The 60948-nt window shown below is 43.8% G+C and overlaps 1 protein-coding gene and 1 long non-coding RNA gene across 2 annotated transcripts; one reads left to right on the forward strand and one right to left on the reverse strand.

Moving 5' to 3' along the window:
• Window positions 1–40570: 40570 nt before the first annotated feature.
• On the reverse strand, window positions 40571–59491 carry LRRC74A (leucine rich repeat containing 74A). Its single transcript, XM_039552223.1, is given in 17 exon segments — window positions 40571–40646; window positions 41899–41999; window positions 42652–42729; window positions 42731–42760; window positions 43945–43976; window positions 43979–44031; window positions 47604–47723; window positions 51830–51927; window positions 52605–52654; window positions 53659–53805; window positions 54511–54598; window positions 55225–55329; window positions 55872–55949; window positions 56158–56166; window positions 57173–57266; window positions 59111–59214; window positions 59444–59491. Coding segments are annotated over 17 exon segments (1311 nt in total).
• On the forward strand, window positions 50615–51708 carry LOC109143206. The gene is made up of 2 exons (XR_002043207.2): window positions 50615–50871; window positions 51271–51708. It is a non-coding gene; the product is annotated as an uncharacterized LOC109143206 (long non-coding RNA).
• Window positions 59492–60948: the final 1457 nt, after the last annotated feature.

The following is a 60948-nucleotide window of genomic DNA, read 5'->3' on the forward strand; positions in this document are numbered from 1 at the left end:
TTCTAGCTGTAATTTATACGGTGGTTTAGGTATTGTAGAAAATAGAGGGGAAAAAAGCACTACACACACACGAAGCTTCTAATTACTTGCAAACGCAGACTCGGAAGGTCTGATGCTGTGCCTGCATGGGTGGTGAAAGACATGTATGGTGAAGCTTATCTTTCCACTCCCTGCAGTTACAGGCATGCTGTGCTTAAAAAATTTTGCAGTTACATCTGAATCACTCTTTTTCATTAACCAAGAGTGGTTTTATGCCCCTAGAGTGACCAGCACTTCAGTGTACAGGGAACTGTGTTGGGTATTGCTTGCAGAAGCTCACCACCAGCAACACAATGAAAAAAGTACACTCTGACCTAAGATGCTACACAATATCCCCCATTCTCCAATTTAGAGCATTTTGGTATCATAAGACCCCTTAGATCTGTTGTAAAGCATCAGTCACCGCTTGTATTTGAGACACATGTCTGCTATGGCTGGGATGGATGGCAAGGGATGCCCAGGAGCAGCTTAGGCTGCAGATGACAGGAAATCTTAACACTGGCTTTGAAGAAGAGGTCAAGCTCTGCTCTGAGCCATACTGTTGTTCATCCAGTCCTATCAATACCATCCCTGAAGCACTCAGATCTTCCAAGCTACTAATTGGTGTTGAACCTCCCACATTGAAACAAGATAGTAAAGTGGCCCATGAAGAGATGCTCCTGTGCACCTATTTGTTACTGAAATTTAGGACAGTCCTCACCAGAGGTTCAGGTTTGGTTGTGGTATGGAGAGTGCTGGCAGCTCTGTACTCATTCTCCTGGGCCTGCCTGCAGTGCTGGCTTCTAGCTCCAGCTAACCTCTACAAAATTCGCTTACTCCAGACACTGGTGATAATTACAGAGCCTTTGAAATGGATTATTTTTGCTCATAAGAATGTTTGTTCGTATGACATGGACATGGATAGCTGCTTCCTCTGCCTTCAAAGAAGTCATGTGAAGAGCCCCAGAAGGCTTCAGCCTTCCCCCACTACTTTCTACATCAATTCTAGGTCTTTATGTTTGTTTTCAAGACCGCCTGTGAAACTATCCAAGAATATATTAGAAAAGCCTCTTTCTTTGCATGTTGATAGCACTGTTCTTCTGAACCTTAGGATAATGAAAGACAAGGCATTCTGTAAGCAGGGTCATGGCTTTACAGATCACTCTGCTTGAAGATATAAATCTCCTTTCTCTGGCTTTACTGAAGACAGATCTGAAAACAGCAGAGAAAAGACAAGAAGGTGAAAGAAAAAAGAGATTAAAAGAAAGCACGAGTGAAAAGAGCTAAAACAGTGAGAGAGAGGGAGTGAGGAAAGAAGCAGCTTGAAAATACAATTAAATCAGTTACAATGAAGAAAAAGGTTTTACCTTTCCTGAGATGTGGGAAAGAAAATCAGCGCAGTGGGATGCCATGCATTGTTCTGCTCTCAGATACTCTTGAGAGAGAGTTTATGAGCATATGGAGAAAGGAATTCCATGCAGTACAAAGAGAGATGCTTATATAGGTGATGTGTCTGCTTATACAGCTTAGGCCAGTGTAGCTCTGTGCAGTACATAAACAAAACAAAGTCATATACCGGGGGTTTGCAGCTGTTTTCTAATGTAATTCGTGAGAGCGTTTGACTTGATGGCAGCAGGGATCCATGTGGCATTGCAACCCCAAATCATAAGCTTTTCATGTCGTGTAAGTTTTAGCCTTTCTGATATTTCTATCCTGAAGCTTTAAAATTACTGTAGTAATATACTCTTCCAAAGGTCACCAGTACTAAACAACGCCAGTGTCCACAGATACTGAGCAATCTCAGGACCACTGTTAGATTATATTAATGTCAATGTAAGGAGTCTGTCATGGGGAGAGAAACCTGCACTCCCATGTGTAAGCTTTTGAAGGCCCACAAACCTTTAGTTCAAGACACTCAATAGGATTGTAATAGGATTGTAATTAATGGAAGTGTCATGCTTTAGTGTCAGTGTCATAAAGGTTTAAAAAAGGGTAGTTAATCATTAGTTGGTTTGTGATACTAGAACATATCAATTAAAAATAAAACATAAAAATCTAAAACACACATATCCACTATCATTTTATAGCACAAATCTTTAATGATATCTCAGTTGCTGTTACATTCCATTGTCCAGCTTTCTTCTGACGCAGAGCAAGCCTGACAGTGCTGTTTGTAGCACTTCAGCCTTACCAACAGACAAAATACTTCCCTAGATCTTTTTGTATAAACTACTAGTAGGTTTTATTTCATCTATGGTAGAACAATCTGTTTCTATTTCTGCTATACTATATTACAGTCCACCTAAAACTTCTTTCCCTCTTCCATATATAAAGTAGTCCACCTGCAAAATCAGGGTGCATCCCCATTCCTCAGAAAGGGTTAGATTGCAAATTTAACATTAAAAAATTAACATTAGCAAAATCTAGTTTTACAGACTATACTGCATTACATTTACAGAAAAATTTGTAAACCTTAGCTATTGTTCTGAAGTAAATGAGCAAAAGATGTTTCTGAAGGCAGAGCAACTCACAGGGTTCAGTAATACACAACAGGGCTCCAAGTCAGGAATGTATTAACATGAGATTCCTCACAGTGGGTCATGAGATACTGGCTGATCTCATCACTTAATTGCTTGCTCAGCATTAATACTTGTATGGAGGAGTTAAAGAGAATTAATAGAGGGCAGGGAAGCATCCGTCTTAAAAAGGGGTGAAAGCAGACTTTGACATTGTGAGTCAGCTAGCTTCAATGTCTGAAAGAACACTGGAATAAATTATGAAATAATCAATTCATAAGCACCTAAAGGATATCAAGGTAATCTAGGACTACCTGGCTTCATTTGTTAAGAACAAATAATGTCAAAGCAATCTAAATCCCTTTTTGACAGTGTAACTGCCTAACAGTGAATGGCAAAATAATAGGTATTTATATCTGTATTTCAGTAAGGATTTCAATGTCTCATCTAACCTTCTTCCAAGTCTATGGCAGAAATGTGAGTAAATGGAATCATTATGAAATAGAAGCACAATTTGTGGAGATAAATTTTGAAGGAGAAGTTCTCAGGGTTAACCCTAACCCTAAGCTGTTTGCTATCAAAGGGGTGGCTAGGATTTTAAAAGAAGCCTCCAGGTCTGTGCTGGTCCTAATCAAAGATCAGTATTTGTAAGTTTCTGGTAAATGAAGAAATGGCCAAAACCTGATTCAGTAAAGGTGTCCTTTTCTTTGTGTCAGCATAGATTAGACAGAGCTCTGTGAACTCCGAAGATAGACTGCCATAGAACAAGAGCGATCTTTGAGAGCCCTTATGGTCCTACATGTCTTTACTTTCTATTTGCTTGACTATTTGACTGAAATGAGAATTTTCTGATTCGTATTTTTATTTGTAAGCTGATTTCTTTTCAATAGCTCTATATAACTTTTCTTATAAGCTCAGAATAGGGGCACACGGACCGGTTAAACTGAGGTTGTAATTTGTCTCTCAAATTGATATAGCCCTTGTCCTGTTTTGACCAGAGGATAGCTCATGCTTTTGTGGACAAGCACAGAACCTGCAAAGGCTTCCAAACTCCTGGCTGCCCACTTCTCTGCAGCTACTTTGATGAGCTTTATGCCTCAAGCTTTGCCTTTCCAACTCTGTGTCTCTAGCCCTGAAAAATGTTTAATAAATTGTATTTAATAAACTGTGAACTGATTTTGGTATGCAAATATAATATACCTGGAAGAAGGAATATACTTTTGTTTAGGGCACTTGATTTTTAATCTTATCTTTGTGTATAGCATTAGCATAAGACAGGAGTTTGAGCAGCTGAAGGGAAGATTGGTCAAGAAAGTTTTCAGGAGTGAAGGGATTAAGTGCATGTGAACCAGCAGCTATCAAGTTTTCTGCCACATCTAGTCTTAGGGATGAAAGACTGATTCTTGCCTCGATGTGTGTCCTAGATTCTTGTTGGCAAAACCCGTTGCCACACACTTACCAAATTTTGAGTGTCATGTGTCCCACAAGACTAAACTGGAATATGTGAACTGGAGCGACAGCAACAGCAATAACAACTAAAAAAATACCCAGTCTAAATCAATCCCAGAATCAGAGTGATGCAAAGATTCATTTAAATTAATTTCAGGGGGCTGTGTGGTGTCTGGTTCGGGGTCATTTCAAATCAGCAGTCACGGCTGTTTATAGTCAGGTTCTATAAAACACAAAAGAAGCAGAAAAAATCCCTGCATGTACATACCCCCCTCCATTTCATGTTATGCTCTCATCATATATTCAGAGAGGACAGTTACACAAGTACACACAAATATTCTCCCTTGACACAAGTAAAGAACTGCTGACACCTTTAGCACTGCCATGCCCTCAGTGTTACTTTCAAATATTTGATGTATTTCCGACAGCAGTTTTAATATTTGCCCTCCTCGATAGCTTCCCTGTGACCCCGTGGCTGCAGAGGTCACATGTCATCCTCTCAATGAATAAGGGCACAAGTCCTGGCTGTGGAAAAGCTGCAAGTCAGAGGCTTTGCACTTCTGTCACCTTCTTCCCCACACACATTGTGCATAGTCGTGGGTATGCAGGGCCTGCCCTAAGATAAGGGTCATTATTCACTTACTCCAGAGGCTCCTATGAAAAGATTGAGAAAAAAATTGTAGCATTTCTCTCAGTACTGCATATAGAGTTGTGCTGGATGACCTTACTAATGAACATGATTACCTGCTGTGGTAAGACAGTGAGTAAGGTAGTGGTCTGGGTTTTGCTCTGCTTTGTACTTCCATCACATCCATGATAGCTGGGCTGTGACAGTGGTTCAGGATAGGCAGGGGTTAATCAATCTAGAGAGAGGCTGTGCAGTGAAGTCCAAGGAAGAAGAGGGGATCAGTCTGTTTTCTGACAGTGTTGTGTTCTCCTGAGTTCAGTATCCCTCTATTCTGAATCCCTGTTCAACTTAGTGAGCCAGTGGCATGAGGATACCCAGCTCCCACTCCTCTCCCCATGCCCTTTAACATTAACTGTTCCACAAGTGACCAGCTGAAGAACATAAAGATCGTAGAGTTTATTTTGTGCTGGCTGTAGCCCAAAACATAGATCCTCAGCAGGTGTTTCTGGATCAGTTGTGTGAGGGATGATCGAGGGCTGAGTGGGAGCATATTTTTAAGCTCTCTCTTGAGTTAAAGAACTCCAAGAGCAGAATTTCTTCTGCGTCCTAGACAAGATAATTGACCTTACTGTTCAAACTTGTTTATCTAAATCTTCCTTGTGTCTGATTCAAACCACCAAATACTGATATGCCTGTTTTTCTTAAAAACAACACAGTCAAGTACTGTCAGAACTCTTTCCTATATATATCTACTTAGAGACTATAAACAAACTACCTTAAATGATCAGATTAAGCATCCCAATCTGTTACAGAGGGCTGTGTTTTATGGCTTCCATATTATTCCCGTATTTTGCTTCAGAACCTTTTCCAGCTGATCAGCATCCTTCCTGCAGATGTGTGTATTTGGTTTTCTCTCATCATCTCGGAACATTTTTTCAGATTCCTGCAGTCCTGGAGACACTCCCATTTTGGAAGCTCTTGTGCTAGTTATGACTTTGCACTTGACTGCAATCAGACTTGTGTTGTTCGGATAAGCCCACCTTACAAAGATCTCCATGACCCGTCATTATTTATTTTATTGCCAATTCTTATGTCACACAAATGGATTTTCTATTTTTCTTTTAGCTAATTAATAGAGATATTGAGTAATTTTGCACTCAAAACAGATTTCTTAGGTGCTCAGTAGAATAAGTCACATATAATGATAATCCTCCATTTACAATTACTTTTTAATGATGCATCAGTTGAGTGGGAATTGAATTTGTTTAGTAAGGGCAGCATTGATTTGTATAGTGATATTTTTTTATCAAAGGCCAGAAAAGACAGTCGGCTGCCTTACAGAAACCTAAATATATTGTACCAGTACTAGTTATCTTACCAACCAAATTTGTAAATGCATTAAAACCAACATTGATGTTTTCAATGGGACATGATATTCTGTGTTGTCACTTTGTTTGGTATCAGTTGTGTCACCTTCTTTTTATACTTCACTGTTTCCCAGTTTCACAGAACTAATTCCAGGCTAAGAAGCCTGGAAATCTACAGAAATACTACTTAGCTCTGTAAGTATTTGCACACTTCAGGTTATATTCTCCAGTGTACTAGAATTGTCTTGGTATTCTGAAGCTTATTGAACAGAAATAAAAATGAAAGATTCAGGGTGGCATATGCCTCGCCTAACATTAGCTTTCTAAACCTTAGGACATTGCCTAAATTAGTCACTTAGGCATCTTCCACAGTCTGCTAAGAGGGCAATTTGCTTCTTTGTAAGGTGTCTTTCTGAGTAGGTGAGATGAAATACCAGAGGATGAAATGCCCTTTGGTATGCTGTTCTGTTTCTCTGTGAACTGCATGAGGTGAGCAGTTAATTGATCTTTTGGGTAGGTGGCCAGTTGAGATGCTCGCCAGCCTCAGAAAGTTCCTCATTCCTCCTTTTAATAGCCTTGTTCCCAGACATGTGTAATCATTGTCACTCATCTAACCAGACCATGTGGTCTTTATATACTTCCTTAGGTAGACATCTGGCTTCGCATTTTTATCCCATAAACTAACACAGATACACTGATGTGTCTTAATTACGTTCCTGGCTGAAGATATTCTGATGTCTAGGCAAGGCAATTGATCACTTAGGGACAGTACCTGCAGTCTTTGACTGAAGGAAGGAGAGTCTATGGCCCTTCCTTTGGGACAGTTCATACAAAGAAGGGCTGCAGACACATTGCATGGCATAGGCCAAGGTGCAGTTCCTACATTGTGGTGACACCGAGACGTTAAAGGGGACACAGTGAATATCATTCCAGTATAAACAAAAAAATTCCAGTATAAAGAATGGTTACAAAAGAAATGGAGATTTTTTTACTTTTCCAGACCTTTGTATCAGTGTAAGAGGTGTCCTGCTGGGTCAGATTATTGGTCCACCTTGCTGAGTTTTCTGATTCCAGCAGTGCCAGCTGGAGACTGTATTTGGGGAAAGCAGTCAAATATTACACAAATATCAAAAGAGATATTACACAAATCAGCATTGCCCTTATAACCAAATCTGGTTCCTTGTGAGCCATGGTGGGGAGAATAATACTAAGGCAATTACCCTGCTACTTGCTGTTAGGATATCTCATTTTGGAAGCACAGGGACAGTGTCTTTTTGTGCAGTTGTTCTTCAGGCTGTTGTTCCTGTTGTGTGTTTTCAAGATTTGTTACATGGACACAACCTCATGACAGCAGATAAAAGATGGAAGAATTGACCCCTTAACAATTTCAGAAAGCAGTCTTAGAAAATGAACAGCAATCTTAGAATTTGAAATTGTCTGGTTGTTTTAGTCCTTGACTTTTGTTGCAATTAATGCTTAGCACTGGCTAGTGGTTATGGTTAGTCCCTCTGTGCCTCTGCTTCCTGACTTTAAGATGCAGACAGTAATATCTGTCTCCTTCATGGGATATTGTCATTATGAATATATTAAAGATTATGAGATATTCAGATACTGAGGAATAGGCTCTATTTAACAGTCTGATCTAGAGATATATAAAATACAGAGGGTTCCAAGAAGTGGCTGGAATCTTTTTAAAGGGGAAAAAAATTCCATCTGAGGAGGTTATGAGACCACTGGGAAAATGAGCGAAATGTGAGCATGACCATTACAAAATAAGAATGTGGAAACATCAGAAGAAAGATTAAAAGGAAGCTTTAAGCAGGACATTTTCACAGATGTGGTTATAAGGGAATCACATGGGAGTGGAAGAATTCTGCTTAGAGCTGGAAGACCCAGTGTGGACAGACATGTCTTTTCTCCTTTCAAATTCCAGAGTCACCATTGACTGGCTCTGTAGCTCTGAGTAGGTCATTCTGTGTATGAGGCACCATCCTCTCCACTGGTGACACAGGGGTAATGGACCATGACAGGGAGATGAGAGATTAGAGATGGGGAGATTACACTGACTGATGTCTCAGACATTGTAAACTCTTCATGGGGGTGTATTAGAGGAGGATCAAAAATACCGCCATTTGTTAGTCACGACATTGACTAGAAACACTTGGAAGATCATGGACTCCGTTATTACCTTGAAAATAGAATGGATGTTGTCATTGATGAAAGACGGAGAAATGACACAGGGACAGTTGTTCCAGTGCAGGGGCATATCACTCGTCTGATCCCTGCAGTGTTGGCGAGTGGTATCTGGTATCCTCTTTCATAAGAATCAGTTGTCAGTTCCAGCTGTGCCTCAGACCAGTCCTGGACCACCCAAGGATGAACAGCCTTTTCAGCCTTCCTCCTTTGAGAGGAAGAAGTGCCAGGTGTAACGTGGCTTTTGGAAGGTGAGAACTGTGAACTACTCTGAGAAGAGATAGTGCAATTGCCCTGGTTGCAGGGAAACATTACACGTGGTCTCTGTCTCGTGGGCAGCATTGGAACCAGCAGCATGTGGTGGAAAGCATGGAGAAGACATCACACAGCACCTGCAGTGTCCAGAGTTCAATCAGCCTTTTCCTAGGTGGAGATTCATTCTCCTCTTTTTACTCTGAAGTAAAACATGCCTTCAGCTGCTGTTTCAAGAGACAAACCATGGATATCTGGCACCTCTATAAACCATCTCATTGAATTGAAAGAACCAGAGTGCATTGTAAAGAGCTTTAAGCAACCTGCTTGTTTCCAGGTAATTGAGAGGCTGCCCTGGAGGTAGCCAAGTTGTTGGTCTGGATTCCAAGCATCTTTCCTCTGTCTGTGACACTATCACTTTGTTCTCTTCATTCCTATTGTAGCTGTCTCACATTTAATATTGAAACTCGGCATTCCTTGGGCAGGGCCCATTCTTTTCTTTATTTGCACACTGGCTAACACAGTGAGGTACTGGTCCATGACCAGAACTACTGGGCACTATGCTAATAATTATAATGGCAGTAATTAATAATGCTTTGTTCTTTGATCTCTGGGCTTGCTGAGGCAGTCAGCTGCTGTAATTGTTCTCTGCCCTAGGGCTGAGTATGTAGTTAGCTTGCTCTTTTTGGCTGTATCTGTTGATTTGATCTTGGTGCCCCGTTCTGTATGTTCACCCTGTCTTCAGACTGGCAGACTGGAGTCTCCTAAAGTGGTTTTGAGGGCAGTTATTCAGGCTGCCTTTGGATCCACTCCTTTCATTTGGAATAGCTTGTTTTCCCATGTATTCTCTACTGCTAGTGTTATCTTTGTCTGTGTTCACACCAGCTCCCAAATAAGGTGTCCATATTTCCCTGTTGTGCTGAGGCCTTGTCACAATACAGCAGTGTTTTTTTACGCTGATGAATATTATTCACAGGTCACTTGTTACTTCCAAGTCCTTATATCCATACATAACTTCGGTTGGTTGGCTGGGAATTTCAAGTGAAGAAATCAGAAGCAATAAATATCTGAATGACTAGACTGAACATCTCAGCTGATCCAAGGAGAAAATCTGAGAGGCTGAAATGGTATGGATTTGTGTTTCATGTCACAAAACATACATGCTTGTACATTTTTTATTGAGGGGATACACTACCAGTTGTATGTGTAGTCCTGGAAATGGCAGTGGACATCTCTCTGCAGCTGTGAGGGAAGCTTGTCCCTTGAGGGACAGAGGGAGACTTCTCAGCAAATGGCTTCTCTAGAGCAAATTGCTTCTCCACTTAGTACTTAAATTGCCCTAATAGGAGAAGTGATGAAAATTTGCATTTCCCTCCCCCTTTTAAAAATAATCATTCTAAGGCCATTGCTAATTCCTTAACAATTGAAGAGGCTTCCATGTGACAATCCTTCCAGCTAGCTGAACTGTGCTGCCAAGGTCTGAGTGGTGTCACTGGGACAAGCCAGCTAAAAATATTATGGATACCTGAGATCCTAAGGAGAGGCTAGAGAGGTGTGGCCTCTTCTCCCCAGCAAGACCTCTAACACCTTTTCCAGGAGTGGAGTGGTGCCATCTGCATGGCAGGTTTCTGCAGCTGTGATACTGTTTAGATCCCTATATAACAGCGTGCCATCGGAAGGCAGAGTGTGCGGAGGCAAGAGTCTGGAAAAATGGGAACTGAAACCCTCTTGCCTTTATTCCAGACTCTCTCAAAATAATTTCCAAGCCACCCAGAACAGCCGCAATACTACACAGGTCTAACATCTAAAGAGGAAACTAAACTAGTGAGTCACTCCAGGAGGGCTGGACTAATGCAGCAAAGTTTGGAAACTTCATCCCTTCATCAAAGCCACAGAAGTCCAGGGGATGGCCTGGACTGGCAGGATTAGAAATACAAGGGTGTTAGAGAACACAGCAGGAGACCTAACACAAATTTGGTGACCTGCCTGAACAAATACCTATGACAGAGAGCTGAGGAATATGATATTTGTGCTTGTGTGAGAACCAGCTCAGTGGAATAGTAATTATCATCTGCTGAATTGGCCAGAGCATGGTAGAAAGTCAGGACAGATCTCTTCTGGTTGGAAAATGTGACCTATCAAAAAATGATTGATTGTTTCTCAGGACTTGTTAAGTTTTCCAGATTATTCAAAGTCACTCCAGCTGCAGTAGGGGAGAGGACAAAAACATTCTTGCAGCTAACCCGTGTTCATAATGGAGATCCAGAGCAGAACATATCTTATACAAGGCTTCAATTTTCTTGTGAGGTCTTTTGGGGCAGTTGCAAGCAAAGCTAGGTCCTATTTTGCTTCAGGAAAATGTTTCATGCAGGGAAGACAATCAAAGATTTCCTTTCTGAATTCTCATACTCTCATTCTCTCCTCTTGGCACCACAATCAATACCTCTAGCAATGGTTTCAGCCTTGCAGATGAACTGTGGGAAGAGAGCTGAGGCCCAAACATCTCACTACGCCAGATCCTTGCTGGCTGGATTCCTTAAGTCTACAAAAGAAGGAAGATCAGCATAAAACATCTGAAAAGCAGAACTTGGAACAGTCAGCTTCTTCTGAATGCTAAATTCCCAAGGGTTTCTTTTCCAAACAAGATGGGGCAGTTTAGGGAAGAGCCAGAAACTTTCAGTTCCATTTTATTAGTGCGTTAGCAAGAATCACCCATTAGCTCATTCTCATGTTGCTGCTTCACTTAATGAATTTCAGATACATTCTCGTGTCTACCCTGAGAGTAACACTGATCCCTCCTTATCCATAGCCTGTCCGCCAAATCCATTCCTTGCAGCTAGGAAAACACAGATGTCTTCCTTGCAATCTTGGAAGAAATCAAGGATCCAAGTGCATTTAAGTGCTGGTACGCAATTAAATAAACCTGATGCAGGGTTACACCATTGTGCATAGAGCTGTTCATTCTTGTACTGTATTGACGCTTCATTCCCATTTTCTTTTGTTTAATGAAAGGTTCACAGTCCTTCCCTTTTCATAAAGGGACTATGGTATTTATTATGAACATTCAGACTCCCTGGTCAGGGGACAGTTAATAATCACATAGTAAACAAACAAGAACATGTGTAAACAAAAAATACAGATAATTCTTTATTCACTTCGACCACAGAGTCCCGAGTCTCTGAAATCTTGGCAACCCCCAAACTCAGAGTTCCTCCCTCCACGGGGATGAGACATTAGCTAGTGTATCAAGCAATTACATAGGTTATTTTTTTCTGCAGAGCTGTGACATCATGCTTGGCAGCTCCCCAAGGCACCAGATCCAATTACCTGAGTCACCAGCAAAGGGAAATTGCCAAGAGGCTGTCACTGAATTCAGCTCTGGTGAATGCAAGAGCAGAAAAAGCCAAGTGAAATGGCTGACAGCAGACAGGGGGAGGGAGGGGCGGGAGGAAGGGAGCAGCAGCAGTTCCTCATCAGAGACATGGAAGGAGAAATGGATAAGGAAAGGATGAAAAAAATCCAGGGAGAAGGAGCTGAGAAAGAGCCGCGGGGTAAACTCTGTAAGGGGAATTTCCAAGTATTCCCTCTGTCCTGCATAAGGGATGATTGGAGTCACTACATTGACACAGGTCAAATGCTCTTGGAAGAGTTTTTCGGTATGTAATTTAAAAATTAATCTTCACTGTCAGTGGAACTGATGCCCTTTTATTTTGTGATCCCATCTGAAATGTCCTTTTTCAATTTGCTGCATTTTGCAGCTTTCTGCTAAAGCTGTTTTCAAAGACTGAGAAACGGACCTCATCGGTGCTTGCTGTTCCCTGCCCTGGGTTATGTTCCCTTTGCAGCTGCAATATCCTCCTTGCCTGGAGGAGTTTGCGAGGAGTACAAGGTTCCTCTGAATCTGGCACGTGGAGCCTTGTTTTCAAAACGAAGCCTCCGGAGGCTTCTGTTAATTACTTCACCAGAATTCTTGTATATAGCATCAAAATGAAATTCCCCTAACACAGAGAAGAAATACAGGCCTCTGTTGCCTAAGGAGTCGGCACTGAAGTGGTGACTTTAACATGCACAAAAGTATACCAATGGATATCAAAGCCCAGGCATAAATAGGTTCCCTACACAGATCACATTTGCAAACTGGGAGGTGCTCACAGGGAGAATTCCACCTGCATGCAGCATAACCAGCTACAGCCAGGGAAGGAGGTTTTATGTGCTGGGCACAGGCAGCATAGGCACACAGCATTAGGCAGGAATGCCAGCACATGTAGATGTACCTGGTAAGATGAAGAAAGTAAGTCCATAAACCACAGAAATACACACTGCTCACAAGCACAGATCGAAGTACTGTGCACACACAAAAGCTATTAAGATGTAGATGCAGCCTCATTAATCTGGGCTGTTTTACAAACCCTATTCCCTAGCTTTCGTAGGGGATTTAGGTGATAAATGAGGCTATTTTGAAATCTGGCAAAATGCCGCCTTCCTCAGAGCATACTACAGAATAAAATTCTTATATAATGTGCAAAGCATGAGGGGGAGGGGGCATCTCCAGGAAGGAACACATGTCTGGGCGTGTGTTCGCATGTAAACTATTAGCTTTATCTCCACTGCAGTGCATTTGTGCAAGTATTCTGTGTGTCTGTGTTGTGTATGGGGGTATGGATATACTGCTGAGGCTATGTGAACTGATTTGCGCCTTGGATAGGAAGAGAGGGGACCTCAGAGTGTGGATCTCATATCTGCTCCCATCCCCAGGTTGGAAAACTTGCCATGGCTGACCTTCAGGGTCTACTACAAAGGTTATGGGTTAAGCAGGAATAAGGGCCTTAATTTATCATGGGTAGGTTGGGGAGCTGTCTAGCAATAAAGATATCTTGTCAGCATTATGACCTTTGCTTTGTGTTTGTGAACTTTTGCTATCGGTACCCTAGGGTCTTAGGAGAAATGGAGGAGATGAACAGATAAATGAGTACATGTATGGTATGACTAGCTTGTTCATAAATTGTGGAGCCATGTGTGAAAAATATTTACATACATCTTTTCCTTTCCCCTCCTGCATTAATATCAGAGTTACAGACACTGTAACTTATTGATTAGTCTTTATTGAGATTGCCTCTGGCAGTGCAGACCTTCAAGCAGTTTTGAATGGGTGCTGCTGACAGAATCTTCTGCAAATGAGTGATGCTTCATCTCTTGTTAACTCATGCCCTTCTCCCTAGTTTGTACAGTAGCCCATGTCATCTCTACATCTTTACTACACCCCACTTGGGTAGGAGACTGCACATATGCAAGTTACCTGTGTGCCAACTGGGCACCAGTACAGGCTCACTGGTCAGCTGGCTGCTACCAGAGTGTACTGCAGTTAGATTTTGTCCCACTTCTGGAACTCTGTGGAGACACTAATTTGGGTTGCAGTACTTGATCCAGCCATTCATTTTCATGAAACTTATTGTATGAGGTTTTCCCCGGGATTTAATTGCCTGAGGGTCCTGCGAATTGAACTGCAGCAAATCACAGTGTTAAAAGGGTAGCAAGGAGAGAAGTGTGTCGGCAGCACAATCACATAAGCTTTATTTCCTTAGAAGGTAGTCTAAAGAAAAATATTTACTTCTTTCACCAAGCAGAATTTACCTGGCTTACGACTGAAGTTAGGCAAGATTCAGATGTGTAACACCAGCAGTCATTGAGTTTGGTATCTCCCTGCAGGTGTAAAAAAAAAAAAAAAAGACAGCTTTATTTTGTTGGAAAGCTATTTCCAAGGAATTATGGTGGGGGAAAAAGTTGATTTGATTTATTCTTTAAGATTAGTTCTCCCCAGTTTCAGCTAATCATTTCCGTGTCTGAAATAACTGACCTATATAATACCATAGTCTGTCTTTCAGGAGGTTTCTCTGGGCATACTCTTCTAACTGGATTTGTGGGGTGTATTTGCAGAACACAGAGGCACACCTAAGCTAGCTTTCCTTGGGTTAACTCAGGTTAACCCACTGCTGTTGGAGAAACGTGATCAGCACAGGTAGCTGCCTCAACAAATACCCTATTCCCAGGAATTCCTGCTGCTTCTGCTGCAGCCCATCTCTCTGTGCTTCCCTTCTCCTCCTCTTCATGTGCCCTAGGTTACAATTAGTCCTTTTGCATTTCTCTTGGGCAGAAATGTGTTTGCCTTCAGCTGCAGGTCCTGTTCTGCAGCTGCCAGGGCAGAAGGCAGGGTGCCGTGTGGGGTGAGTGTGTTGAACACGCGGGGTGTGCGGGGCCCAGCACCCAGCCAGGCACGCGGCATCTTCCACGCGCAGAGAGGCTGCACAGGGCCTCTCATCTGTCCCTGCACAGAGTGACAGCTCAGGCCACGTACTCTCCATCTGTGCATGCCTGCAGTGAGTGCACAGGCACGTACCTTCCACCTGCCTGTGGGTGAGGTGGCTGTTTTGCTGGGGACCTGGCATCAGGCATGTTGTCAGAGCTCTGGTGGGATCAGGTGGCTGGTCCTTGTTCCAAATACCCTTGTTCCTCTCCTTTACCTTGTGCAAAATTTTTTAGTGAAAAAGAGGAGCATGTTGAGGCGCATTCCCAAAGGTAGTTCAAGTGCATAGATCTGTGATTAACGTGCTGCTTACAGGATGGAGTTAATCCATGGGTATATCAATAGCCCCGTTCCAGAAGGGACTGTGGTACAGTACAGAGACCCTACAGCCTCTCTAACATCCTGGCTTGGGTGCTGGGAGCAGTCTGGCTGCAGTGGCACTGAACTTGATTCATGAAGATTTGCTGTGCTTGCTTTGTCATGTAGAGTTTGGTTTTGTTTTGAATCAGACTGTTCATCACACATTTCTTCATTTGAATTCATTGTCCCTATTGTAATGGCATCTGGATCCTGAATAGGTCCTTGAGGTGCTGCTACTGCGACAATAATGCCAATAATGATAATAACTGCAAGTGGAGTATCACAACTGCAGCACAAAGTACTTGCTTCTAGCCTTCAGATGGATCAATACTCTGACCTTCAAAGTCAAGGCGTATTTATCTCCTGAAGGTATTTTTCATATTTATTTGGAATTTTAATGTGGCTTTATACTTTCCCTCTGCCACTTCAGCAATTTGTTTGTGGCACCAGGGTATCTGTGTGGCTCAGCAAGTAGAGGCACTCAAAATAGCCTTTGGAAAATATTTCAGAAAGCTTCACACTCTTTCTAAAATGGCTGCTCTGTAGCACACATATCTTAGAAGGATAAATGGTGATAGGTGGTTAGAGATTTGTCTGCAGTGACCTGAATGATTCATTGACAACAAGGGTGTGTGAGTGAGTGCAAAGAAAGCTGTGCAGCTCAGCCTGCCTGTGAGCATGCCATCGACCAAGGAGCACTGCACTGTCTCCCTGTGCCCAAATCTCACTTGCAAAAGCCCCAGAGTGTGGCTGTTCGAGCCTGCTTTATCCTCCCTGGCCCAGATGTCAGTCATGCTGGTGAGTGTCACATAAGCAGGACCCTGTCTGGGATGCATCTTGAGCAGCTGGACTAAGCTTCAGCTGGTCATGACGCTATGTGTCTGACGGTATCTGTGTCCCGTGGGTGCCTGACCTGCAGAGGATGCTGGTCTGTCACCTCTGTCTGCTACTTCAGTTCAAGCAGCTTCAGAGACTCACACTTTATATTTTGGAGACAGACACTGTACTCCGGAGGGGAAGACAAAATGGCTGTTGTGGGTATTTGCATATATTCCTTTTTATACGTGGCATTTTAAGCATAGATAATGTACGGTGCAATGGAACCTGTACGTGCATAAATGGAGCCTGCTTTCAAGCTTCAGCGCTCACAGCAGCCTGCACTCAGCCTTTTCTTACAATAGCGCTGGTCTGTGGCTCTGGCCAGAGTGCAGCACATTCCACTGAGGAGTGAGATTTCACAGCTGAACCCCCCGAGGTGGCCCTGTTCTCCAGCCTCCTGTTGTTGCACAATAAGGGATGGGGTGTCTAACCGAGACTACAGCTCTCATGTTGCTGGCAGGGAGTGGAAACGGCAGCAGCATGATTTCTCATGAAATGTGCCCCATGACCTGTTCTGTCCAAAGCAGGAAGCTGTTCCCCAGGGGCCTCCTGCCATCCACATGTCTCTGGGCTAGCAGGGAAGCTTTTTGTGGTAGGCTTGTGACCCCCAAAGTAGATGGATTTTCCATGTTGCATACACAGCCTGCTTTCTCCTTTTAGAGGATGCAAAACATGTGCCAGGAGCTATGTCTGCAGCATTCCCAGGAAGACAGCATACATGGCTGCATGTGTGGCAGTGGGGTGGAGGGCAGCGGGATGGGAATGGAGCAGAGAATAGAGAACACCCTTTCTGCCATGCAAAATCTGTCCTCCTTCCTCCTCCCTCCCTGTCCTCCCCTCTTCCCTTATATTTTTGTATCTCCACATCTGTGCAAAGTTTCAGGCACTCGAGGCTCCCAGGAGATAGCATCATTTTTGTGTTAAGGATGCTTATTGAATTTGACAAATGATGATTTATGACAGGGCAACCCGCATGGGGCGCGGCGAGGAGTCTCAGTGCCTCGTCACAGACCAGGATTCTGTTTCATTCCCATCTCTGCTCCTCTTTTGCCTCTCATTGGAGCTTAGAGCAGATCAGACTTGACAGATGCTGGGAATGTATTGCTTAGCTGAGAGAAAGAGATCTAGAGAGAGCATGACACAAACAAAGAGAGCAGAGTGAGAAGCTGATCTTCCTGTGTCTCTCCCTTTAACCCATGACCACACCTCAAAGACCTTATAGGACACTCAATAAATAAATTAGCTTTTAACTGCTGTGGTAGTCTGGGTTTGATTCCAACTTCACTGAATTTTCTGCATGTCATGGCAGTCTAAATTCAGTTTTCAGGCTGCATTTGCTGTCCACTGGGCCAGCTGAAGGCTGGATCCTCTGGATGCAGTGCACTCAGATCTGCAGCAGATTTTGCTTCCGTCTCCTTTGGCCATTCCAGTTCCACTGTGCACCTTTGACTTCCACCATCCTCTCTGTTCTGGTCGTGGAGCCCACACACAGCTCTGCCTCTGCACTTCAGTCTTTGCTACAGATGCAGAGAAAGTTGAGCCAGGCTAGGTCTGGCAGGACTCAGAAACAGAGGCTTTGTGCTGCACTGTGTGACTGTGGCCTTACTGCTTCCAGATCTGGTTTATATCTCTGAGCAGCTTGGCCACTTCTGCAAAATGTAGATCCCAACCTGATAAACCTGGCCCAGGTAGAACCAGTCGGGTTGTTTCAGGACCCTGCTGCTGGGGCTGTGAGGGCTGGGAACTACAGTGCAAAGACACGTGAGAGATTTCACAAAAATCCTGCTGGATTCAGCAGGGCCTGTTAAACCTGGCTTAGTACCAACCTGACTAGAGCTGGACTCCCTCAGAGCCAAGCAGGTGTCTTTCCACTGTGCTCTGAGCACGGTGAAACTCACTTAGTTCAAGGACTATATAGATGCAGAAAGGCAGCTCATGTCTGGCACTGTGCCCAAGCTAATAAACCCTCCCAAACCCAGGGTGCTGGGAGGTGCAATGTAGAGACACTTAAGTGGTCCTGTTGGGAAGCAGCCCAGGTCCAGCAGGGTTGATGCTGAGCTGGAGCTAATAATCCCTGCTGGATTTAGGCTGAGCTTGTGCAGAATGATTGGGTGTCCCTGCACTGCATTTCCAGCACATCCTGTGGGCCCCACATTAATGGGGCTTTCTGCTGTCTGAGGTATATCCCTGCCCCCTTATCCTGGGTCATGGAAACATGACAGTAATGTCTTGGGGATAGACGGCCCATGCACCAATCCCCTCAGTGACAGCAGTCTGTGAGAGGTGGGAGGGTGGGAAGGTCTGGAGGGAGACACTCCTCTGCTGGCAGCATGGTGAGGGGGAGGCTGGGCAGCACATGGTTGCTCCAGATGGAAGCCATTAACCAGGAATGTCTGTGATGTGGTGTGGAGCAGTGTAAACAAGAGCCATGAATTATCCCGCACCTTGTAAGCAGGGCTGCAAAAGATCCCCTGCCATCCTCTCCTTCCCTCCCTCTTCTCCTATCTCCCTCCTTCCTTTTACCTCCTCTCCCTTAATTCCCCATATTGCTGTAGACATTTCTTTATTTCCATGTGTGGTTAAGTAAGGCTGTGCTTTCTTCAGTCCTTCTGCTTTTAACCCATGCTGCTGTTCCTGAGAGAAGGGGAAAGGCTAGAGCTGGAGAGGGGCCAAGGTCTCATGAACCACCTCTGAGCTAAATCAGCCCTTGGATGAGTGAACATAGCTCACTGGCATGCTGGGCACATTCGGCGCTTCAGACACTCCTGCCAGCAGCAATACCCTCCCAGTCACCCTGCCAGAGACTCTGACTGGGCCCTCAGCCTCCATTATTGTTGAGTGGGCTGACTCCTAAGAAAGGGGAACACCATCAGCTTGCTAAACCAACTCAGTATTCTGTCACAGAGCCTAAAACACAGCTTACAACAGCACTAGTGAAGTATCCTGTCTTCCTCAGGCTCCAGAGTAGTGTCTTTCAGGTCCTCTAAATACAGAGATCAGCAGAAAGGATTAAGGAGAGAGTAGTTGGGCAGAAATGTCCTTTACCTGACAGGTTCTGGTGGAATGGCTAAACTGACCATACTGGATGCTCCTCCCTATTAACAGCTGCTTCTCCAGACAGCAAAATCAAAACAGGTTTATGTTTATACATTTCAGCAATCCCAACTAGAAACTCTAGAAACGATAGATGTTGATCTCTTCACTCACTATTGAAATGTAGCTATTTCTGGCAAGGAAAAAGGAAGTTATTTAACACAGCATAGCAATGCTATGCAACATTTGAAGTAGCAGGATGCTGCATCCAACCATCTATGATATGGAAAATTTAGGAAGCAAAATTAAATTGGTCAAATTGAAATACCAATTAACACATGGTTCTCCAATAGAGCCATGCATTATTTTAGGGCCAGGAAAGGAATTTCAATATTGAATACCAGATGAGTCTTCTGGCTATATCACATGCCCAAAATAGCATTGGTTTGTGGGGTCACTCCTCACCACCTACTGAACTCTCCATGCCCCATCCTGTAGCATAGATTTCCCTTGGACGCATCTAAAAAGGTATCATCCACTCAGACACCTTTGTGTCTGAGCCCTGATGGGAGCACTCTCCTGAGTTAGACAGCTTCTGGGCAAACTGAGTGTCTGCATTTCTAACTCTGCAGTGGCAAATGATTGATTTGTTTCATTTTAGCCAGCCAAATGCAGAGTATCTCCATGGGGGAATGATCTCCAATGCTTCTGAATAAAGGCATTGTAACCCCCACCAGTCCCTGCTGTTAGGGTGGATGTCATCTCTCCAGGACAAAGGATGGGGCATGGTGGGCCCCCTGCAGTGACGCATGTCCCAGGAAGCTACTCAGCTTGGTGGCAAAATGGCTTTTGACGGAATCTAATATGGATGGCAGTACCTCAGAAAGCAGATGTCAGGAGGAATAAGCCCTGGCCAGCTAGACTGCTACATGATTTAGACAGCAGCCTAATGTCTGTTCCTTACCACCTCCAGGAGGGTGTCTCTGCTAATAGGGATTCTTCCTATCAGCAGCCGTTCTCAGTTTCTTGAACAGTAATGAAGCAAAACTGGTTCGGGAAGAAAAATGTGGATAAGAGTGGGCAGAACTCCAGACCTTTTCCAGTGTTCTTGCAAGCACATCCAGAAGGTCACATCTACTTCTGTGAGAACCCACAACTCAATTCTTCTAGCAATCCCGTAGCCTAATATTTATTAGTGAGGTTACTCTGTACACTTTGCGGATCCTTGTCCTACTGGCCACTTCAGAGCCAAACAGTCAGAGAAATGTTGTTATAGTTCAAGTAATTTCTGTGAGTTCAATTAGGATGTACCATTTTACACCAGAAATGAAAGTGGCCCATTTATAAGGTCTGGGCTGTAAAATAGTTTGGATAATCTCTGATCAGTAGCAGAATCTGCCTGGGAAAAGAGTGGTAATCAGATATGGTAAATACAATATCTACAAGAGGTAGCAGTTTCATATTATCGAGACCACATCCCTGGTTCAGTGAAATTTCTTTCCCTGTGTAACGCAATGTACTCATGGCCAGATGGATGACCTGCTACTCGCACTGTTCTCTGAGGTCTTGTCAACTGGACACTGTTAAGACAGGCCTCCATAACAGGTATTCCCAGCTGATCTGGTAACCCTGTGGTCATGTTTTCAGAGATTTTAAGGACAGAACAGATAATCTTCTCTGGTTTTTTACATAATGCAAGCCCTGATTTTAATTCAGCTGGGGCACACACTATTCATTTTCACTTTAAAACATAATAAGGGTAAAGTATGTCTTTGCACAGTCCTTATATTTAGAGCTGGAGAAATCCTAATTGGTCTCATTTCATGTGTCTCCTGGGGACCAGCAGAGGATCATTTCCTTTACTGTGTGCAGATACAAGTTCTAAGTGATTCAAAAGAAAGAGTTTTCACTGCTTTCCTGGAAAAAAAAATCTCCTTCTGCAAAAAGATCTTGCTTATTTTCTCCGCTGTTGCTAGTATTATCTCTATAAACACAATAATTCAAATCTCTGAAAATGTTTTTATCTCAAAAGAGGCTACCAGCTTTCTCTGTAAAGAGGCTACCAGCTTTATCTGTGTACTGCCTCTCAGGGATTTGTACAGCTTTTCCTTGACTCCAAATTCACTTTAACATCACTTTGACATTTTTTTTCAGGTGCAAAATCCACAGATCCTTGGATCCACCACTTTCTCATTTTCTTGGCCACCTCGGGGATGTCCTGCCTGTCCTCCAAGCTTGAACCCTCTGCTTCTGAGCATGCTCAGCAGTGAGGAGCTCACTGAAGTACCGGGTCTTGGGCGTCTCTGCAGCCGGGAACTGCTGCCGCCCACTGCGTACATCAGTGCCAGAGATACTGTCTCCATGGCAACACAGAGCTTTTTGTTTTTCTGATGAACAGTTTCAAAGAATAGAAAAAGCACATCTGGAGTTGCCATATCAGCTGCTCCCCGCCCCCCTGCCTGCCAGAGTCAACAAGAGACAATACCTCAGTTTTAGCAGACCTGGGCTGAGCATCCCAGGAGACAGAATGAGACCAAGTGAGGTGTACAAGGGAGAGGAGTGGAGTGGAGTGTATTATTGATTTAAGGATGGCTTTGGCTTGGTTACCTTACTGTTGTCATGTTAGGGGCTTTGCGTGGGAGTAGCTCAACCACACCAGCCTGTTGTGTATTCTCTACCTGCTATGTGTTGCTGAACATTTGAGCAGGACTAATTTTTGTATCCCCCATTTGTAAAGGCAGAGTTTCTACGTGCCATTTGTTCAACTGTACTTTTCTTACAGGATAGAAAATTATTATGTAAATTTTTTTGGTCAGTGCTTCAAAAAGGTTCTTTAGAATTGTCATTATTTTCACTGTCTAGTTCTAGGAGCAAGTGTTTTGCTGCTGCTGTCTGCTGTGCAAGAAAGCCTCTTTTTTATAGCCCTTAATGGCTTATGGGTTCATCAAACAGGAAAGCCGTTACTGCCATGGGACCACAGATAGCCCATTCTGCACTGTATGTGGTTTCTTTAACTTCTTTGACTCCTTATGGATTGTCCTTCAGATAATTTTTTGCTCTGTTCTCAGAAGGGAGATCAGATGATCCTGTTCCTTCCCTGCCTCACACCAGCTTCTCTGCATACAGCAGTTCTAGCAGACAATTTAACAAAGAGGTGATGCTGGCTGGCTGTGTCCAGCACAGGAAAAGGCGGAGGAATCGGGCTCCCTGCCATCAACCTCTAACTTCAGCAGGCGGGATGTGGGAAAAAGCAAAACCCAACCCCAGCCAAATAAAGCTGGCCTGCAAAAGACCTTCATTCCTGAAGAATTTTTGAATTAAATACTGGCTACAGCCAGCCAGATTCCAGTGAAAATGACTATGTCAACTGGTTTTAAATAACAGTCTTTCATGTATGTGCTTTTTATGTTGCTTCCCATTGTCTGTTGATTTCCCCATAGACACCAAGAAATTAAATCTTTTGCTCAACACATTTTTGTTCCTTCTTACTTGGCAAACAAGGATTTTTGAGTCTGACTAGAAACAAGATGGCTGTCTATGCACTGCTCGCCATCCGCTCCCTGAACGGCCGTTGGGAGGAGGTGACAGCTGCCTTTGTGCATCTGACAAAATCAGTGCCTCCTTTGGGTTTTTTGCACGCCTACGACTCATTCCTGTAGCAATCCCTGTTACTCTTCCTATTATTTTAGTAGTGCTGTGGGAGTCCTTCTGTACTCTTTATGGAACAAGCCAGTCCTGACTACACTGGGCTTCCTTTGTAAATAGGCAATTCATTTCTAAGTCTTCTCCTAAGAGTGTCAGCTCCAGTGTGCAACAGTAGTCACAGATTGCAGAATTATTTCTGTAAGTTACCTACCTCCAGTGTTGAGCCAGGAAATGAGAATTAGTCCCTCATGGGGACACAGTACCCTTATTACATTGTATGAGAAGAAGTCTGATTTCTTTGTGACAAAAAATGGAACAACTAAAGCCACCTGAATCCCTCTCTCTGGAAGAAAGTCTGACAGAGACTTGGAAATGGCAGCTACAGTATTCCTTGAAATTACTGAAAGAAAATGGTAATGAGGAGCAGCTTGAAAGAATGAAATCTTCCACATGGCTGTATGTGCCATCTATATTGGCTCAGATTGTATGGCTATGGCCTGAAAATAAAGAAGATCCCTTTTAAGCACCCTTATGTTCCATACCATTGCTACGGTATGGATTTATTTTTAATGCCCCCCAGAGTGCCCTGAGACAGGACACAAGGCTGCCTTCCTACAGCATGAGTCTATTGACATTGATGTTACTACAGCACCTAAGAATTAATGGCTCTCTTGCTACCTGAGCAGACTTCTTCTCCTCAGGGTCAGCAGCACATGATGCTGTTACTCAAACATTTGTGTAATACTGCAGATCTTGAACACAGTTGTCTTCCATCTGTGTCTGCTTTGAAATATAGCATTAAGCAAACATAATGTCCCTCTGGTTTTTGAATGGCAAGGCCCAGCATTGTATTGAAAGATCTTCAGGGCAAATCTGAAGCCTCCCCTTAAACCTGGCCAGGTGAGCTTCTGGCTTTGCCTGGCCCTCCTATGCCTCAGCATCTTGGATTTAAGGGAGCAGTCAAGGACAAAGAGCAAGGAAGGGTTCACTGCATGGCCTCTAGTGCCATAGTCTGGCAGAAGTTAACTTTTCAAATGGTTTCTAATCCCTGAATTTCTGTGTTTTTTCCCAAAACTGCTTGATACCTATGACAGCTGGTGAGGGGTCAGTAGCTCTGACCAAGGAAGCTCTGACCGGTCATCTTCCCTCAGCTGCTGGCAGGAGGGCCCATGCAGAGGCTGTCAGCTCTTTAGTGATTGTCAGCTCATGATTTCAGCTTAGCTCTGCAGGGCAGCCTCCAGGCCAGACCAGAGAGAGACAAGAGGCTCGTGTAGCTGTTCCGCACAAAGTAGCTTTATTAGTCCATACTCCAGCAAAGGGGAGACCGGGGACAGGCATCTCTCCGCCCTCACAGGGGCAGAGGGCTAGCTTTATAGGGATACAGGGGGTGGGTGTCAGAGGGTAAAGGCCACTGGGCTACAAAGGATCTGCATAGGGTCTCCCAGAGGATTCTGGGTCTGTCTTCTTCTCGTCATAACTGAAAAAGTGGTTGCCTTTCCAGGGGAGTTCTGCTGGGAGGTTTGAGCAATCTCCTTATCTCAGCAGACATCCCTCCAGGGCGGGGGCTGGGCATACCCCACAGATACCTAAACTGTCCCCTGGGGTTTGTAGTAAAGTCATCCATAACTACCATATCATACTTGGAAAGAGGTGCAGACCTAGGAATGTAATTTGTTTGAGTTTTTCTCACTTGCTCTGCCAAATATTTGTAAATACTTAGGAAGTTCAGCAAACCATAGTGGATTAACTATCTTTAAATCATTAGAGTGCATACCTAACTCACAGAGACACTACAGCAAAAGTGAGCTGAGAAACAGTTTGAAGGATGACAGGTTCATGGTATCCTTTTCATAGCAAGAAAGAAGCACATCAATACTTGCCAGAAGGACTCAAAGTGGGAAGTGAGAGCTGTTCAGAGGAGAGAATAGACAATACAATAAAACCAAACCTTCCTCATGGGGTGAGAGGATAGCTGGGCTTTCAAATCCAAAAGCAGTTTCTCTTTCTGCCAGGAATTAAGTATATGTTTTATATTCAATTATGCCTGTAAGTATATAGTCTGGGCTCTGAAGAGGAGGAGGGAGACCATGGTTCTGATCATTACTTTGGTTTTGCTTTGCAGCATTAACTGGTTATCTTTGGAGTTCGACCTTTCTTCTTAATATCCTGACCTGTAGGAAAGAGCCAGGCAGCAGCTACTGAGCATAGAGGAATCAGCACCTGGGGACAGCAAGGGCTGGTGGCTCCCTGGGGATGGGGTGTAGGGAGCTTCAGGGAAAGCCACAGGGCAGCAGGGCAGAGCCTGACAGCCCAGGTTCATCCCACTACCCCAGCCAAGGGCACCAAGGCAGCTCCAGCTCTGAGCATTGGGCACCTCTCTGGGGATGGGGGCAGGCCTTGGCTGGGCTGCCATGTCAGCTCCCCCATGGAAGCTGGAGACCAGCATCCTGCGATGTTAGTGGTGAGAGCCTGAAATAGGGTCCTGTGCTGTGGGCAGGGTGGGGGGAGACCCATGTGAGGGTATTGGGGCCCTGGCAGTCTGGATTGAAACACTGAACTGCTTAAAAACAGCATCAGAAATTTCATACAGTTTTCCTAGTGTGGGGTCACCAAGTGGCTGAGGCTGGATCTGGACTCCATGAGCATGTTTCTTCTCTTCCTTTAGCCTCAGTGAGCTTGGTCTGAGTTAGTTATGTATACTTAAATCTTTTATGCACCAGTTTGGTGTGATTTCATTGTCAATCCAAAAGGAATATGGCCTCTTTTAAGTGATTTCCTATTGTAAATAAAATATCTTCCTGGCACCCTTGCAGTAGAGAGCGCCTGTGTAGCACCAAGCAGTATCATACAGAGGTGCTCAAAATTAGATAAGAGACCTAATTTTGGTCAGGAAATAAATGTAGCTGTGTTCAGTGGATACATTTAAAAGAGAAGCTAAGGAGCCCAGTTGAGAGCACTATGTTAATATCACTGCATTGCTTTGGGTACTAGGGTTGACTTGGACCTCTCTTAATGGCACTATATGATGGACACCCCACAGAGGCTTCAGTTTATATTTCTAGCTGCATACATCTCTCGGGTGCTTTAAAGTGCTTCTGATACAGAAGAAGGATTCCCTACTGAGTCACCCCTTTCTCCTTCATGGTTTCACAGCTCTGGTCCTGTGTGGGGACACTGGGGACTGAAAGAGGTTCTTTAGCAGCAGCACCCCAGTGAATTACTGCTATGGAAACAGCCAGGAATTCTACGTATGGCATTTGGAGAGCTTCCAAAGAGGTAGCTCTAACTGTATTCAGCCCAGGCCATGCATGTATCTGTAAGGTTTCCAGTCTTCTGCCCAAGGTGCCATGTGCATGAAATTGTTCAGACTCCTGTTTTGACGAGAGAAGGCCCAACCAGTTGCAAACTAATAATAGCCAAAATATAACTGTCATCATTAAAATATATATATACACATAAAAAAATTAACTGCTAGTAAAAGAATGTAAAAAATGGAGACTGTCAGTAAAATATTTTGGCATTTCATTGGTATAAATACCCAGACTCCCTAAGCACTTTCAATGCATAATCCAGATTTACTGCCTTTTCGTGATGGCTGAACTGGTAGATTCTTTAAAGCTTGACATGACTGACCATAAGCATGAATTGTACAAATCCAGAGTTACAATGTTACGGTCTGTGTGAACACTTTTCACCATGTGCTTTAGAGATTTACTGAGGTCCTCAATGTTTGAAGTGTTTTTGTGAAGAAAATTAAAATGTCAGTTAAAAATGTGAAAATGACCAATAAATTCTCTTTGGTTTTTGGAGGTCAAAGGAAAAAACTCTGTTGGTTTGCATCTAAAATAAAAGCTCTCCCTCAAAGGAAAACAAATTTTCCCCTCATATTCTCTCCTATCTTTATAGTTGATTCAACCTGATGAAGGTTACCAGGGCAAGAGCTTTAAACATGACGGATGAAAAATATCTAAGCTTCATACAGTCAGGAAAATGCAAGTAGTGACAGGACAAACTTCCCCTGTGTGCTGTTCTCCAGCCAACATGTTCGTGTTTTCATGCACACAGTTCTCAGCTTCCTAGACTACTGCATAAAGTTCGCTAGTAATTGGATGGAAACCCTCTACCTCAATTCAAGAGAGCCTATAACAGTTGTCACCTTTCAGTACCAAGAAGACCTGAACTGGTGACTTACACAGAAACCACATCTCTATCCTTCTAGTACAAGGAACCATATTTCAGACTTGACTCAGCTCATCACCTCCCACCCTCATAGCCTCAGATTCATGCTGAGACTGACTGCAGAATGATGAAAATAGCAAGACAAGGCATTTCATGTTCTATTTCTGATCTGTAAAGAAAAGCAAAGAATGAGAAATGTCAGGAGTAAAGCCAGCCTTAGGAGATAACCTCTTCCCAGACAAAAGAGATTTAAAAGCACAACCATCTTTATTTTAATGCCTTTCTGAATAAAACCTCTGAATTTCTTGATGCATAGGCCACCACTAATGTGATCAAATCATACTCAGACTGTCTGTGGGTTTCTAAAGCACCTATCACTGCCACAGCTAGGTGACAGATTACAAGAATTAGAAGAGACATCGCTGCAGTTCCATTTATACAGTATTTTCTGTCCCCCCTAAGGCATTTTAAGATGGATTCTCTGCTCTCTGCTAAATTTGCTTTGCACTGGTTATGGAACAGTGCAAAGCAAACTCAAACAGGCAGGAGATTCCCACAGGAAAATTCCCTCAATACGAGATGTCTGTGCCAGTTGTGTAGCTGTCTCTTCTCTGTTGCCAATCCCTCTACTCTCAGCAGGAACAGGATGAAACAAAATGCTATATTACAACAGATCTTTCTCTGGTATAAGGTCCATTTTCTTGTTTGCACTGGTGGTGTAAACTGGAGTATGTGATTTATTGTTATAGCTTCCAGTTGGATAAGACAGCTAAGATTTGGACATCTGCCTCTCCAGCATGCATTAGTTAAGGGTCAAGGTCTCTCATATTCTGTTTTGCAGGAAAGCCGTGGGGAAAGACATCCACTGTCCGTTTGGCAAATGACTTCACAGAAAAGGATTACTGCATGCAGGAGCACCATGTATTGGTCTCAGCCTGAGGTCAGGCTGAGCTGTTACTTCACTGGAGAACATGACAAGGTGTTCTCATGACTTAAGGTTTTCTGGCTGAGGAGATCTTTTTGCCTCTAAGGATGGCAAAACAAAATTTAAGGGCTTCCCAACCTCAACTGCTCACAGGAAAACCAATCATTATTTCTTTTCTTATTTTCTCTTGCTTAGGTTTTCACACAAACAGATTACAGATACTTTTTACTGCCTGTTGTTTGTAATCTCCTCCTGCCCCCATAAACCTCTCTAAACCAAGCCAGCCATCATAGTCCTTGGAGAGGGGTTAGTCTCAGTTTCCAGTTTTACCTGGATTTATAATCTGCCTGCTATGCTTTATAGAATCATCATGGAATCATAGAATGGTTTGGGTTGGAAGGGGCCTTAAAAACCATCTAATTCTATCTAATTAATTAATTAATTAACTTATTAATTTATTTTGCCTTTCACTGCCTTGGGCAGTGACACCTTCCACTAGACCAGGTTGCTCCAACCCGGCCTTGAACTCTACCAGGGATTGGGCATCCACATCTTCTCTGGGCAACATGTACCCATGCCTCACTACTCTCATTGTAAAAAGTTTCTTCCTTAAAGCCAATCTAAACTTACCTTCTTGCACTTAAAAACTGTTGCCCCTTGTCCTGTCACTACATGCCCTCCATCCTTCTTGGAGGCCCCTTCAGGCACTGGAAGGCAGTGTGAAGGTGCAGTTGAAATTTCTCAGCTTTTATTAGTCTTCTATTTTTCCCCACCTTGCTCCAACTGGGGCCTGCAGCTGGTTAGCCAGAACTCATCCTGTACTTACTGCAGCCCAAAAAGCCTCAGGACATTGCTTCTTGGCTTCCCAAGTCCAGCTCCTTTCCTTGCACAGCCAGCCATTTTGTACAATCGGCTGAGTAAATGTGTTTAGCTACCTCTTAAAACCAGACTTGACTTTGACTTTTGGCCTTACCAAACCCGCTGATTGGCCTTCACAGAGCATCAATGTGTTCAGCATTAGAAACCTGAAAATCCCTAGCCTAAATGTATGCATAGCTACTTTACACCCATTTCTTCTTGTGCCAGCATTGTCCTTTATCTTTAAATAGCTTTTTTCTCCTCCCCATGTGCTCACTCCCTGAAGTATTTATTTATAGATTGCAATTATATACCCCTTCACTAGGCTAAACAAGCCAGGCTCCTTAGTTAATTAAGTTCTGGTGAATGATGCAAGGCCAAGCATCATGGATACCCAAAATCTGCCTCAGTCAGGGCTACATTACAATTGTCAGGAGCCAAAAAGGACACACCTAATTTTTACCAGAGCTGATTCTAGCTGCCCTCCTACTTAATGGCAAGTTTCTTAGTTCAAGCTGTGATCAAGTCTTCGCTAGCTAGTCCTCCATTTTATCTTTAAGGTAAGACAGATGTGGACTACCTTTGGTGCACCCTGTTCCATCCTGCTTGAAGTATCCAAGTGGCTGGGCAATGCACACTATATTAATCACATTGGGGGTTATTTTTAAAGTAGAATTAAGAAGCGAAAAAAAAATGAACCTCAGTTGCTTGCTTGTTCTAAACATGTCCAGACAGACACAGGAAATGTTTGAGAGGCAACTGCATCAGCTCTGGGAGATGGGCTGGAGAACTTAACACGGCTTTTCCATCTCTGTACTGTAGGACTGTTGTAATTCATCATTTCTATAGCACCATAAATTATATGGCATTTTCAAGCACAGAGGCAGTTCTTGCTTCCCTGAAGTAGCATGACTCTCAGGACAGGGTGCCTGGCTGAAGCGTGCTCTTCCCCAGAAAGGCTTCCACTATGAATACCATGCCTACAGGGCTATGTGACAATACTGCCCCATTGTCCCATTAGGAGTGGGAGTGAAAAAGCTGGGGAAGGCAGAGGGCTTTTTTCCTAACTCCCCCGTATCACAGCTGGACTTCTCGTCTCTCCATGGCCTGTTTTAGCAATGCCCGGATGGAGAATAGGCTTCTTGGGGGTTTGATGCAGTCTGGCTGTCCTCCAGCAATATCCACAGTACTCCCTCCCCTCCCATATGCTCTCCATTAACATCCTCCTGTCTGCTGAATAAGGAAAGAATAACTCTCCCAGCCCCAGCCAGAGCCCCTGAGCCAGGGGAGTTCATCAGTCAGACTGGTTTCTCCTGAACCCAGAATAGGCCTCGTTAATGGGCCAGGAGGGGATTTTATTTTGCCTTTCAGCTTGTGGCTGCCCTGAGCCAGGAGTAGAGTCAAGTTACTGTGTCCGGGAATCTCAGCTATTCCAAGAGTAGGAGCAAGTGAGCTGCTGACTCAGAAGGTTTCCTAGTGTTTTCAGGCAGGGCTCAGTCCTGTCAAAGCAAACTGAACTGTTGGCCGTGCCTTCTTCTAGCCCCAGGACAGGCATTAACAAAAGTCACAGCTGACTGGAACAGGCTGGGGAATTGATCTGGAACAGGACTGCGGATCATACTTTTTCCTGGCATGAATACAGATCATTGCAAAGACTCATATTAGTCCTTTACCCTTTTTTACTCCCCTCCTTGGAGGGCTGTTTAGTATAGTACAGATATCCACACGCTATGAGGCAGCTCAGCTTTATTTGCACCATTTTCTAAAAGAGAAGATAAAATCAGAGGGAGAAAGAGACTTATCAGCCAAAATGTTTCACTGCAAGTCAGTGTTAAAGGGTCAAGAATCCCTGCCACCCTGAACCTTGCTGTCACCCAGAGACCACCTTGCTTCTGTGTTATGCAGGGATGCAGGAGGATCCCTCTTGTGCGGCTTAATTGTCCTTTGGACTTCCCAGAGCCTGGAATGGAGTCACAGCCTGTGTCTGGAACAAGCAATTAGAAGTCATGCTGAGTTCAGGATTCCTGTCCTCATTTCAAGTCTGCCTACATGCTCTTATCTCTTCTAAAGGAACCAGTTTCTAGAGGCTAGCAGAGAAGACAAGTCTACTAAAGCAATTCACCCCTCATGAAGCAGTGCACACTCCTTTGCACAGAGCTTGAAGTCATTGGAGAGAATATGCTCCCAAGTTTTCACCCCTCCATCTCCCAGCACTTCTGTGACTCCAGCCAGCCTGTTATAACCTGTCCCCTCTCCACCCCTGCAAAGTTCTGTCAGCAGAGAGTCTAAGCTCTTTTCTTTGAGGTCATGTTAGTCTTTTCTTCTTCACTGCCTCTCACTGTGGGCTGCATTTTCTTACTGTCCTATTCTCTTCTTCAAACTCACTTCACCAATGAAAAACCAGCCTAGTATGTAAAAGGCAATTGGGTGGAAGCTGGTATTTATAAAACAGAAGGTTTCTTCTGCCTGCAGCTATTGGCACGTCTATCCCAGCCATATGCCCTAAGACTAGGATCTGATATAGGGACAAAGAGAGATAAGAACTTCTCTTACTTGCCTTCAGTCTTGAAGATACGAAGGTCCCCAGTTTGAACAGCTAAGGAGCTCTTGGCTTGTGGCCTAAACGCCACCTGTCTCTGCAGTATGGCCAGATGGGTAGGATGCCTCTCTTAGCTAGCATCTGACAGAGATTTCCCTATGTAAGGAGAATTTTCAGCTACCTTTTTGAAGGACTTATTATCCCTTTAGAGGTGCCCAACACTCCAACAGCGACAAGCTGCAGACTAAAGCTCTGGCCCACTTACCTTTGGCATGCTGTTTGTTTTAGGTCAGGAGCTCTGGCAGAGGTTCACAGATGGTGCCTGGGACTTGTGATGGGTACAGGGAAGCAGCCAGGGAGGAAAAGCACACTCCAGGACATTTTATTTTCTGGAAAAATGACAAATGCTGATTCTTCTACATAATTTCTTAACACACCATTTGGATTAGGACAGGAGTCCAATCTACAGATTTTGTCCACTGAACAATGTCCCAAAGATATCTAGGTGTCTTCCTCCAAAATCTTTCCATCAGAGGGGACTGAATTGTTTCATTTCAGCTAACCAGGGTATGACCAAGTATGTGTGACTGGAATACAGTAAAAATGAACTGCAGAGAGCAATACCTGTAGGAACAGATTTCATTTTGCCTGCTTGCTACCTATGAGACAGTGATACCTGAAAAAAACAGGCAGGACAAACATGCTCAGATAAATATGACCAGATGAAATAACTTATTTCATAGTCTGTCATCTAGTTCAGTGAGTCACATGTGGTATCTCTAAAAACTTGGTAACACCCTAGAAATCTGTAACTTGATACATATTTAACTGAGGTCTTGTCTCATATTTAATAGCAACTCCAACTGGGCTTGCATAACAATCTAGAGAAGGGTGGGGACTGCCAACGTAGGCTTGAACAGAGCACTAATAACCCTTTAGTATCCATGATGCCTAAGAAAAAATCAGCAGAGCATTTGTGTTTGTAGCTAAGGCTTATTTGCAAAGTGTGATTTGCAAATCACATTTGAAATGTGATTACCAAGACACTATGCTGCAGTTGTATTGGCTAAAAAGCCGGAATCCAGGCTGAGAGCACAGGATGGTCACAAAGCAACGGTGGGGATACCCTGAGCAGGATGGCTTCCATCTGAGAGCAACATTCACAAGAAGCTGTGAGCCCCAAATGACCTGCTCAGAGACAAAGACTGTCTTGAGAGTTTCAGCATAAACACAGCTAAGCTATCAGGATGCTTTATCTTCTCAAAGAGAGGGAGCCCAAATGCTGCAGTGTCTCAGGCAGCCAGAACAGCATTTTCTCTGTAATGTGAAGTATTTAAGCACACAGGAGCTTCGTGGTGTTTCCTGCCAATCTGCAAAAATCAGTGTGGTGTCTTGTAGTGCCAGGAGCTGGATTAAGGAGAGGAGTTCCCCAGTGGGCATAATCTAATTGCTGTCGTACATGGGGCACGTGGCTGAAAGGCTATGGGGAAACCCTGAAATGTCACACTGTCCCTTCCAATAAAATAAATAAATGTATCTGCCCCATCTCTGTCTTCCAGAGAGTGCTGTACCTCCTTCTCTAGCTATAAACCCAAGGAAACATAAATACTCTCCAAGTTCCTCAACTGGCCCCAGGTCTGCAGAGCAGGGGCTGCGACAGAGGAGTAGTACAGCATGTAAGGACTATATCCTGTGCACACGGACTGCCCTTCCCTCTGGATGGCTTCTCCCCCGTGTACAGAGGTGACTCCTGGTGAGGCACTCATCCAGCTGCTTCAGGTGATATACATGTGCCCACTTGAGTCTCTCCTGGAAAATCTCATGCCTTCTTAAGGATTGTTCACACCCATCCATATACATCACATGTAAACAACATGATAGCACATTAACACAGTTATGACCTATGACAATGGCAGTGAAAAATGAAAGCTTATCTCCTCATCCTTGTTTTTCTGGTTTGAAAGACTAGGGTGTGACTCCCTGAGTGGAGGGAAGAGGGGTAGGTGCTCCTGTCAGTTTAGCAGCCGTGCTCCAGCACTGGCAAGGCAGCTGCACTGCAACTGTCAGCAACTGAAGAGCTACAGGTCACTTCTGACTCCAGGAGGCATTTATTGTCGCTGGTAATTGTTACTTCCTTACACAAAGCAAACAAAAATACCCGCTGCACCAGCACAATCACCTGCTGTGGTTTACCCAGGGGGAAAGGAGTGGGCAGTGTGGCCCGGCTGATGCAAGAGAGTGCTCTGTGCTACTCCATGCTGCTTTGTCCCTTTTGGGTGATTAGGGACATTCGAAATGTTTCAGCCAGTTTTCAGCCACTTTCCCTCTCTCATATGTGTACACCCCATACTAACCACGCTGAGATAAACTGCAGTGTTTATAGGTGTGTGACCTGAAGTGCACAGGAGAGGGATATGCATATGTCCCTTCCCTCCCAGGCCATCTGGGAGGGTGGATGGAAGGGGCTGGGAGTGGTGAGGGGGAATGACCCACTGAAGATGACCGGGATCCAGTGCCCCAAGCGTTTTGCAAATGGCTTCCTTTCCTCTGAGCACAATGAGCTTGTGAAGCGAAAGGAGGCAAATGCCGTTTGCAGAAGAGCCAGGATTTTTTCTCCCTGTTGCAGGCAGGACCAGCTGCGTTCCAAACCCGTGACTGCAGCAGCCATGACCCCTCCGAAAGGAAATCTGAGCCCGCGAGCAGTTGTGCTTGGGGAGGGCCGGGCTCTCACGTTTCTCTGTTTTGTTGTGGAGCTTCTGATAAGTAGTGGACTTGCTTTTCCCCTTCGTTTCTTTCTTTACTTTCTTTCTCTCTCTTTTTTTCTTTTTCTTCTCTGAATGTATTTCCACAGCCTCAAGGAAGGAATTTAAAAAAGAAAAAAAAAGAAAAAAGAAAAAAGGGTTCTGGCATGGGAACAAGTATGTTTCAAATTACAGAAAGGATGTGAAAGGTTCAAGAATTTGAGCCCTGACTCCGCCTGTGTCTGTCTCCACCCCCCCACCTCCCACTCCCCTTCCCCCCAGAGAGTAGCTCGCATTGTGGCTCCTCCGCTGCGCCGCACAATAAGGTGGGAGCGGGAATATCCCGCTGGGCGGTGCGGGGACCGGGCACAGGGTGCCCTTGGCGGGGCGCGGGCGCTGCGCCGCCCGGGCCTCCCGCACCCTGCCCGCCTCGCCCGCTGCTGCCTGCCTGGGCTTCCGAGGCTTTCAACCACCCTTTTCTCAGCTCGCAGTTTTGAGCTCGGGTTTTTTGTCTCCTAGGGTGGACATGTGTGCGTGTGGTTTAGCTACATCCCAGGAATGTGACGAAGTCCCACTTCTGAGGGCGGAGCGCCCTCTGCTCGCTGGGAAGGGGGGAAAAGCAGGCAAAAGTGCAGCTCTAGGGTGGAGAAGCAAGTTCCCTGCTGCTGCTAAGGCGTAGACACTTGCTCACAGGGGCCGGTGCATGGACACGTCCGTGCCCTCATGGTGACTCGAGAGAGGGTCGGTGGCGGCGCTGAGCGCTCTGCAACACCCTCGACTCGACGTGCGCTCGCTGCTTGAATCCTCAGCGACCGTACCCCGTGTAGCTGGCTCCCACTGCAGATCCACAAAAAGATGGGGTGGGGAGAAACCACTGGCAAAGAGGACGGTTGAAATGGCTTGATTTTCCCTTACAGGGGAAGATCATGACTAGATCTAGTCTCAGTCCCTTATGGAGGATCATATCCTGAAGACCTTCTCCATTATATGGCCACTTTATCCTGTGACCCCAGAAGGAAACACAGACCACCATGAAATGCACGTACTCAGTTTCCTGAAAGGGCGATCCTGTGAATAAGATTACATGGCAGAACATTATTTTCTTGTCCTCCTGTAACGTGATCAGGTACCCCTTTCCCATAAGGCATTGAAAGCTGGCATATTTGTCCCTTGAGAGATACACAGCTAATTTGCACATCAGTGAGGTAACTAAGGTCTTCATGAAATGTCTGGAAGACCAATCTGTCAGGTCTGTGGCATGTGTCTGGCTGCCATCTCAGCAGCCTACAAGAAAGAGAGGGTGGCAAGGAATGAACTATGGCTTGATTGAATTCTCTGTTGGGCCAAATTCAGAAGGAAGTCTTTCGGTTGGGCTCTCTGGATTAGGAAACTCTGGAAGAGCTTCAGTATTGTTGATGGATAAGGACTCACCCGCTTAAGAAGAAAAGAACAACTATAACATAAATCTTCAGGAGCTGAAATGTCTATTATGATCTCGACCTTTACCAGTGTCTTGTAAAAACCATTAGTACCAGTCAATTAACTCGAATCTGCTGCTTCATGCTGAAAAAATTAAACTTTGTTCTTGCAAATTTTCACTCCATCATCTCTTCAGATTCTGTAACTTTGCTGTAACAGAGTCAGGTGAGGGGCCTGAAGCATCTGAGTTGCACTGACCAGTACCTTGTACATGGCATGCTCCCAGTCCTATGATGCTTGATTTTGTGCATGGCTGCAAGAAGCCCTTTTGCATAGGGCGCATGTCCACTGATATACACTGACCACTCCTTATATGGATGGGAGGCTACTGGAACAAAGAACTATTGATCTAAGTTTAAAAGAGAAAGACTAGGCTTAGTGTACCTGCTTCAGCAGCCCGTGAGATTTCTCCTTTGCAGCTAAAGCCAAAAACCTGTAGGCCAGTTCAGCTAGACAGATCAAAGGTCTTCAGTCTGAATAAGCTGAGATAGTTTGTCGTAAAACATTAGTCTTTATACTTATTTTGAGATTTCCAGAGATTCTAATTAGTGATGTCTCTATGATGTCTTATATGTTGTCCTAAGTATTGTGGTGGTGCCAAGGAAATTAGTCTGAATCGGGTTTCTTTCTGCTGGATGGGATTCATTACAAAAAGATTATTTTCCTTGCAAGACATACAAAGGTTCATCTAAACTAGCTAACACATTAAATACCCTGGTAGGCATGTTGTGTTTTCAAAGCATATTACTTAAACTGTTATTTTCTTTCTAATATTGAAGAGCTCTGACAATGTCACTTGGCTGTGTGACTCTCAGAAGCTATGGAAGATATGTAGTGTTTAGCCAGCTTTTTACACTGTCTAATTTTGTGCTGGCAGGCTGAATTCCTGAGATATGTTAGATGAGTCTCAGAGCTGCCTTAATTTATGCTAGCCAAACCATTTCCTTCTGCGCCATTTCGCAGGTGCAGGATCAGCAAAGCAATTCATGTTCCACTCCCCAACCGCCCCTGCTCAGTGTCTTACCAGAGTTTATCCCCGAATTCCCAGCAAGAGGACAAATGCTGCCACCAAGCTTAAAAAAGCCCTATTGATCAGAGAATGCTCAGAGATCTGCACAATACAAACTGCAACTACATCCCTCTACCACACTGCTTGCATGTGACCAAAATCTTCACTCTCAATTTTAGTTGCATCAAGCCACATAGTAGGACAGAAGGTTGCATCTAGTTCCTTCCCAGAGATTCAATCTCTTTCAATTTTGTGTCCAGCAAAATAAATAATTTTTATTTATCAAGCCCTTCTGGAATGAAAATGTGGTCTCAAAATCTTCAGCTGAAAGAAACCATCCAATCTCCCTGCAGGTTTTTCCTGGTGTAAAGGTACAATCTAGCTGCCACATTGTTGTTGCTCTGGGGTTTAAGTGGACACTCAAATAAATTAAAGCGACACCTGCCGCAGGCCAGTTCCCATCTCTATTTGATTATGTTGTTTTCTTACAGAAGATTTTTGATGGCTGTAGCTAATCTAGAAACTTAAGGGTGATAATTGAACAAATCAGTTTAACTGGGCATCTGACTCTGTGCAAACCTAAGTGGGATAGTAATGCGTGACTAATACACAACAGCACTTTGCATAAGATAAAGATCCATGTGTAACATATGCAAGCCCAAGACACTGTGGGAAGAAAACACCAAAGATACTGAACAGTGTCTATGTGCTACTCCTCTACTCCAAAGTGCACCCTTTTCCTGTACAACAAACGGTGCTGTAAGGACAGTGAAGCAGGACCTTCACTCTCTGCCATCAGGTATCCTGAGATCCTATTGTTTTCTCTGCCTTATATTCCACTCTGGAAACACGTGAGAAACTTCTCACTCCTGATACAGCTTAACTGACCATAGAGCATCTGCCTGCTGATAAGCCAGGAAGCTCATTTCAAAGGAAAATCTGGGATGCTGCAAATCTTGTTTTCTGTTATGTAACAATAATTGTGTCATGCAAAAAAAACCCTACTCTTTTTTTTTTTTTTGTGCAAATATAAAAACATTAGATGTTCACAACTCTCTGGCCTTAATTCTGAGTCTGCATATGTTGGTATTTCATTTTATGCCTCTTAAGCTGAAAAAAAAGATTCAAAAAAGGATTTCTTGGGGCTGAGGGGGAGAGAGAGGCATGGATATTTTTCACTGGTATAGCCAGGGAATGGTGAACAGTTTGTCGACAGACTTGGAGCCACTGAAGAACATCCTAGGACATGACCTGTTTTAAACAACAGCCCCAGCAATGCAGAGTATCTACACTCAGGTCTGTGGATCAGCTGCTGTAACTTCGGCGGGTCCAAGAGATACTAAGACTGTCCTGTAGCAGTGACTCCTCTCTGTACACATCACACATGTGGGCCAACAAGCAATGGCAGAGTTGTCACATCGGTATGGACCAATTGTCAGGTATCTTCAGTTCCTCAACCACAGCCCCAGTGAGTCCAGCACAAAACATGTCACAGCCACTGCTCACTGACCCACCAGCCTCTGGAGCAGGGTGATGGAGGAACATTGTACAACAGTTAAAATGATGCTCCTGCTGGTTGTTCTTCACAGGAAAGCAGCAATGAAGTAGTTGCGGGAAGAGTAGCTCTGGTGAGACCCCATCTGCATCTGGTTCTGGGGTCCACAGCACAAGAAGGACCTGTTGGTGTGAGTCCAAAGGAGGGCCACCAAGTTAATTAGAGGGATGGAGCACCTCTCCTTTGATGAAAGGCTAAAAGAATTGGGACTGTTCAGCTTGGAAAAGAGAAGGCATTAGGGCGACCCAATTGTGGCCTTCCATTACCTGAAGGGAGCCTCCTGGAAAGCTGGAGAGAGACCTCTTATAAGGTTATGTAGTGACGGGACAAGGGGGAATGACGTCAAACTGAGAGCGAGTAGGTTCAGATTAGACATTAGTAAAAAATTCTTTGCTGTGAGGGTGGTGAGACACTGGAACAGGTTGCCCAGAGCAGTTGTGCATGCCCCATGCCTGGAAGTGTTTAAGGTTTAATGGAGCTCTAAGCAACCTGATCTAGTGGAAGGTGTATGTATGTCAACGACGGGGGGTTGGAAGTAGATGATGTTTAAGCTCGTTTCCAGCCCGGGCCAGTGGATGAGTCCGTGAGAACAGGCTCCGGGCGAGGCCTCCGTGCCGCGGTGTGCCGGGCCCGGCACGGCCGGGGCTGTGCTGACACCTGGCGGCCGGCGCGGGCACTGCCGGGCCCCGGGGCCTGTCCCGCCGAGCGCGGTGTTAGCGGGGCCGGCTGGGGCTGCGGGCTCCCATAGCCCAGCGACGGGCACCGACGGCTCCCTGCCCTCTCCGAGTCCCCGTGCAAGGTCCTGCAGGTTTGGTGTACGCTCCTGTGCTGCTTAGGGGTTGGGTAGAGTTAATTTTCTTCCCAGTGGCTGTGTTTTGGATTTGTGCTGAACACAGGGTTGATGACAGAGAGATGTTTTTGTTATTGCTGAGCAGGGCTTTACACAGAGCCAAGGCCTTTTCTGCTTTTCACGCTGCTTAGCTGGTGAGGAAGTTGGGGGTGCATGGGAGGTTGGGAAGAGTCACATCCAGGACTGGTGAGCCCAAGTGCCCAAAGGGATATTCCAGACCCTGTGACATCATGCTCAGTGTAGAAAGTGGGGGAAAGGAGGAGGAGGGGAGGGATGTTCAGAGTGATGGTGTTTGTCTTCCCAAATCACCATTATGTGTGATGGGACCCTGCTCTCCTGGAGATGGCCGAACACCTGCCTGCCCATGGGGGGCAGTGAATTAATTCCTTGTTTTGCTTTGCTTACATGTGTGGCTTTTGTTTTCCCTATTAAACTGTCTTTATTTCAACCCACAAGTTTCTAGCTTTTTACCCTCCAGTTCTCTCCCTGATCCCACTAGTGGGGGAGTGAGCAAGTTGCTGCTTGGGGCTTGATTGCTAGCTGGGGTTAAACCACAACAGCTTCTATGAAAATGTACCTCAGTGTTTAGCAATAGTCAAGAAACACTAATGACGTTTCAGGAAAGATTAGGAAAAGAACAGAAAACCCCACAGTCTTATACCCCTGCATGTGCAAACTGGCCAGCATTTCAAATGCTGCTCTGATTCTTCATCTCAAGCCCCCACATATTCCATAGGTGAAGAGGGTGCTGACTGCAATCACAAGTCAATTCTGGAAGAGTCACAGGCATCAGAGGACACAGACCTGCTGGGGTAATGAGACGAAGCCTTCTGAAGGTGGCTACTGAGCAGACTACAATGCCATCATTCCCACAGTCATCTTGACCTCTGATGAGGCACTGGAGCCACCTGAACTCTATCAAAGGTTTCAAGATATTTCAAAGATTTTTTTCTACATGGGAATTCCATTCGGAAAGAGATACCAAGTTGCAACTAGCTTCTTTTCCTTTCCACCGAAGGCTGGTCTTCCCAAAGTGGCCAACTTTTCCTAGTTCTTCAAGATTTTTGGTGTAAAGTCTATGTTGGCAGTTGCTCACATGGCAAAATGTACTTCCTGTACATATTAACCTTTTCTAGATTCTATTTTTTAATAATTACTAATATATTCAAGGCTTTAATTCCTTCTTAAGAACTGTTAAAATGTATTTTTTATTGTTGATTTAAAAAAAGTACAGTATCTAAGCCATTTAAAATCTGTTATGTCTTCCATCTTTCTAGCATATTTTTCCCATGGAGGTATTAAAGACAATTTCTATCACCCATAACTTTTTAAGCAACGTGAGCTGTAGTTTCTCATGAATTTATTTTTTTTCTCTTGCAAAGGTCCCTCTGTCAGATCTGCTAAGGTAGCAGGGGATGACTGCAGGGCCCTTACCTCAGTCTTTGTCCATGTGCTTTACCTCAAAAGGAGGTAATAACAATGTATGAGCGTTTTAGTTTCCCAATTCCCACCTTTTGCCTTCATCTTTGCAAGTAAGTTCATCACTGTCAGCATACAGAGCAAGACAGATTTGGTAACCAGCTTCAAAGGACCAATCTTTCCTTAACAGAAAAAGACCAGACTGTATAGGAACCTGCTGTGCAATGGAACATCAGCTTCATTTTTACATTCAATAACTTAAGACTATCAGAGCTCCCCAGTGCTGGGCCTCCCCAAGCCCAGAGCCACTCTGAGCTTTCTTTCAGTGGTGCTCATACAATCTTGCATTGTCTGACCTGCCTCCTTGCTTCGTTTTTATGGCACTTCCCTCTCTTCCTCCTCAATTTTGCCTTCCACAGGCTTCTGTGCTCACTCCTGCTCTTTCAAGTGACTGACTGAAAAGAAGTGAGCCAGTATTAATCTAGTAAAGTGAACCTTCTCTGTTCTTAAAGCTGCTGAGAGGATCTTGAGGAAACAGCCTGAGGTAGGAACAGTAAGGACAGCAAAGGTCACAACTCTTCTGACTCTTGTCTGCAAGGTGAATATTACCATTTCACACATGCTACAGTGCTAAAATGCATCAAGGAGCTGGATAAGGGGTACATATCTGTATCTATTTTCCCCCTTATATCAACTCTGTCACATTAATGACATCAGATTAAGTCTTTGCTGGCCACTGGGTTTCAACAGTTTCATCTGCTTACTGCTTAACCACCATTTTGTAAGTTGTGCCTGAAGTACTTGGGAACCCCATGTAACCTCTGACTCAAGATTAACCAGGTTAAAGCACATCTAGCATCTGAGCAGGGATGCTTTTAGTATGGCACTGATATACGTGAAGGAATAAAGACTGGACCCAACAAAGTAATTTGCTTCTCTCTGAAAACATTAGGAGGCTAAGAGCAAAACGGACCCATTGCTTCTAGCTTGAAAACTAGACTACAGCATATATTTAAACCCATTAGTATGTGCTGAGGGATGGGAATATTTGGGCATGATTAACAGGGCTTTCAGCTGATGAGTCACATGTCAGAACTGACTGAAAATCTAGGGGGACTTTTGGGACCAATGACAAGCAGTTTAGCCTGCAGCGACTGACAGCCTCTTAGGAGTTTGCTGCTGAATGCTCAGGCTCTCAGAACTTGGACATGATTGCTACAGGCACTAAGGAAGAGGCACTTTCAAGAGAATGAGAAGTTCTGTAGTTTGAAAGCGGGTTTCCAGGGAAAAGTAGGTCTCCTAAGAAGAGAAATCAGAGAGAAGGAAAAAAACCAAAAGTCCCTGAGGACAGAGGAAAAGTTCTGACAGCACAGATATGCTGTCTTTGCAAATCTTACTCTGGCTTCAGGGGGGACAGTGTTGAGCTGATGCTTCTCATCTTAGGCTTAGAATGGATGAAAATGCCATTCAGCTCTGAGATTCCTGAAGGATTCTCACGGTAAGTTTATCCAATAGGAAAATAAGACTTGTAGTTTGATTCAACAGAACTTCTAAGCATACGAGTTTTTTCATCTACCTTTTACTTAGGTAAGTCATGGACTGGTCAAAAACATATGTCCCTTCACATCCTAAGATGAATAAGGTTATGTTTATTTGGTATTGAGTGAAATTAAAAAAAGAAAGATGGACCAGGAGTCACTCACCTGTAATCCACAATTGCTGTCTGATTCTGGTCTAGATTGTGCACTAGTTCACCAATGTGGACTCAGTTCAGTGGGATGCTTTGTTGGTAAGAGAAGAAGTGCTAGCGCTAGAAGTGCTAATTACCTGCATAATTATAAGCAGAAAAATCCTCCATATCCAAGTGGGGCCTGGCTGTCTTTTAATAGGTGAGCAGATGGCCTGGTGCATGAAGGAAGAAAGACAGAAAAAATCCAGAATGGTGGTGGGGAGGCAATTTAAACCTTTTTTTTTGTTTTGTTTTGTTTTTTGTAAAAGAATATCATTGGCCATTGCTACTGATCCCAAGCACCACAGTGGTTTTGGCAGGTAGACAACTGTCTACTCCATTGTACAGGTGAGGGTTTAGATGTCTATTTTTTACTTTCTTGTAGCAGCAAGACATAAGAGTCTATCAAGATCCTGTATATCCTATACAACCAGTGAATGTCTGTGATATTCTAAAGTTGGTCCATTATCCTTGATGCCATCTGCAGTATTTATTGGGTGTCATGGTATTTCTGTTGGTCTCATTCTAGGCTCAGCTTTTGCTATGAGTGAATTTAGCCTTTTAGCCTGAACAGTCACAGAATCACAGAATAGTCTGAGTTGGAAGGGACCCAGTAGCATCATCATGTTGCCGGCAAAGCTGGCTGGTAGCTGTGCTGCAGCAGAGAGATTTCCCTAGAGCAGTACCCTACCTGAAGAGCATTCTGGCCATGCTTTCAGAGGCACACCTGCATCAGGGCTTTCCAGAAGGCTGCCACAGAAATCTTTATGTTTCCATCCTTATCAATATTCCTAAAAAAGTTCTCAGAGTTGTTGGTTGTGCTGTTTCAAAGAGTTCTATTGGAAGCACAGATAAAACACAGGCATGACCATGAAACAGCCACTGATACCTGCCTCCAGCTCTCCTCTCATTCTTCCATCTGTCCTGCTTTTATTCAGCCCATCACTGAGAGATATGAGTTCTTGACTCCTTGTGCAGTCAAGCCTTTTGTCAGAACAAAGACCTTTTGTTCAGGTTAATTCCATTCTTCTCAGTTATACCTCCTTCTCCCTCTGCCTTGAAACAAGACTCAGTAGTAAACCTGACTTTCTTTTTCTTACAATTGCATATGGTTATTTGGTCCTCATCCCAGCAGCCACTGCTTGGCTAGGCTGTCTAATCCAGACAGTTCTGTCCCCCAGATCTCTGATCACTTTAGTTACTCTTTGAATTTTGCTTCTGTTTGAATGAGGATACGCTGAATACCATAATGGCTATTAAAAACTGCAAAGCATGGTAGTACAAGTGTCACTAGCTGTGAAGCACAGCAGCATTGTTTGATGCGAGCTAACAGCCCAAGCCTTTGCTTAAGTTCATCTGAAACCTTATCCACAGCTAAGTCTCACCCAATTAGCTGAAAATCTGCACAGCAGTTAAGAAACACAGTGGAGCTGGTAGTGCAAAAGTGTTACTTAGCTCAGCAATGCTCAAGTTCTTGCGTTGGCTTCCAGCAAGGAGGACAGCACCATCTGCTGCTATCCATGGAAACTGCAGACCTAGAAAAGCTGAGTAATGTCTATTTCAGACAGTAAATACTGTATCCTTTGTAATACCATGTCCTACCTTTATGAAGCACTTTAATTTTGATGCTAAAGCAAAGCTGTCAGTGAAAGGTTCTATGACAGTCACCTATTGGGATGGGCTTGTGATGAGGATGGACACTCATTTGGATCAGACCTGAAATCAATCAGTTTGTTTTACACAGTGAGCAAATACCTATTCACATTCCGTTTTTTCTCCTCAGTGCTCTAAGATCCCGAGGTAGCAGCTTCTCCAGAAGATCAAAGGCTTTGCTTAGTCAGTCTGTGTGTACTGAGATGTGTGAACATTGTGACTCTCTTTGTGCATTTACTTTTCTGAAGGAACTTGGCTGAATTTCTCACTTGGAAGAAAACTTACCCCTTTGAACCTCCATCCCTCCAAGTGTCTGGAGCATATGTACTGTGTACAGGGAGCTAAGGACACAAATTCAGTAGCTCACCTGAATCACTTCCATGGGATTTGGATGCTGTTGGGGATCTTGCTGATACAGCCTTTGACCTCACTGTAGATGACATCTAATTCAGGATGCATTTAACATGCCAAATCCCACAACCTTGGTAAAAGTTCAACTCATTGTGGTACAAAGGGCAAGGAGAGTGCAGTCAGTGTGGACGCCCAGAGAACAACAAAGCCTTTCTTGTGTTCTTAAATACATTAGCCATTCTCTCCTAAGGTTGGTGCCTTCTGCCATCTCTGCTCTTCATTTTCAGGAAACCCCTGGAGACCAAACCATAAATAAGTGTTCATCATTCTCTTTTTCCATGTCTGAGATGGAAAGAGATCTACTAATTTGTATAGAAATTAGCTTAATGCAAGGTAGGTGTTCATTAGTAAATGTCTACACTAAAGATCTCTTATTTTTGGCATTTCAAGTGATTCATGTTCATCCCTGAGACAGTTCCAGATGGATCTCCTCTCCGTTCTGTTAGGACTTGCAGACTGCAAGTTGAACAGTTAATGGCCACATTGTGCCACAGAGTTCTGAAAAAATTAAAAATAAAAATCACCCAAGACCTTAAAGGATTAATATCTCCAGCAATGGAGCTTTATAGCCCAGACAAGAAAGATGATCCTCTCTGGGAAGGGGCTGGGTGTCTCCGGATGAAAAGAACTTCTGGCAAAGCTCTGCTTCATTGTGTAACCCTAAGAAGAAGTTCCAGTCAGCAGAAGAAGGCCCAACATTTGTTTTTTCCTAAGAATTTCAAACAGGGTAGTGACAGCTCAGCATTTCAGAGTTCATGTTTTATGTTTTAACATTTACTGAATGGGCAGCAGCACAGTGTCTTGATTCAGGGGTTTGGAATATTAGAAAGTAAGCTATCAATGCGAATATTATTGATGTCACCATAAACTATTCTTCTAAATTTAAATTATTTTAAAAATAATTAAAATTAAATAATTAAAAATTTTACTTTGCCTTGATTGATCTCTTAAAGATGCGACTATGATTTTGTTCATACCCACGATGACAGGGGAATTGTTCATGTATTATGTTAGTTATATACTTAACTGTTGAAAGTTTCAAGGCAGCTCAGGAAATTCATGAAAGCTTTTGTTTCTGTCATTGTTAGAGGTTCAAGCACCGTATTTTTCCCTGAAGTTTATAAATAAAGTTTATCAATGCATTCTTACAGCTTTTTTTTTGAAACTTAAGATCCACTGTTCTGTAGATCCATCTAGAAGCTTATCATCTACTGTGCAGGGAGCTCTTGGCTGTTACTACTCAAGCCCAGTCTTGAACTAGTCTGGGTCTAGCTGGGTTTATTAACTTTCATTCAGCACCAAGGGTCTGATGGATGCAGAGTGGCTCTCTGGAGAAGCCATTCAGACATCCTTGCACTATGGACAGTAGCAGAGTGACCTTGTCCTGGGAATGCAGCACAGGAAAGCTTGACCTGGCTTTAAGGCTGCTGGCTTTCCCCAGGGTTGCCAGCCTGGTTTGACCCCCTGGCAAAGCTGGGGGACTGCCAGTGCAGCCTCAGGAGCAGCGTAGCCAAAGCACCATGTCTGGCCTAACAAACTGTGCTGAGGTTGGGCAGCACCTGGAGGGAGCCAGCTTGGGCATTTCTGCATGTTTGACATAGTCAGTCCAGTCCAGAAAAACAACATGCAAGCAGCTGAAAAGCAACAGTAGTTTCTTTTGTACCGTGATGCTGAAGATGAGCATGTACTGGCTACTTTGATTCATGATTTGTGAAAGTGTTTGATTGCCAGTATCTGCAAGTTGGAATCCTATAAAGAGTAGATTGTAAATAGAATGTGGGCAACAGTAATGCTTAGAAATGTTGTCAGAAGGAATAAGCTGTTGTTAAAAATGTGCCTTTCTGTTGCTTCACCATTGCTAGTACTGTCAAACCCATGTAAAGGTTTCTAGATATGATCCATATTCCAAATTCCTCTTATAGACACACTAATTATTCATTCTTTAAAAGTGAAGATAAGCATGCATCACTGAGAAAAGGGGCAAAAGAGGCTTTTGTTTATGTCTTTCCTTAAGTTTCCTATAAAGGATTAACACCTTTACCAATTTCTCAAAGATTTAAGACAATATAAGGTCTTTGGCACTGTATATTTACAATTACTCAGAATTGAAATGCAAGACTTCCTACATCACAGGTGGAATGAAATCCGTCAGACAGATGAGATGATTATCTACAAGCATTTGATTCGGATACAGAAATGTCATTGTAAATTTATGCCATTGACCATTTATCTTGTGAAATGCCAGGTAATTTAGACTTTTTCAAGGGTGAGGTGAAGAGAACAACTATTAACCCTAAAAAGCAGATTCATAGTGAGATTTAGGTTGAAGATTAACTCCTTGCCTTGAAGTTTCTGAAGTGTTTCCTATTAAATAAATGCATTTCAATAATCTCTTTTAATGTCTTAGAATTTAGCTAAAATTTATTATTCTTTCCAATTTTATTAATTGTTTAGGTTATTAGTAATAAAACTAGCAGGACCACATCTACTGTAATGCAGTTCTTTACACCCATACAGCCTGTTTTAGTTTTCCTTTGAAGAATGAGGCCTGACTCCTTGCAGACTTGGAAAATAATTCTCTTTGATCTTAATTTATGCAGGAAAAAATCTTTACACTAGGGGAATGCCTGTTCTTCAGATGATCTCTGCTGAAAGTACTTGATACTCTCAGGAAAGACTATGGATGAATATTATTTATTCTGCTTATTTTTAGTTTCTTTATTTAATATAGTAACTAAGAAACACATGCAGATGTAACTTAGATACAACCGATTACATGAGTGTCCAAAACTGCCCATAAGCTTTATTTTTAGCTTATTTCAAGTGTGAACATAATATTTACGTTCCAAGTCCCAAATGTAATTTTTGTGAAAATGCTCTTTCCTTTAATCATGGTGCTCCCAAACGTGGATGGAGGGCCCTGAGGCCCCTAACACCTTCTGTAACTGCTCCCATGAAGAACCAGTGGATGGATGGGAAGGTCAGGATTGGATTAATATATACCCAGGTCTCTCCCCAAGTTTGATCTTCAATGCAACCCCTGCTCTTACTCAGGAGCTTAGGAACATTTCTCAGTCTCCTATTTCAGAAGCAATAGAGGCAGCGCATGAGGTTACAACAATACGTGTCATGCTCCCACGTTGCTACAGAGTATACTAAGATTTGGTCTCTTTGGTTTCTTTTTCCTTTCTACCAGCCCTTTAATGTTTGATTTGGATTTTTTTTTAAACAGAACTGCCTTGCTTTCAATGCCCTGAAGCATCCATCTTCTATTCCTCAGACATACTGACAGAATATCAAAGTACTTCACAGTATCTAGCATCTTAGGTTACCCTGGAGAAAGACAGCTCAGGGGATGAACAGAATTTGTCCTCCAGTGGTAATTCACTCCTTGTTCTAGTTCTGCTGTTACAAAATGGAAGGGAGTGAAATGTGGTAAAACTACAAGCACCTCTCCAGAGCTAGACCAAAGCCAAATTCTTCATGGCTCCTGGAAGGGTTGTCAAATACTAGCTTTTTTTTATTAATGACTATGCAATAAATGAAACAAACAGCAAGTGGCAAAACAGTCTTGGAAAGGGGCAGCTCTGTGATCCACCCACTTCCTAAAAATGCGTAGTGTATGGTCCTGGAGTCTTGAATTTGGAGGGAGATCTGTTTTTTCTGATGGTTGTGACTAGTGCAGTGGCATCTTCTGTGGTCAGGAGATTACTGGCCATCTGTAAAAGAAGAGACCTAGATCCAGACATGGTGAGAATGAGGATGTCATGTCTAGCAGAAGGCCTACTGTAACCTCAAGGATGACCCTTTTTTCCCATTCTTCAGCAGGCACATGGAAAAACTGCGGTCCCTTTCAATGGGCTTGTCTGTTATCTCACCATATCTTGTCTCTGTCCCACAGAGGTCTGCAAGCTTCCAAGTGGAGTTACCTTCTCAGTTTCTCTCTGCCTCTTAGTGTGAAATTCCACATATCAGGTCCCTTACATCTGTCATACAGAAGGATGTGATGTGGATCATATTCAGTCATGTGACGGGGAGAGGCTGACGCAGTGGGCTGCATTTGAATGTGTACTTGCTAGTAAGGCCCCTCTGGCTGGGGTTGTGCCCCTAGGGACATTTCCCATTCTCTTGGCTCCTCTTGGCAGCACAGCAGATCAGAGCCCAGGCTGGTCCTCTGCCTTCAGCCTGCTACAAAGTCTGGCTGTCTGGCGTTACAGGGTTGGCATTGCCATGTGCCTCTCTTAGTGCATGAACATCATCTCTCCCCCTCCTTGGACCTCATGTGCAGTCCCCATTCCCATGATTAGAAAGAAAGTTTCTTTGTTAGCCTGGGCAAGCAGAAGACATGTCCTCGTTTAGGTCCTTCGTGCTATCAGCTCCTAAGACAATCTGAGTGGCTACAGAGAGAGAGGAATGCCTCTGGGTGAGCTAGTGACTTTACCTCAAGCCAGGTTAAGAACAAGGCATGCAGACACATTTATTTACATAATCTGAAATAGCAGTCCCAAAGACTGGTATGGTTGCAGTGATTTACAAAGACAAAGGGGTCCAGAGACAGGCCTACATTAATAGCTTTAAAGATGCCCCTCAACCACCATAGTGTCATTTGCAGGCTCTCAGGATGGTGATGTTAGATCTAGCTGAGAATGCAGCTTGCAAGCAAGCTGACTTTTCTGAGCTGAATTCCTAGAGTCTGGTCTTGGAGTAAGAAGATGCATTAGCTCTCAAACCTTATCTCTGGAGGCATTTTAGCTGGTGATTCAGTTTTGCCCTTTCAGGGATTATTGAACCCTATCTTACTAGAAGACAGTTTTGGCTTTCTTTTTCCAGGACTTGGTAATACTCCTCTATTTTAGGTAGTGCTGTGGCATTGCCCTGTTTTGGCAATGACAGTTTATCCTGTGCTTGAATAAATTCTTAGCAAATCATTTACATTGTGAAGGAGGAAGGTAGAGAGAGGGAGGATTTCTTTTATAAATAGACACTGTCTGTTTTTCTCACTATGAAAAATGGCCAGATTCTCCTTGTCACATCTAAAATATTAAGACTCACCCTGCTTATGTTTGATTAGCAGAGGAGAGGAATTCAGCTTCATCTGATAGCTTTGCCCAGCTGTACATGTGCCAATGCCAATTCACATGCATCACACACCTCAAGGTGTAAGTTCTACTTAGAGCAGGGTATGTGTGAATTCATTTGTGTCTGCTGTGACACTGGGAGAGATAGGACTTGCTGCCAACACTTGCTTCGCATTCTCAGAGAGAATTTCTCATCCAAATTTTCCATGTATGGAAGGTTGGATGGAGGCAGATGGTGAATTTAGCTGACTTAAAAATATTCCTTTAAGAAACAAAACAGAAAGAAACAGATTCTGCAGTAATCTCTGCTGCTCCTGCTTCAAGTGAGCTGGAAGGAGAGAAGATACGTAAAACCTTGAATTTTGGAGAGGCATTTTTCTGGACTAGGAAGATCAAAAGTTTTAGTACTGATCTCTGTGTTGCCTGCAGGCTTTTTCAAGGCAGGGGCAGGTTGACTTGCCCTTGCTTCAGTTTTAATTGTTCCATATTTTAAAAATATAGAGTTTTATTAGAAAGAGATATCAATGGAAATACTGAACTAGGAGAAGGAAGGCATTAATGAAACAGAAGGCATTATGTTACTGAGATGCTCAAGGAACACTGGATGCTCACAGCACATGCTTATGGCCATTATGGTAGCATGTGTGTTGAACATACTGAGGGAAGAAGGACATTCAGATATTCATGCCAGTCTTTCACAGTGTAGTAACAGCACCTGAGATTATTGAAATACTAGTTGTTTTGTTTGCTTTTCCTCTGAAGGACTACTAGCATACTTGGGTTCTCACTTTGTCTGAATAGGCAGATTAGGCAGCTTAGTTTTGTTCCTTCCCTAGTCTGTGCCTTCCTAGTCTTGCTTCTTACTGTGCAATGGCTAAAACCATTAGGTTTGGGCTACTTAAGAAAAACTGAAACAGCTCCTGAACTTTGCAATCCAAAGCTTAAAACAAACAACAGTTCTGATCCTGTGAAATTTTAGTAGAGTGCAATTTTCTGCTTTATATGCACTGGGGTTCTTCTCTTTCAGCCTCTTCCTCTCTGACAGACTGCTCTGTTACTGTGGTTTCTCATGCTGCATGTGTGTTCCCATACATGATTCACAGCTGCTAGAGTCACCTACAATGAGGGTGAGCCTATGAGCCAGCTAGAAAGCTCTGGATCTGGGTGCCCTGTTTTTTGTACTACCTACCAGGTCATGGGGCACTTTTGCTAGAGAAGGAAATACATGTTCACTGTGCTGACACTATCCAGCTCCCCAGTGCCTGTACTCCTGTGTCCTGGCTTTTGGCCACAACAAAGTTAATTTTTTTGCAGTAGCCATGAGGGGGCAGAGCCTGGACCCACGTGGGCATGCGCTCAATTTCCCACAGTTAGAAGCTTTCAAAAGAAACAGACGACAAGAGATGTTCGCAGAAAGGGTAGCCGAGCCAAAAGAGGCGGGGCCTTCCTTGATCTTCTCTTTTATTTGGAGAAGGGGAAAGGGGAGGGCTGGGGGCGGACCCGGGGTGAGCGGCCAATCAGACACTGCTAAAGAGTTTGAGTTACATTTGGTTTTGCCCGAGCTTAGACCAAAGGGGTTCACAGCACATGGCAGAGGCAAGTGTCTTTGGGAGGGGAAGCTCCGAACAGGCAGCAAAAGGCATGTCTAGGTTTTTATTCTCACCACCTCATGTCACTGCCAGGGGTGGAAGTACAGGACTCTCACGTCCCAGAGGAAGGTGGGCGTGACTTGCAGGCCAGGAAAAGCAGGGGCCCAGAGAGTCCATCATTCTGTGTCTTGAGGTCATGCCATGTTGAGTCAGTTGGTGAGCATTCTTTGCATGTAAATCATCCTCTTCTTGTATAATTTTGTTATTAATATTGTTGCTGTTACTGCTCATTTTCTTATCTCACTGCTGTTTCCAGTAAATAGTTCCTATCTCAACCCGTAATCTCTGCTTTTTTCTTTCTCAGTGAAGAGGCTGGTTTTTGTCATGGTCATAGAGAAAAGTGGTGGAGTTTCTAGCACTATTTAATTCCATACCACCCACATCATGGCAGGGGTGTGGGTTCAGCAACAGGCAGCTGGAGCTGGAAGTGGAAGGGTCACCATCTTTTACTGGGCTTGGGCTCAGGGGTCAGCCTGGTGGAGCTAGCCCCTCTCTGCCACCAGCGGTGCCTTTCCCCTTTCTCTGAGCTGAAGTTTTTCTGGTTTGGTTCTGTAGGTTAGAGCTGGTGAACCTGAGATGCTGCTCTGAGAAAAGGAAAAAAAAAGAAAAAAGGGAGAGAGCAGTGGCCACGTGGAGTGGAGCCCAGCTGAGCTATGTGGACCCCAAGCTGCAGCCACAATAACTGCAGCTGGAGCTGCAGCCATAGCCCAAGCTGCAGCCAGAGCATTCCAGTCCTGCTCCCACAAGGTCAGGCCCAGGAAAAGAGTCCCCAGCCTGTTTCAGAACTCTCTCAGGTCCCACCGGCTTTTGTCTTGTCCCTGTTTTTCTGTTGTTTTTCAGGCTGGTTAACTGGAAAGTTAACCATGCTGGGCACTGTCTTTGCAAAGTGTCTTTCTTTATTTGGTGGGTAAAATACTCTCTCTTTTATATACTCTTTTATTAATGTTGTTGTGGTTATTACCATTTTTCAATAAATAGTGATTATATCTTGTAGCCTCTCCTAGTGTTTTCTCCATTATTAGAAGGAAGCAGGTTAAAGAATTTAATTTTCACACTGTATTTTAAACCAGAACATTTTTTGTGCTGTTCCTAAACCATGACATCCTGGCTTTGCAAAAGTAGTAAGTTACTGAGCTTCTGTCCCAGGAGCTGTCCTTCTTTCTCAGAGAACTCCTTGTGGCTGAGGTTCAGCTCCTTCCTTTGGTAATTGCCCTACAGAGAGACAAGTGTGTAGAGGGAATGTGATCTTCCAGCCAGCTGCAGCCAGATGCCATACGAAGGCTCCCAAGTGAGGATGAAAAAGAGGGATATCAGACACACTGAAATTTTCAGTGCATGGGACATCAGCAGCCCAGAGATTGTGGCACTGTGTGTCCTCAAACAGGCATAGAACATCACAGTGATTATCTTCCTGAAACAGCAAAAGCATTAGGACTTTGTGTTACGCAAACTTCTCTCATACAGCTCATGTCTTGCCTGCAACACATCCTGCAATTCTGTTCTTGTCTCTGTTCCACTCTCACCATTGTCCCTTGACCAAGAGCTCTTGCTTCAGGGCAGCTTCTGAAAGTACCAAATGATTAAGAGGCTTTGAGACAGGAACTATCCAGAGAAGTCAAGCCTCTCCAGTAAAAATATTTACTGGAGAATTGCAAACTTGTATGAAGTTGTGTTCTCTTACACAGTTCTGAAGGTTTGTTTCTCAGCCAGACACACACAGCTGTCCTGAAAAAATGTTGGTGTAGTTCATACAGCACTGTGTCCTCTCAGCCTCTCATATTTCTGAACTAAGCTCTTAGCAGAATTATGCCAGGAAATCATGTGGGCATTGCCAAGTGAAGTCATGCCAAGTGAGGGCTGCAAATGACCTTGGATTTCAGGTAACTCACTATTAATGCCTCAGCAAAGTATGGTGCAGTCTCTTCTCCAAAGTTGTTTCCTGGGGAAGAAAAGTATGTTAACAATGCACTGATCTCTCTCTTGGTGCTGTGCTGGGGTCTGCACAAAGCTGTGCTTTTAGGTAGAACCTCTGGTCCATCACAGTCCATATCTGGCTGCAAGAAGTTGTGGTAGGTTGACCTTTGTTGTACACCAGGTGCTCACCAAGCCTGTCACTCCCCTCCTCAGCAGAACGGGGGAGAAAATAACATAGAAAAAGCCCTTTTGAGTCAAGAGAAAGTTTAATAAGGCAAAAGAAAAGGTCACACACTAGAGCAAAGGAAAAGAAAATATTTATTCTCTATTTCCCATTACCAGATGACGTCCAGCCACTTCCCAGAAAGTCAGGCTTCCGTACACGGTGTTGTATAGTGGTGTATACACATAGTGGTCCAGAAGACAAACATTGTAACAACAAATGTGCTGCCGCTTCCCATCATCCCTCCCTCTACCCACAGCTTTTCTAGTAGCTTTTATTGCTGAGGAGATGTATGGTATGGAATATCCCTTTGGTCAGGTTGGATCAGCTGTCCTGGCTATGTTCCATCCCAAGATCTTGCCCACCACCAGCCTAATGGTGAGGGGGGATATTGGAGAGACAGTGCTTGATGATTTGGGAGCCAAAACTTTCCTGTGTTTGTTAACACCTTTCTATCTACCAATACAAATCACAGCACTATGAGGGCTGCCATGGGGAAAATTAATTCCATCTCAGCCAGACCCAATAGGGAAGTTAGTAACTATTCTACTTTGCTCCATGGAGTGGAATTACCCAAAGATGTGGGAGATGCTCCAGAAATTAACTAAGTTTCTCTTGAGGGACTGGTTTTCAGACATGCTGGAAATTGAGCAGGCCAAATATTTAATCACATCACTTTAAGTCTAGATTTCCACTGTTACTCTGGGTTCCCATCAGAGACATAGCTGAGAGATTGATTTTGCTCATGGTCTGAGTAATATTTTCAGGGTGAGAGACTGAAATGAAACACGTTACTTATCTTCTACTGCCATCAGTGTTTGTGTGCATACAGCCCCCCAAGAGCTGAAAAACATTGAGGTAGGACACATTATCCAAAAGCAAACTGGCAATGGTTTCAGCTCCTGATATGTCTAGGTGCTCATTAGAGATGTTTTGGAAGAAAAGAAGGGAGTATAAGAAGGATGAGTCCAAAGAATGTACTGGTTTTACTGTCTTCTTAATGCCCAAGATACCAAGGGAATAATGCAAGATGAGCAATATGAGAAATGTTATCCAGACAGTAATTAATGTGTAGGTTATAGGTGTATTTAACCCTGTATCCTTCCTAACACAAATAAAGCCCTAGAGACATCAGTTTCACATAGATCTTTGTCTTCAGTGAACGAAGAGGCCTTTGGCCAAGAATCTTTTCTTTCAGATCCCATGGCCTATCAAAATGCTTTTTGTATATCCCAATTTCAAATTGAAGGAACATTTGCACCCGTTCATATCTGAACATTTTGCATTATTCCCTTAATCTGGTTAGAAAAGTTTCTCCATGTCATATTGGAGAATGGAATTTCCTGACCAAAACATGTTTTCTGTTGGCTAAGCATAAACTGGAATGACTTAGTTGTGGTAATTACTGTCACATCTGCTAATGAAGATAACAGTTCCAGTCACCAGACCGCCACTATATGCACACGTCTGCTTTTCAGAAGCTTGTACATTTTAAAAGTAGTGCAGCAGAAAATATCATGACTTTCAGAATGTGAATGTTTTTGCCTGGGAACAACAGTTATTTGGTTAAAATTGGTTTTCTTTCAGATGCTTGAACTTGATGAGCAATAATTTTGACTGCAAACAATGTCAGATTGTGTACTAGTTCTTGAAGGGATGATTCTCTCACATCTCTGCTATGCACATGGCTCCTTCTACCAAAATGCAGTTGTCTTCCAATTCTAATTGTGTAATGGTTGTGGTGGACTGGGAAGACAGAAAGGTAAACAGAGACATACAAAAAATTACTGCAAAATTAACAAGGAGGATAGTTTCCTTAGTTCAATGTTCAGACACTGGCTATTTCCTCCAAACTTCAGGAAGCATTGCAGGTCTTGAGCAGGCCAGTGATCAGGAGATGTGACAGAGCCATGGCAGTGGGAATTGGTATACAAAAGAGATGTTTTCCCGGACTGATTTTGACTGGATTGGACCTTCTGTTGCTTTGTGCCAGCCTGGAGACCCAGGTTCAGCTCTGAGCTTCAATTCAGGCATCTTGGGCCTGTCCATTGGTGAATGTAGCACCTTCCTGTGCAGAACCCAGAGTGGGATATGAGTCCCTTCAGTCCTATCTGTGGCCCTGTAGGGGTTAGAAGCACTGAGGGCTTGTGTCCCATGGAAGAGCATCAGTTGCTTTTGGGGGTAACTCCATGAAAGGACATCAGTTGCCACACAAAACTTTCATGTGCAGAGGATGAGAAACATTAGGGATGCTCAGAGTTCCTATGTTTTTTTCTACCACACTATACTCCTTGATGACTTTCAGGCCTGGGAGAGGCCTCAAATTCCTGTTATTCTTGAAAACGCTGCCCCCACTGTTACTGGCTACTCACCACCATAGCACTAACAATGTCTTTGATACCTTTATGTCCTAGATCATGGTGGTTCTGATTTATGTAAGGCTTGGCCAAATTTTGAATAAAGTGTGAGACAGTGTACTAGTTTGAAAGCAAACCAGTGAAAGACTCAAAATCAGAACTACAATTTAATAGGAAAATTAAAAATAAATGCAGTAGTACAGAAGCACTGACAGTCAGAATACAACCTGACACCCTGTCTGGCAGGGTGGCAGTACCAGTCCGATTAGGTGGTGGCTGCAGTCCTCCTGAAGTGATAGATGTGGTTCTCTTGAAGGGGTGATCCTGTAGAAGGGTCTGGTCTTCCTCTAAGGCCCAGTAGTGGTTATGTAGCTCTTCTCTGGGAACCCAGTAGGTAAGGGCTGAGTGTGGTGTCCCAAACCTCAGATTATACCCAGGCAGGAATGCTTGGTTCCTCCCTCTGGGCAGAGCATCTCACAATGGGATGATGTAATTTTGAGTCATGCAGTGAGGGTGGATGGCCCATTAACAGAAGATACCCCCTAGAGGGAGTTATCAGGGATGTGTCATGGAAGAGATAAAGAACACTGCCCCACCTGGTTTTAACAGATGGTGATAGAATACATACTTTTGGTTACATCTTACATTGTAACCTGACAGACAGGCACCACTTCCATCAGCCTGCATGCTTCCAAGTATATGGGCTCTGTGCCCATAATGTCTGCTAAGGCCTTCTCAGGCTCTGCAGAGAAAAAGTATATTGATGAGTGGTGCATTAAGTATCCCCCCCTCCTCTATTAAGTAAATTAAGCTACTTAATAAAATTAAGTAACACTATGCAGCAACAGTACAGTTTTACTCCTTATGCATTATCATCCCCTGGTTCTCCCCATCCCTTTATCCCAGACTTCCAGGAGTAAATGTATCCTCCTTGCTTATCCATTTGACATCCAGTGACTTGCTGCAGCTTCTCACCAGTCTGCAATGTGATTGAACCTTTTTTGGTGTAATTGAGAACTTTTGACATCAGGCAAAAACTTGGTTTTTTGTTTTTTGTTTTTTTTATAATCTTAATTGAAGCATGCAGCTGATATTGCCAGCAGAGGTAGGGCAGCTCAGAACATTCTGGCTTACAACCAGCAGAAAGAATCCCAGCATTTTCATCTTGGCCATTGGGTGTTGTTGACACAGCTGCAGTGAGACATATCAGTGCAGCTGGAGGCTGTATTTCCACAAAAACCTGTCATTTGGAATTCCTTCATCAAACTCCATACTTAGAGCTCATATTTCTCCATGTTGTTATATGCATTCAGTGGTCTAACCTCAAGACAAATTCCCCTCTCAACAAAGCCATTTTCCAGTTCAGTCTGAAGCCTCTAACAGAATAGTCTTTGTTCTTGTGTTACTATGTTTTTTGATTTTCCTTCCTTTTATAACAAGTTAGAAAGTTCTCTTCCTAAATTACGGATAAATCCTACTGTTAAAAAAATGAGTGCAAGACTTGTTTAATCAGATGACTGACTTCACGAGGCAGAAAATAAGAGGAGAGCCACCAGAAAAGACTAGTACAGTTGTGGCAAACCCATGGTGTGCAGACCACAAGAGCTACGCAGTGTTTCACCAGGAGTGCACAAACAGGGCCACAGTCCCATCCCTGGTTTCAGCTAGCTGCTCCTCCTGCTCTATTAACAACTAGAGGAGACACTAAAGAACAAAGAACTAGTTCTGGTGCGTAGAAAGCAGTTGAAGAAAGATGTTTGACATCAAAGGGAGAGCTCTTAAAGGGAAATTCACATCCCCCTCCCCCACCTTTATCAATAGCCAGATTACATGTGGCTGTCAGAATTCTGGCAGGAATCATGTCCTTGGTCTCCTTTTTGGTTACATACCAGTCGGTAAGTACGGCTCTGACTGTAAGGAAAGGCTAGTGAGGGCAGATGGTCAGAAATCATTCCATTTCAACCCCTAGGTCAGTGTCAGGAGCTTGCGTTGCCTTCTCTGCTGAGGCATCAGCCAGTGACACAGACTCCTGAGACTCACCCATTTTGGACATAATTCTGGTGTGCCGTGAAACACATTCAGTTTGTCAATGCAAACCTAGCAGAGATGTGGCTCCCTGGATGTGATGGATCTTCCATTCCTCTCACTGAAGGCCCTCTTCAACATGTTGTGGATGTACTCCTTCTACGTCCCTGCTTCCTGCCCTACAGTCCCTGCAACAGTGTATGCATATGGTGCTGGCCCCAGTGTGGGGATGAGCTCCCTCTGGGAGTGATGGACAAAGCTCTCCTCAAGTTCTTCAGGCCATGTGCAGAGAACTCACAGTTCTCCCACATTAGGTTCTTGTTCCCTCACAAGCTGCCTTTGTCCCCTTTCTCAATTTCTCAGCCCACCAGGCAAAGCAATTTTTTTATCTTCATCCCATTTCCCCACAAATGTGCAAGCCAAACCGATATCAGCTGCTCCTACCTCTCTTGAACTGACTCACAATTCCCCAGCCACGGGGGCTGACCTTGTGATCAGACTCTGGGAATGCTTTCCAGTATACTCTTCTTGCATGGCAGAAGAAAAAGCATTTGAATGCTACCATGTATTGGGACTGAGTGTAAGTAGACTTACTGGAAGTGATACAGCTTCTCTTGCCCACAATTCCTAGTTTATTTTATAAAGAAAGAGAATTTGGAAAATTTCCTTTTACGGGGACTAAATGCATTAAAAAATAATGAAGTGTTATTTTGCCAAAATAATTTCTGGCTAATAGCATAATACATTTTTTTTTTCTACTTTGAATCTTCCTTTTCATTCCCTGTCACTGCTTTTACTGCCTTCTTCCCTTACTCTCTATTTCCCTTTAGAGCTTCAGGCTATTAACCTGTAATTTTTTACCCTTCCTGGGTGTCACCTAGCATTGATGTGTGATGTGGAGCAGTTTTGCTGTTCATTCAGTTCTATGTGGGGGAAAGACTGGCCAGCTGGCACCCACATCACCACATTTCAACCAGTTCTGCAGCTGCATCTCCTTTATTAAGACCCTTTCCTTCTGCCAGATTTTATTTGTCAAATGATGGGTTTACTTGCATTACTCCAGTGTGAGAAAGACAAAAGGAAGGATAAAAATAGGTCTAAATCCCATGTAAAGAACTCATGAGATGCATCATGTGCCCAGTACATTAGTCAGTCCCACAGTATGTGGATTGAGCCTTCTGAGGTAGATTCAGAAGTGACTCCTGCACTTCATAAATTGCATTATGCACTACTTAAATACCGAAAAACAAGCATAGAGGAGTTGTCCCACATATGTCCATGCCGTACAGTAATTGCATTATTTAACAAATAATTGCATCTATAACAACAGAGGAAAATAAGAAATTAACTTGTAATGACTAAGTGACAGGCCAAAGGAGGTTTATAACTTTGAGAGAAACTGTTATGCTAAGCTAGGAAGTCAGGCCAAAGAGCTGTGAGCAGCCCTGGCACCTGACTCTGCTGTGTACAAGCAGAACCTGAGAGCAGCAGGTTCAGAAAACCCTGCTGCTCTCATGCCCTGCCTATCCTTCTGGGCAATGAAGAGCTCAAACAGGATCTGGTCTCAAAAGATGCTGAGCTCTGACATCTCTTACAGGCATTAGGGGCAGCTGGGTGGAGTGTCCTGGAAGCTGGTACTGGCAAGTCCTCTAGTGATTCTTTTTTTTTTTTCCAAGCTGCTCCCAGATGGCAGCTCCCATTTCTGGCCACTGGTACCCTGGATCCCTGTTCACCACCCTTCTTCTCCTTGCTGCCTGGCCTAGGGAGAGAAGCCTTCCCAGCTGGTGATCAGCCTGTTGCAGTCCCTCTTAGCTGCTGCTGATTTTTCTTTGGCCATTTCTGACAATTTCTGGAGTGAATTTGCTAGTAAGTACACCCTGCACCTGCATCCTTCTCAGACTCATTCTGTGTGTCATCACCAGTGAGTCGCAGGTTCATTTGCTTTTTCTCTTCTGTAAATGAAGAGTTCACAGCCACCTCCTAGATCTGTAAGTTTCTCACACCTACACAATAAAGGAACAGCTGTTTGGAATCAATTAAAACATCTCCAGGAGGAATGGTGCCACTTGTAAGACCTGGGTTCTTCTGGTACTGCTTATAAACAGGAGAATCCTATGTCTTGCTTGCAGGGGCTGTCCTGGTGTTGTGAGAAAGTCCTGCAGAGCCTGTGGTTGCCCTGTGATACCACATCACCCTTATGTGATCTCACCTGCACCTTCTGACTCCTAAGGGTGGCCTTCAGCGCTGGAAACCCCATCGCTCTGGGATCCAGTCAGCTCACAACAACTGAGAACAGCTGTCATTTTGGCTGTGGACCTCCCACCCACTCCCCCCAGCAGAGTCATGACAGGCTGCTGTTAAGAGTTCTTGTCTCCTTTAAGTTCATATTCCAGTTTGTACAATTTCATGATAAAATCAGACTGTGGCATTACAGTCTTAAATGACATGAGGACAAGAATGTATTCACCTTTGTAGTCTGGAACAGATTCAGACTTCCCTACTGCCAAATTCCCAGTATGTTCAGTAATAAAGTGTGGCTTGTAAACATGTCAGCACTTAATGGGGCCTTGAATCAAGTACTCAGTCATCCCACCAACTACTGTTGGTGCCAAAAGTTGTTCAGTGCTTATTATTTTACATCTTTTTTACTGAGGACTTTGTGACTTTTCCTAAGGTACTAAAACCAAAACTGTAACAGAAGAAGCTTTCTGATAAAGGTTGAGCAGAACTAATTCATACACTTAGAAATACTTCCATTTCCCCAAGAACAGGATAATTTTAGTGGCTTTATTCCCCTAGGTTCCACATAGGCCTCTCAAATAGTCCAGTCATTACAGAATGTGGAAGGGTTATATTTGGATAAAGAACAAAATGCCACAAAACCCAGGGAAAGGCTTGACCCTGAAGCAGATGACCATTGTCAGCTTTGATTTTATTGCCAAATTTGTAAATATTTTTCTAGTGTAGGCCAAACAACTGTGGCTACTTGGCCACAGTTGGTTGCTTGTTTGTAGCACCAGCTAACATTCCTCTCTGATTTCAGTCTGATTATTCTGATGTGGGTTGGCTCTGCAGATCTTTTCTTAGATCTTTCCTTTTAAGGAACAGGCTGGTTTTAAATGACCCAGTCATGAGCTCTTAATATTGCAGATCCTTCCTCTGGAGAACACCCTCCATTCTCTGACTAGAAACCAGTGATGGATTGCTTACTGCAACAGGAGACGGGTGATCACAGTCCAGTGCTTTGCCAGAGACATCTGTGGGATTTGAGACAAGTCCCTGCTTCTAAGGTCTGTGGTGTTTATTATAAACAGGGATTTGAAAAAGAGAGTGGTAGGATTATTATTTGTATACATTATAACATCATCTGAGATCCTAGCTGTGGACACTCATTGTGCTAATTACTGATGGCAGAATGGGTCTTAATGTCTTCACAAGTGACTTGATCTGAAAGAACCAATCAGGTTCTGGAAGAATGGCTGTGGGGATTTTAGGAGAAATGGGTGTTAACGTCTTAAAAATGGGTCTTAATGTCTTCGTGAACATCAACCTGCATTTTTTGCAGGACCCAGATAATTTGAGCTTCTATTCTTTAGGACAATGTGTAATAGGCAGTTTGGGAAGTCTGTACCTTCCTAGTACCTCAGCTAATGGGGAAAGGAAGAGGGCAACATGCGGCCAAGAGTTTAGGATAAAAGGAGGCTGCGTCCTCCA

This window comes from Corvus cornix, chromosome 5 (genome assembly GCF_000738735.6).
Source record: "Corvus cornix cornix isolate S_Up_H32 chromosome 5, ASM73873v5, whole genome shotgun sequence".
Lineage (NCBI taxonomy): Eukaryota > Metazoa > Chordata > Aves > Passeriformes > Corvidae > Corvus > Corvus cornix.